Source organism: Arachis stenosperma, chromosome 8, assembly GCF_014773155.1.
Source record: "Arachis stenosperma cultivar V10309 chromosome 8, arast.V10309.gnm1.PFL2, whole genome shotgun sequence".
In the NCBI taxonomy this organism is placed as follows: domain Eukaryota; kingdom Viridiplantae; phylum Streptophyta; class Magnoliopsida; order Fabales; family Fabaceae; genus Arachis; species Arachis stenosperma.
Genome location: NC_080384.1, coordinates 22,099,149 through 22,171,237, shown reverse-complemented (window position 1 = coordinate 22,171,237; position 72,089 = coordinate 22,099,149). Strand labels below are relative to the sequence as shown.

General features: G+C 29.3%; 6 protein-coding genes and 1 long non-coding RNA gene across 9 annotated transcripts; 3 read left to right on the top strand and 4 right to left on the bottom strand.

The window, feature by feature from the left end:
* Positions 1-5,325: 5,325 nt before the first annotated feature.
* On the bottom strand, positions 5,326-6,444 carry LOC130945602 (uncharacterized). Its single transcript, XM_057874311.1, has 3 exons — positions 6,223-6,444; positions 5,889-6,120; positions 5,326-5,825 (listed from the first exon to the last, which is right to left on the bottom strand). The coding sequence occupies exons 1-3, from the start codon at positions 6,442-6,444 to the stop codon at positions 5,326-5,328; spliced, it is 954 nt and encodes a 317-aa protein (XP_057730294.1).
* A 929-nt stretch (positions 6,445-7,373) lies between these two features.
* LOC130945601 (glutathione S-transferase T3-like) lies at positions 7,374-7,951 on the bottom strand. Its single transcript, XM_057874310.1, has 2 exons — positions 7,930-7,951; positions 7,374-7,819 (listed from the first exon to the last, which is right to left on the bottom strand). Exons 1-2 carry the CDS (start codon positions 7,949-7,951, stop codon positions 7,374-7,376), a joined length of 468 nt encoding a protein of 155 aa, XP_057730293.1.
* A 6,128-nt stretch (positions 7,952-14,079) lies between these two features.
* LOC130946654 (uncharacterized) lies at positions 14,080-14,936 on the bottom strand. Of its 2 annotated transcripts, XR_009072327.1 has the most exons (3): positions 14,919-14,936; positions 14,586-14,767; positions 14,080-14,515 (listed from the first exon to the last, which is right to left on the bottom strand). It is a non-coding gene; the product is annotated as an uncharacterized LOC130946654 (long non-coding RNA). The 2 variants fall into 2 exon arrangements; XR_009072326.1 differs by lacking the exon at positions 14,919-14,936 and having other exon boundaries at positions 14,586-14,901.
* A 5,993-nt stretch (positions 14,937-20,929) lies between these two features.
* On the top strand, positions 20,930-22,644 carry LOC130946263 (cyclin-D3-3-like). Of its 2 annotated transcripts, XM_057874936.1 has the most exons (4): positions 20,930-20,967; positions 21,092-21,544; positions 21,609-21,804; positions 21,876-22,644. In XM_057874936.1, exons 2-4 carry the CDS (start codon positions 21,137-21,139, stop codon positions 22,250-22,252), a joined length of 981 nt encoding a protein of 326 aa, XP_057730919.1. In that variant the 5' UTR covers positions 20,930-20,967; positions 21,092-21,136; the 3' UTR covers positions 22,253-22,644. The 2 variants fall into 2 exon arrangements, with proteins under 2 accessions (XP_057730919.1, XP_057730918.1); XM_057874935.1 differs by lacking the exon at positions 20,930-20,967 and having other exon boundaries at positions 21,063-21,544.
* A 16,647-nt stretch (positions 22,645-39,291) lies between these two features.
* Positions 39,292-41,203, top strand: LOC130945600 (uncharacterized). Its single transcript, XM_057874309.1, has 6 exons — positions 39,292-39,544; positions 39,662-39,897; positions 40,000-40,215; positions 40,435-40,527; positions 40,624-40,725; positions 40,817-41,203. The coding sequence occupies exons 1-6, from the start codon at positions 39,292-39,294 to the stop codon at positions 41,201-41,203; spliced, it is 1,287 nt and encodes a 428-aa protein (XP_057730292.1).
* Positions 41,204-50,230: 9,027 nt separating this feature from the next.
* LOC130946335 (probable isoaspartyl peptidase/L-asparaginase 2) lies at positions 50,231-51,896 on the top strand. Its single transcript, XM_057875030.1, has 4 exons — positions 50,231-50,461; positions 50,588-50,821; positions 50,909-50,995; positions 51,097-51,896. The coding sequence occupies exons 1-4, from the start codon at positions 50,300-50,302 to the stop codon at positions 51,592-51,594; spliced, it is 981 nt and encodes a 326-aa protein (XP_057731013.1). The 5' UTR covers positions 50,231-50,299; the 3' UTR covers positions 51,595-51,896.
* Positions 51,897-58,148: 6,252 nt separating this feature from the next.
* On the bottom strand, positions 58,149-61,831 carry LOC130944699 (probable carbohydrate esterase At4g34215). Its single transcript, XM_057873162.1, has 2 exons — positions 60,847-61,831; positions 58,149-59,154 (listed from the first exon to the last, which is right to left on the bottom strand). Exons 1-2 carry the CDS (start codon positions 61,492-61,494, stop codon positions 58,825-58,827), a joined length of 978 nt encoding a protein of 325 aa, XP_057729145.1. The 5' UTR covers positions 61,495-61,831; the 3' UTR covers positions 58,149-58,824.
* Between the last annotated feature and the right edge of the window lie 10,258 nt (positions 61,832-72,089).

Below are 72,089 nucleotides of genomic sequence, written 5' to 3'. Positions count from 1 at the left end.
AAGAAAGCACTGTCCAAGTTGATGAACTTCTTCAGAGAACTCTTCTCAGAATATAAACCTCAAAGACACTGGTTATCTCTCCTTCCCTTCTGAATGATGAGAAATCTTATTTTGTATTTTCTTGCATGTTGCCGAGTTACTCTCTCCTAGATCAACCCTCGAACTGTGTGCTTCACCAACTCTTTTTTTTTACTTTCTTCCATTTTTCCTCAACATTAGAAACTTTGGTTCTGACCACTTTTGACGACTGAAAGCCACAGGACAGTAGAGACAAATATTTTCAATGGTAAATTCAGATCTTAACCATTGAAACACTACTTGATCCTCAAGACACAAATTTGACCATAGATTCACAACAGTGTTGAACAGAGATCATCTTTCTCATGTAACCCAATTTAGAGTGATAGAGAGTTGAAGATGAAGAGAAGAAAATGAGATGCATGTAGAAGAAAATTAACTTCTGACTTCTCTTGATACAGTTTGATGTGGGTGATTAGACTTCAACCTTTTTGCTAAACCTTCTCTTTCTTGCTTCCTTGGTGAACAGCTTAGGAGCTAAGCTTTCTCTCTCTCTTTCTCTGAGTTCTGACTGGGACAGGAAAAAGTGAACGTTGCTTTGGAAGCAAAATGGAGGGATTAGCTTGAGAGATGATATTAGACTTGGGTTGGTTATCATTCATGTAGCCCGTTTGATTTCTTTAGCCCATCTGATTTTATTGCTTTGATTCCTTTGGGCTGTTATTGATTTGTAGCCCACCAGTATTTTTTTTTTAATTTTTCACTCAATTTGGGCTGCTATTGTATATTGATTTTTAGCTTGCATCACTCAACTAAAATAATCAAAAACTAATTAATTAGCTCAATAATCTAATGTTTGTCATCATCAATTATGTTAGTTAATTTCTTAACTCAACAGGAGTTTCAATAATGAAGCAAATAATTAAAGGAATTAAAGAACAATCAAAATTACAATTAATAAACTAGTGAATGAATTAAAGGACTATTTATGCAATATGAACAAGTGAAGCTCAAAAGGATTGAATTGTGGTTCAAAACATAAATGGGAGCCTTGGCTTGGGTTGAGTTAGGGAATTCCTTCCTTGTCATAACCATAACTATGATAATTATAATAGATTAATCTCACCTAGTTAATCTTTAACATAGAAGAGTAAGTCAAATGAGCATAGTTGTTCTTAATCCACAAATCCTAGCTAACTTACTAATTACCTTAGTAAAAAGCTAGCGTTAGTGGAAACAAGAACAACTAACAATTTAAGAATTATCACTAAATGTCAGACGTTATGACTCTAGTATCCCATATACTCGTTTTTCCCAAGCCAAGGAGTGAAAATTTATTCCATAATCAAAATTGACATTTTCACAAATACTTGGTGGGCATAATCATGAAACATAGCAAAATTGGAAAAATACTTGAAATTATGGACAACCAATGAGCAAAATCAACAATGGTAACTCAAATAAACATATAATAATCCATAATCATCAAATCCATCAACTAAAAATCAAAATTGCAAAAGTGTGTATATATTAACAAAGTGTCTTTAACTATAAGAAAGTGTAGCACAAGTATGGTAATTAAAGATAAAATCAAAAAAATACTTACAATGGAGCAAGCTAGATTCCAAGATCAAAATAGAAATTGTACTTGTAATATAAACTCTAATTAAAACCCTAAGAAAGTTGAGAGAAAAACCTAAGAAAAACAAAACTAAAAGCTTCTCTAACCATCTAATACTACTCCTAATGGTAAACTATGGTTCCTTCAAGTTTGCCCCCTTCCATATGAGCTATAGGCCATCAGATTTGGGCCTCCAAACCCTTCAATTTGCGAGCCACGTAACTTTTTAATGAAATCACGCGCTGGTACTTGTGCGTACGCACACTCTGAAATGTTTTTCTCTTTTGTTTTCTCCATATTTTCTCTCAATTGCATGTTTCTCTTCCACTCTTATCAAGTCATTCCTACCTATTACACCTGAAATCACTCATAAAAAAATATCAAGGCATCGAATGGAATGAAAGTGTAATAAAATTGATCAAATTAAGCGTAAAAGAGCATGTTTTCACAATTAGGCACAATAGAGAGAAAAAACACAAAAATATGATATTTGAATGAATAAATGTGGGTTTATATGATGAAATTCACTCAATTCAATTCAAAATTTATCATCAAATATGAATTTATCACAATGCATTGGAGTAATTCCACTTGTCACAGTAGAGGAAATCTACTTACTTTACAATGCAGTGGAATGATTTCACTTGCCCCAGTAGAGTGATTCTACTTGCTCCCAGTTTGTTGACCCTCCGTCACTGACCGAAAACTTATACCTTTCCGGATTTATCCCCCAAGAGAAGTGATTTCTTCCTGAGAGATGTGCACACGCAGGGACTCCAGGGTTGGCTATGGGACATGTCGTGTTTGGCTGTATAATCGACAGATGAGATTCATCGGTCATAGAACAGGCATACATCATTTTGCATTTGTTTGACTTATTTAGGTGTGCTACTTGTCATCGTTTGCTTAATTGTTTGTAGACTAAATGACTTTATGTTAATTGTTTTACTTGATTTTATCTGTGTATTACTTGTATGCTTTGTTTGTGTATCCATATCTGAGAGGTTTTTGATGCTGGTGTCGATTGACGCTGAGTGCTGTTCCGTTGAACTGTTGGAATGTTGTGGTGAATTGTGAAAATTAATGAGATAAGAGTATTAGATTAGAATTCTTTAAATCAATTGCCCAAATTACGGATTAGTGAGAACATAGGAATGGAAATGAATTGAGTGGAAGTTTAAGATTGCTTAGCAAATTTTCTACTATCTTATATTGTATTTATTTGACATTTTTACCGCTCTGAAAATCTATGAGTCAGGAATTCCCATTCTATATATATCCACTATTTTTTAGATGCAAATCTTGATACTCTGTAGTGAGTTAGATTTCGTCTAAAAGATAGCGAAATTTATTTTAATTTTTACTCTGTATTTTGTTTATATATATATATATATATATATATATCTTTTAAAAATTTTACCAATAGAAATTTTGATGTATTTTTGGAAAAATTAGAATCTGTAATCGGCTATCTTTTATTTTTATAATCCTAGTCGACCTAAATTTCACATGTCGTAATTAGCGGATATTATACTTATGCTTTTATATATATATATATATATATATTGTCTTCGGTCTTTCTACCTTTAAAGTTTTATTTTATTCCAGTTATCCGAACGCTTCTTTTCAATATGTGTGTGTTATGTTGGCGATTTTTTTTTAATTCTTTTAAATTTTTTGATTAATACTTCTTTTTCTATATATATATATATATATATATATATATATATATTCCACTTTGAGTTATAACATTTTAGGTTAATTCTATGATGCCTATAAATTGGTGTCTAAATTTTGCCTAACTTATCTTTTATAATAAGTTTTGATTTTTTAAAAATTATTTATTGTTATATCTTTTAAATTAAATATTATTTTTTAACTTTTTTTAATAAATAGACAACATCTTTTCGACACTATAGTATTCACTAACATTTTATTACTATTAACTTATAATTCGAGTACAAAGATTTAAAAGGTAGAGTGTTACAAAATCACCCAACACCGTTACTGCGATTGCGATGTCAACCGCAAAAACCGCATCGCTCGCGTTAGGTTTTCGAGGTTGAGGCTAAGTAGAAGGTTGTCGAAAACAAAGAATTTGGGAGGCAGATAGAAAAGTTTTACAAATTAAGGTTTTAAAGAGAAAGAATGCGAGAACATTAATGAGAAGAATAACCTTTTCTCTTTTATTTTTTATTCAAAAAATCTATGGAACGATACCTGTATATGTTGGACTCCGAAAAACTTAGAATGCAACACCAACATATGGCTGAAAAGCCCATAACATTATAGTTATACTATTAGGAGATAGTTTAAATAAATTAACTAATTTAAAAAACGAAAGCAACAAAAGTAAAATTGAAAAGCGGGTGTGGTAAGAGAAGTTGAAAGAAGGCCGAATCATGAATTTGGTCTATATGAGCTCTTAATAATTACGAATGTCTGTAATTATACTATAAATAATATTATATATTCAAGTCTTTTTATTAATTAAATTTAATTAAATTAATTTAACATAATAAAAATTAATTATAATTAATATTATTTTAAATTTTATTATTTAATTTAATTAAATTTAATTTATAAAAAAATTTAAATGTGTAACATCATTTTATGTTATATATTGTTTTATGATTAGAGAGAAAGCAACATCATTAAAAATATGATCATGTAATATGGACTCAGTTTATGGGGCCATCACACCACAACCCTCAGTCCTCCCTCCTAACCCATTTACTATCCATTCTCAAATATATTTATAAGCATTGCCCTTAATTATAGTCTTAAGAGGAGCCACAGCAGATTGGTAGCACAAAAAAAAATAGATAATCAGTTTATTTATATTAATTAATGAGTAATATTATAGAGAGTTAATTTTTAATTAATATTAGTTAATTTTTAAAATTATTTATTTACCTAACTTTTAAATTTTAAATAATAAATTATAAACTCTAAATAACAATTTTTTTTTTAAAAAATAAGAATTTTAAAAACTAAAAAACTAATATCTATTATATTTATTATATATTACTAATTTTATAACTAAAATATGTCATATGTCATTCTCTCGTTATAATTGAAATCAAATTTTTTCTTCAAAAATTAAAGAGTTCTCTCATTCTCTCTCTCCTTTTTTCTATCTCTTTCATTTCTTCATTCACTCTATCTCTCTTAGACCATCTCCAGGAAAGTAGGGAACTCATCCCAATTCCTATTTATGGCCCACCTGTCATAAAAAGTGACTCTACATCAGTTTTTGCGTCATAAACAGTAAATAGGAACTCCAAGTATCTCTCTCTTTTCCATTAGGAGGAATTAACTTTAGTTCCTGTTGTGGTCCTACATAATTAATTAATTAAAATACTTGAAATTAATGTAATTAATTTTTTCAATAATGTAATTTAAATTTATAAATTTAAAAATAATTCACTATTAAAAGATATTAATATTAAATAAATTCATATATAACAATAATACACAATATATAATTCGGGATTACACTAATTTGTAAAATTACTTAGTACAAAGAAAAATATAATTAAGTTCTATAATTGACGACAAGCATTGTGAAATTGCCACATGTATTCAATCAAGTCTTCTTTCAATTGTCTATGTTGCTGCCTATTTTGAAGTTGGGCATTTCTTTGAAGAAATTGATGGTATGGTGCAAAATCTTCTTCTCCCAACTAAGGTTGTGATAAACCATTTTCGACATCATCATACTCTAAGTCTTGAGCAAAATTTCCTGCATAAGCGTCTCTTTCATCCTCAACAATCATATTATGAAATATAATACAAGCTCTCATTATGTTGGCAAGCTTCTTCTTTTCCCAAAAACGAGCTGGATCACGTATAATTGCAAAGCGTGCTTGCAACACTCCGAATGCTCGCTCCACATCTTTTCTTTGCCCTTCTTGGTATTGTGCAAATAACTTGCGTTTCTTCCCTAGTGACTTTGAGATTGATTTGACAAATGTGGCCCATTCAGGATAAATACCATCTGCTAAATAGTATCCCATAGTATAATTATTACCATTAATAGTATAATTTATCTCCGGAGTACGGTCATTTAGAATATCATCAAACACTAGAGAACGATCTAACACGTTGATATCATTATTTGAACCAGAAACTCCAAAGAACGCATGCCATATCCAAAGGTCTGAAGATGCTACAACCTCAAATACTATGGTTGCGATAACCACTCATGTACATACCTTTCCACGTCTTTGGACAATTTTTTCATTGCCAATGCATGCAGTCAATGCTACGTCATTTGGATTGGATTTTCGCAAGTATTCATCCTCGAACACCGAAATGACACCTTCAATAAATTTTTCCAAGCATTCAATTGTAGTGCTCTCGCCTATGCGCACATAACCATCAATAGCATCAGCTGCTACGCCATATGCTAACATCCGTATCGCAACGGTACATTTTTGGAGTGGTGACAAGTCTCTTCTTCCAGTTGCATCAACCCTCTGTTGAAAATATGGATAGACATTTGAGAGAGCGCCTACTATCTGAAAGAACACATGTCTTCTCATTCAAAATCTTCGTCGGAAAATGTTAGCATTATACACCGGTTCATCTGCAAAGTAATCTTGGAAAAGGCGATCATGTCCTGCTTCTCGATCTCTGTTGATCCATCTACGAGTAGTTGGGATAGAGCTTCTATCGATATCTTCTTCTTCTGAATCTTCGAGTAAACACTCATCGATCCAATTATCTATAAGTATGTTATCTTGCCGTCTTCTTTTGCCATACAATGCTTCATTAAACATATCATCAAAATTTCTAGCCATATCTAGAAATGTAATTTTTAGTTCTCTTTCGAGGTGAAAAATAAGAGTTGAAGTGGAGTTGCGGAGTCATTGATAGTTGATATTTATAAGTGTGTCTGCAATAAGTACCTTAACGGCTAGTTAATGGCTAGTTTTGTAACTACTAGTTTTGCAACGGCTACTTAACGGCTAGTTTTACAACGGCTACTTAACGGCTAGTTTTACAACGGTCACTTTCATGAACAATAAAGGCACAATAATATTGGCTAGTTTAAAAAATTACATCAGAAATAAATAAAATAAAATACATCACATACCAGTAATACGCAATAAAAATAAGAACATACTACATAACTCTACGAATACAAGGAACCATTAAGTAAACCACTTGGCGATTATTTTCTCACATGCAATCCCATGAAAAGCTCGTCGTTTTTTACTCATTATAGACGTGTCAGCATTAAGTATTTGCATATCCATTTCCTTTTTCCTTTCCTTGGCCATCCTTTCCATTTTCCTTTATTTTGCTTTTATCTCCATTTCTTTAATATACCTCTGAGTTTGTAATTCATGTTCTTTCATTGCCGCTTGAGCTTGTAATTCTTGTTCTTACATTGCTGCTTGAATTTGTAACTCCTTCTCTTTGATTGCCATAATCTTTGCTCTATGTTCCTTCTCCTCTTCTCTTTCTTTTTTCCTATCCATTAGTTCATTTTCTCTAACATTCTTAATATCTTCCATGAGAGATAATTTTTTAACAACCAGTGATTTTTTTCGCTAAAATCTTCAGACATTTGTGCTTTTTGCTTGCTCTTCTTTGATCCTTGTGGGCGAACGGGAGAGTCCACACCGGGTTCGTCAGCTAAAGGTGTTTCTGGGTTTGATGAGGATGAGTATGCTCCAGTTGCACTAACCTTGGTTCTCTTTGAGCCGCCACTCTGTGTAGGTAGTTAACTTCTCCATTTTTGTTCCAACCGAAGCATGTTCTGATGCTTCTCAAAAGTAAATTTTTTACCATAATTTGTGGAATAAAGTCTATAAGCCAACTCCTTTATATCATCAGCATTCGAACCACTCCTTATGTTTCGACTAGCTTGATTGTAGCAACTAGAAAATTGTACAACAGCCTTGTTGATCGTATACCATCGTTTCTTATATGCAACTACCCTCCTTGTCATGTCGGAGTAAAATTTTACACAATAGCTATGAATTCGACTCCAAAATGTTTCCCCCTTTTGATCGGTACCAACTATAGGGTCAGTTGAAACATTTAACCATGCACTGATCAGCATCTCATCCTCTTTCCAATGCCAGTGTTGAATACTATCTTGCCTCCGATCTTCAATATCATCATCATTGAGGTCGATATCATCTAATCCACGAGGGTTGGCAAAATCTGAATATTACGAATTTAGACTAGATTGTATAGGAGTCTGAGAGGATGGGTTAGAAAAGCCACCAACACCAGATGAGTTATGTCTTGATGCACTGAATTGAGTTGGAAACGGTAAGAAAGTTGGAGTAACATTTCCGATAGAGGGGTTAAATATGGATGAAAATGGAAAATGTGGTGTTTATGAATTTTGATTTTGCGGTTGGAATATAGGAAATTGATTATTATAAGGAGTAGGGGTGTGCATGGGCCGGGTGAAACCGGGTTTGATGTGACCCATACCCGACCCGAAATATATATCGGGTCTATTTGTTAGACCCGAACCCGACCCTAGACCCGATGAAACCTATACATTTTCGGGCCACGATTATACCGGGTAAAAACCGGGCCGTTAACATTATATTACCTTGATACCTTCTTGTAAGTTAGCATGTAAAAATATCCAAATTTCCAAGACTCCAACCATTATTTGACATGGTAAAATTCACTTAGAAAAATATAACAAAAACCAACTCTTCTCTAAAATTAAAGCATAACCATAATTAATACTAATATTGCCTAATAACACCAAATATTTAAATCAATACAAATAACACAATATTATGCATTAGTCTAAAGTCTTATGCATTTTAAACATAAAATATTAACTTATAGTCATATATATAATGACTAATAACACAAAATATTAAGGTTTACAATACTTAAATTTCACATAATAATAGCCATCATCCATCACTAATAATACAAAATATTAATTATGTATGATGACCGGGCCACCGGGCCGATTTCGGGTGACCCGAGCTATGGTCCGAACCCGACCCGAAATAATGACCGGGTCTATTTTTGAGACCCGTACCCGACCCTAGACCCGATGAAATCACACCAAATTAGACCCAAAAGTGTTCGGAACCGGGCCGGATCTTCGGGTCGGGCCGGGCCATGCACACCCTTAATAAGGAGTTTGAAAATTGAAATTAGAAAGATTTTGTGGATTTGGATTTTGAAATGTATTCGGTAATGTGAAGTTTTGATTTGGAATTTGAAGAAAGTTTTGTAAGTAATTGAAGAAAGAGTTAAGTTGGTTTGGATCCATGCTTTCGAACAAAAAATAATATTAGCATAACTTTGATTTTGTAAACTTGGAAGAAGATGAAAAAGAGTAGTAGAAAGTGTGAGAATAGAAGTGTATCTAAGTGGTATATATAGAGTAACAAAATATTAATTTGTTAATGATAAGGATAACATAGTAACGGCTAGTTTCTAACGGCTAATTTTGTAACGGCTAGTTTTACAACGGCTAATTTAATATAATAATATAATTAATATTCAATATTAATTTAATTACTTATATTAATTATGATTTAAATAATTAATATAAATTATTAATTAAATATAATTATAATTAATTATTATAATTATTAATAAATTAAATATAATTTAATTATTTAATATAATTTTTTAAATAACTAAATTAAATACTTAAATCATATTTAATTTATAAATAATTATAATATTTAATTATATACGTAAAGTTAAATAAGTTGGTATATAATAAGATGAAGACCAACCCTTTATTGATAACATATTATGCAACGTTATTAGTTATTATATTAATACCATATTATTTATTTTTTTTAATTTAAGTGCCATATGTTAAAAATTTATTAATTATAATGAAAATAAAACAACTCCCTCTAAACAAGGCCTTGCTTGCTTTGAAATATGTTCTGGGACTCAAGTTTATGTTGTTCCAACGGTTGGTCTTCAGCTTTTGTCAGATTTACAGTAAACGGGTCCTTCATTCCTTTATCGTTGGAGATGCTCTTATATATCATTATCAATGACTAATTACAAATTTGACAATTAAAATATACAACATGATATTCTCTAATTGCATTCAAATTAAATTAAAATTAAAATTGAAATATTAAAATTTAAATATAGCTATATTATATATTATATTCATATATTACTAACTAATTCAATAATTAAAATGTATCATATGACACTCTCTTATTAAAATTTAGAAAAAATATTTTCTTCCAAAATTAGTAAACCTCCTTCTTACATTCTCTTATCTACCTCTCCCTTTTTTTCTATTTCTCTCTTTCCTTCCCACTCTATATATAATTTATAATTTATATTTTATATTAGTAATTTGACAAATCAAAATGTGTCACTAGATATTTTTTATTATAATTAAAAAAATTTTAACTTTCAAAATTAGCAAATTCCCTCTCATTTTTCTTCTTTATCTTTCTCTCACTTTTCTATCATTTTTTATTTTTCTCTATTTTTTTTCTTTTTTTACTAAAGATATGGAGACTCGAACTGCAACCTCTTAGATAAATATGGAGAGACTATGCCATTTGATCTATAGTTTGTTGGCCTATCTTTCTGTTTTACAAAAAATAAAATTAACAACATAATATAATTTAAATAAAAAAATATTATATGCATATTTTTTATTTAATTTTAAATTTTTACTGCTTATTTTTCTAATATATATTTTTACTTCTTTTTTTAAAAATATTTATTACATATAATTTAGAAAAAATACTAATATTCTGATTAAAAGTTAGAATCAAGATTCAGTTATTTTAAAAAAATAAATTTAAGTTAATTTTATAACTATCAATATAATTTTTTATGCTAATATATAATTATATTTTTATATATATTGAGAAAAAATATTATTTTTAAATAATAAGTATAGAAATTAATTATTTTTATTTGTGCAATAAATTTAATACCTAATCAAATATAAAAATACACACGTTAAATTCTTTTAAATTTTAGATAACGAATATTAAAATTAATTATTAATAAAAAAATTAAACTCTTTCGTATAAAAATAATAACTAAAAATTTATTATTTAAGCCAAATTATTGTTGAGTTCAGCGGCTTCACTTTTAAGTTAATATCCAAAGAAATTGATAACCTCAATTCAATGAGTTAATTAAATCAATACACTTGTACAATGATGGATAATTTTGCCATTTTATAGTTTACTATAAGACAAAAGCACTCTTGTTACAATCATTTCTAAAATATCAGTACCTAAAAAATTTTTTAGTCATCTTAAATCGTCTATGTAATATTTGATATAAAATAGTCACTAAGATTATTATTTTTAAACCTAAAAATTATATATATATATATATATATATATATTTCTAATGTTCAATTTAATTTTATTCCTAGCAGCAGACAATATTCTAGTAGTATAGAAAGTGGTTTACACTATGCATAATAGAAATCAAGAAAAAAAAATTATGACTATAAAAATTAATCTGAAGAAGACTTACGACAAGTTACGTTCTCCCCAACCAAAGGGATTAGACAGAAAAATCCTCTCTCACCTTATTTTTTTGTTCTATATATTTAGCGTTTATCCCACTTTATTAGTTATTAATAAACTAGTTGTTGATAAAAAATGGGAGCCAATAACTATTTTTAAAAATGGGCTTAAAATATCTCATATTTGTTCCGCAGATGATTTGATTTTTTTTGCTAAAATTTATAGTGAATAAATGCGAACGATATTAAAAAAATCTTACACACTTTTTGCGAGGTCTCGGGATAAAGAATCAACTTTCACAAATTTTGTGTCTACTTTTCTAAGAATATTAATCATAATATTAGGCAGTAACTAAGCCAGGAGCTTAGAATGACCTTGACGGCTAATCTGAAAAAATATTTAGGAATACCTTTGATCACGGAGAAGTGTAATCAGCATCACTTTCAATTCATTCTTGACCGCATGCAAACCAAGTTATCTAGCTGGAACAAAAAATCTCTATCTTTTGTAGGGAGATGCACCTTATCCAATCGGTGTTATCAATCATTCCTAGTTACTGCATACAGACTATAAAAATTCTTATGGCGATTTGTGCTAAAATAGATAAACTTTATAGGGACTTTCTATGGGACAACAGTGAAGATGATAGAAAGGTTCATCTCTTAAGTTAGGAGAAAATTTGTAAATCAAAGAAGGAGGGTGGACTGGGGATTCAAAGGGCGTAGAAGACCAATCAACTGTTTTTTATGAAACTTGCTTAGGGCTTAATCTACAAACACTACAAGAAAAAGGCACATTTGTAACAAAAAATATTGTTACAAAACGTCGAAATTTTGAAACAAAAGTTTTTTGTAACAAAAAAAGGGTCCATTGCAGTAAGTCCCGTTACAAAAAATTTTTGTAATAAAAAATGAAACTGTTACAATTCAATACCATATTTTGTAACAATTTTTTCTGATACAAAAAATCAGAAGCTGTTACAAAAGTGATAACAAATTTTGATCTTGAAAGTATTTTTCGTGACAGTCAATTTTTTTCCTATCAAAAAATTTTGTTACAAAATGTAACATGATTTTGTAACATTTTTTTTCTTTAGTTACGAAAGCAAATTAATTATTTTGTAACAACTTTTTTTTATTACAAATTACATGCATAATTTACTAAATTATTTTTTAAATTAACTAATATATTAACAATTTTAATAAGCAAGTTTACATGTATATAATATGCAAAAACATACATAAGTCAAACAAGATCCTTTTAGCTAAAATTGTCTTGAAACAAAATAACATTAGCTAGTGAGTACATTGATTAGTTCAACCAAAACATAAAAGTTCTAACATAAAAGTTCAACCAAAACATAAAAGTTCTAACATAGATTATTGTCTCTATGCATCAAAACATTCTTGAGCCTTCAAGGTAGTATATGGTCACCATTTCAGCACTCCTGTAAATAAGAAAAACCGAAATAAAAAAGTTAGAAACAAGATATAACACTAATTATAATTTTTCCACTAAGTTTTATCCAAAATGTTTAGAAAAATTTCGGCAGAACTTCCCCTAAAACTTGGATATTTCCACTGTCCACGGTTCCAACAAACACAACCAATTCACAACTTATGTCTCAACAATACCCAACCAAATTTATCAAACTAAATAATAGGACATTTGTCATTTTTCAACCATGACACAAGTAAAATGTGATAAATAGATCCATATACAAATTAAAGTATACTAATCAAGGATACAAATTATCAAGAATTGACAATTCAATATATAAAACTTGGGCTAATTAATCATCGTTCAATCACAAATATACTTGACCTATTTTTCATGCTTTTACACTCACAAAGTTCCATACAAGGAAAGTGACATTCATGTCAAAACACAAGAACATGAAAAACAACCAAAAGAAACCAAATTTAAATTACTTCCTTTAAACCAAAAGAGAAACTCTGACAACACGATAATAAAGAAAGAAGGCCAGAAACTCTCACTTCCTACATGCACAGATACACTAGGCCATATCAGATCAGGCTTAGGTCCTTGTAGTTTTATATAAGCTAAAACAAGGAATCTCTAGCAAAGTATCCCAACAAGTATAGAAGAAAATACAATTGGGAGTACTGCCAGTTATACTTACACATATGAAGTCAAAATCAATAGTAATAAAGAAGAGACATTAATGAACTGAAGCATATGCTCTAAGATCAACATGCTACTAGTACTTTACATAGGCAGTTCAGAGAGCATCAATTGGAAAAGCATTTAACTCAATATAAATCCAAATCTTACTTAGAGTTCAAATGATGGGCAACGGAAAAACCAATCCAGTTCATGCGATGATTTGGTTTCAGAGTCAAAAGTTGCTGTCTTGTCTCAACAAAGCCACTTAAATCCCGCATTTGAGCCTGCGAGCGAGAACAGAAAAAGCAACATCAGAAAAAATTACATCATAAAAGAATTCTCCACCTATATATATACTACGAGAAAAATACCAACAATACAACATAGCAGAACTTTATGTGCCGAGATGTGACGGTATTCTTGGAAATTGTTTAATGTAACAACAACTTGCAGTAGACTCAATTGTGTTTTAGCAAGATCAAGCTTTTAACAGAACAAAATAAATGAAATCATTTCAAAACCATGTATAATTATAAAAGAATATACTTACAACATAACCATCTGATGTCGAGCTTATAATATCCCATCTGATTGTAATATTTCCATTTGGATGAAGCACATCATATGCTTCTGAAAGACAAAATGTCAAATAAAAAATCAAACAACTCTACTGGAAGTAATCATTGAACCTTAATCATAAGTAACTTTGTATTTTTCTTCCTCAATCCTCTTTTTTTGTTTTTCCTCGCTATCCGGTGTATGTAATAACTTTATTCCGTGCTTAAATTTCACGATGGCATCTCTATCGTTGAAGGAATGAGTGCTCAAAATGAATTTCACATAAGTAACTTCATTCGTATTTTGATGAATTACTAGAATCTAATGTCAGGCTAATTATACATAAAAGGCTGAAATTCCACAAGGTCCATGCTTAATTTGACTAGTGACTACAGTATTAAGCATTCAAAGAGTAACATTAATGACAATCTTGAAGAGACTGGGGAAGTCCATGAAATAAACAACAAAAGTGGTACTAATTACTCAACACGTAAAAGCAACAAGAAGCAACTATATTACAAATTTACAACAGTCCAATAAAATTCAAGCGTTCTAAGGCAGCAATTACTCACAGAACAGAAACGTTTTTAGTAGAGAATGGATCTGGTGATGATTGAAGAAAGTAGAAAGTCATCTAACTCCTGTTAGATGATGGAAGGGTTCATTTTTGGCTGTCACCATCCTTTCTGAAATTCTTTGATGCATTCATCATCTGTTTCACATAAGATACAAGTTGAAACAGCAAAATTTTGTAGAAATGATTCCTATCTGAAAATGTTTACCTTTTGAAAAGTGTCTGCCAAGCATGTCTTGTTTTGATCCATGGGAGCATGGATAAATTCATGGAAGTGATTTCGAAGAGTAGAGACGAAGCTTCCATTCCGAGACTTGTTCCTCTGGCAGAATGAGGTCTTCTTTGGTGCTGCTTCCTTGTCATCACTGTTAGAAGCCATTGCACAAACACCTGGCATGCACAAAGTTAATACAGCTACCGTTAACCGCACAAGAGAGAGGATACCAACATAACAATGAAATTTTCTTCTCTTTCTAATAAATTCGGTTAAAACAGAAACACATCAGGGACTGGATATTGGAGAGGACCAATCGGAACTTACTCTGAAATTCGTTATTTCAAAATGCGACAGAGATGAGGAGAAGCGGCTGCGACGCCAAGGAGCTATCAGTAACGGCGGCGGCGAAACGGAAAGCTCCTTGCATGCGGCAGTCCGGCGGCTTGAACGGTGACGATGGTGGTTGGGCGCGACGACGACGACTCCAACAGCTCACTCGTGGAAGGTGCAACGCTCTCTATCTCCTTGGCCCTTCCTCAACGGCGCCCTCTCTCCTCTGGATGTGACACGACGGCGCGGCGGCAGTGATGCCCGCCGGCGCCATCCTCCCCTCCTTCCCCCTCTCCTTCTCTTCTTTCTCTTTCCCCTATTTCTATTTTCCCTTGCTCTTACTTTCTTTTCTTTTCCGCTGGGCGCTGGGTGAGTGCTTTGGGAAGGGAGAGGGCTGGCGGCTACTAGGTTTAGGGGGTGGGGTGAGTGTGGGTTGTATTAGGGTTAGAGTTTGGGTAATTTAAATATTTTTAACAAAAATAATGATAATATAATAATTAAAATTTAATTTTAATTTAATAATAATTATATAAAGATATTATTTAATTATAAATTTATAAATTATTTTTAAATAAATACTAATTAAAATAAAATTGAAGATAATTAAATTAATTTTTTTATTTGTAAAACTTAAAATATTGAATTAAAAATTTTTAAATATTTAAATCAAATCATATAAAATTTTTATATTTTTTTCAATTACTAAAACTTTAAATAAAAAAACACTTTGTTTAATATAAAAATTTCTAAAAATTTATTTTAAATAAATATAATAAATTATAAATAACTTATTATTTAATTTTTAAAATAATTTTAAACTGAAAATATTATTAATTTGATTTAAATATTTTTAGTAAAATAAATCTTTGAATATAAAATATTAAATAAATATAATAAATCATAAATAACTCATTATGTTAATTTTCAAAAATTCGCTGAAGTCTTACATTTAATATGTTGGAACAAAAATTTTTATTAGTTACAAAAAATCTATAAATTTTGTGACAAATAAATAACTTGTTACAAAAATATTGTATTTTGTGACAAATTAATTTTTTATTACAAAATATTTAGAACTTTTGAAACAAATAGATATTTTGTTACAAAATATTTTGAATTTTTGCAACAATATAATCATTTGTTACAAAACATTATAATATTTTGCAACAAAATAACAATTCGATACGAAAGTCAACATAATTTGTAACAAAAAAACTTACGTTGTTACAAAATATTGAAATATTTTGTAACAAATTTTTTTGTTGTTACAAAATATTCTTATTTTGTAACAATAAACAATTATTGTTACAAAAAAATCATAATTTGTAACAATTTTAAATTTGATACAAATTTTTTGTTACAAATGCTCCATTTTCTTGTAGTGAAAAGAAATTTTCTATGGATTTAGGTGATGAGAATAAAATATGTGGGAGGAGACAGCACAAAGTCCATAAGAAGACCAGCTACTCAAACGCTTAGATTGGAATAATAAAGGTCTGAGGGAATCTAATTTGGAGAATAGGTGACGGAAAAAGTATTTCTTTTTGGGAAGACCATCGGATCCCAGGAATTCACAAATTAAGAGACTTAACTACCATTAACTTCGATGAAGAAACACTTGGAGAAAGGTTGTGCAGTTATATTAGTTCTCAGAATATTTGGAATTGGACACAAATTAGTCAGGTTTTACCTAAGGATGTTCTAGAGGACACTCGAATTTTAAAATTCTCCAATCCTAACATTAAAGTAGACACTGTGGGGTGGCTTCCAATAGCAGATGGCAGGTTTACAATTAAATCAACCTATGAAGCTCTTTTCAATAACAAGGAGAATAATAACAGGTTATACAAATTGCTTTGGAAAAATAACTTACCTCAACGTTTGAAAACCTTCTGTTGGCTCCTTACCCATGAAGCTTTGCTTACCAACAATAGAAGAAAGAGCAGAAACCTCATAGACAATAGCGACTACCCAAGATGCTGCGGAGAGGAAGAGACTTTGCTCCACGCGTTACGCGATTGTCCCTGCATCCGTATGGCATGGATTAGCATAGCAAACAGAGATGCACAGAAAAAATTTTTCTCCCAATCCTTTCAGGAATGACTTAGTACTAATCTTTTCTTGGTCTCTCGAAAGCAGTATGAGACTCCGTGGCCCATCATCTTCATCACAGTGTGCAACATAACCTGAAAGTATCGTAATGATTTCATTTTCAGGGACGAGACTTTGCCAAACAATCAACTTCACCAAATGATAAGAAAAATTACAGAAAAACATAGCATTACTTTGAGAATAACAAAGCATAGTAATAACTTACTAAATCTTATCAGAGAGGAGCTTGTCGGATTGGAGGCACCAAATTGGGGGTTGGACTAAATTGAATGTAGATGGGTCAGTCATTCATTCTAGTAGCAGAGGAATTTGCGGGAGTATTATTAGGGATTGGGCTGGACGCATGATTGTTGGTTTCACTATAAACATCGAAACCTGTACCATAACCATGGCTGAACAATGGGGTTTTATGTTGGGATTAAGCTAGTTTCTGAGTTAAGGATCACGAAATTAGTGATGAAATCAGACTCTAGATGTGCTGTAACACTGGTTCAAAAGGCGTCTTCAGAGAGCCATGGTAACTCTTCTCTCGTCTGGTCGATCAAGGAGTTTTTGGCAAAGATGGATAATGTAAAAATAAAACATATCTATAGAAAAGTCAATTTCTGTATGGATGTTTTCGTTAAGCTGGGTCAAAGAGAAGTTGTTGGAATTAAGTTCTTCGAGCAATTTTATCTATGCTTGTTTTATTACCTTTTTGTTGATGCAAGTGATGTTAAATTTAAAAGATTGATAGTAGTCTAATATTTTTTGTTTCTTTAGAATCTGCACCCGTTACTTATAAAAAAAAAAACATTTTTAACAATTTGACACGATCATGAAATATCATGTTTCAGTTTTTGTTAGAGAAGGCATAATAATTTTTTTAATTTATAATATTAAGATGAATGTAGTTTTAAAATATTTATATTTCTGTAATTAATTAAAGTGAGTACATGTATTTTTCCTTAAGAAAAAGTATAAATAAACAATGAAAATATTAAATAATGTGAACAATGAATGTATTGGATATTTATTTTATTAGATGTGTAGATCGTTATTCTAATATTAAAATTTAGGTGAATAATTTAAAAGTATAATGTATTTTTATTTAATTGATAATTGTTCATATTATTCAAAAAAATCATTGATTACTTAACATTGCCCTTCCTTAATTAATTATAGACAATTGAATACAAGAGTTACGTTCATCATGATTCATGAGCACTACGATATACGCATACGTTCCATTTCCAATACAGGGTTATGATCCTGACGGATATACCCATCAACGTAGCGCAGCTACATGGTACTAAGACCTGTACAAAGTAAAGGATTTGAGTCCCAATAAAGGATCCTGCTTTTATTTATTTATGTATTCTGCACAGCGATTGAAATGCAAAGAAATCAGCCACTTTCTGGTGTTTGAGCGAGAGTGGGTTTGTCTGACTTTGACTAGTATGAAGTGGGAGTTGCTGTTTTTGTCTTAGAAATCAGACACTACTTTGTGGAGAAAGTATAAAAAGAACAAAAAAAAAAAAACTAAAAAACTCATAAGAAAAATCATCATATTATATATACATAAAAAAAAATCATCATCATATATTCATGATCTTTCTCATATGAAAAATCATAATATTATATAAAGAATATTAAGAAAGATTTAATAGTGTTTAGGATTATAGTAAAAAAAAAAATCCATTTTCTTTCACATATTTATACAAATAAATTTACTAGTTATTAACTTAAAAAATTCGATGGTACTTAATAAATTTATATCTAATTTATCTAAAACACGAAGTAGATTCTACATTTTGTATTATGTTATGTAATTGTAAAATTAAAAATATTATTTTATACCAATAATTAATTTTAATATATATCAAAAATAAATGTTGTCCAGAAAACAATTCATATTCCTTGACAAACCTAATCTTTGGAACCCATGACTATGGCTTCCACCATGCATGTACAATGCCATACTATCTCCTCTTTTTCTCTCTCTCTTTCTCTTTATCACCCTTCATCTCCACCAAACTTGTTTCCTCGGATATTGAGCCTTTAAAGAAGATAATAAAATTGTGAAAACAAATATCCAAATAAAAGAAACGAAAAGAAAAAGAAGAAAGCAACTACTCATATGGTCGCAGAAAAAATTAGCTCCGATTAGGCGGGTATGTCTCAGTTTAATTAGTTAACAGACTATAAACATTACTAATGTGATTTTGCACCCAATAAAGCTCTAACACTTCTGTTGCATAATGACGTGACTAGTTATTAAGAAGGAAAATTCTTGAGAAACTCATAAAACGTGCTCTATATAGTGTTTAGTAGTCTCTATATTTCTATCGCAGATATGCTTCAGGCTTTTTTCTGCTAGCAACCATATTTATTGTAATGGGGGCGATTGCAGATTGCAGATTTCAGAGACATATCTTTATCGTACGATAAAAAGATCGAAGAACTGATTAATTGTCCTTGTGCTAGCTGTGTTATATATATATTAGTAGTATATTACAATGGAAAGCGTATGCTTCCATATTTGCCACACTACGATACACGTTTTCGGTCTTCCAAGCACAAGAAATGATGCCCACAAATGAAACCAACATAACATGTCTTCTATCTCTCCGTTGAGTATGCATGTATTTACGTCTCTTTCTAAAATCTTCTTTGGACTTCAGCGTCACTAATGGTTAGTGGACTAGCCACATTCAATATCCTTGCATGCGGATGAACTTCTTTATCAAAACTTCCTTCTTCTTCTATGCATCTTATTAGTCCAAACAAAATCGTTTATACAATCTAATCCCAATTCGAAACAATCATGCATTGGTATGTTAGACTTTTTTTAAGAATGAAAATACAAATTCTTCTAATAATATCAACAAGCATATTTGTTGAGGGAGAGTGATAATTGCTAAACGAATGCTTTATTGCTCTTCACTTTATTTTGTTTAAAAAAAAAAGTGGGGCTACACCTAATTAATATGTAGCGTACGTTTAGATAGGTATATATCTCAAGGAAACATTTAATAACTGATGTATATACTTGTCAGTGTAATTGTCGTTGAGTTATTCAAATTAAATAATGACATGCCCAAATATATAGCAAGCTTTATGGTGGACGAACGATTTCTTAAATTCTAAGTCACTTTAATTTTGGGACCGAGTATTATTGGTTCGTTGTATATACTTGGTGAAATATGAGTGTTTGAGAGCAAGAAAGGGATTTAATTATTAATTATTTCATTTATATTCTTTTTCATGCCAATATTTAAATATTAAATATCCTCTGTATGTACATAAACATGACTTATCCCATCTTTTTCTAGTTGTATTTTTAATATGAGATGTCCAGTTCATAATACGGATTTAATAAAGAAAGATACTGAGTTGGGTTCGAATAAAGAAATAATGAACTGATGTTGAACTATCGAAGTTCGTTATTAACTAGTAGAGCATGTATTTTAAGATGAAGTCTTTTTTTATCACTACAATACAAAATTTCCCTGTTTGTTTATCTTGGAATCGGTAGCATCGATCTTTACAACTCTTCCCCATTCCCAACCGTGGTTTCATTCATGAATGATGAGTCCGAGTAGTTCAGTTTTGTTACGTAGTTAAAGTCCAACAGCTTGATGCACAAACATAACGCATGGAAAATGAATTATTTAACTCATGGAGTGAGTTGAGATTCACGATTTCACATATTTGATCTCTTATAATAATAATGAGATGATGAATTATTAAAAAGCTAGATTATTGTAAAGAAATTAAAGTATTTTGCGTTGTTCGAAAACAGAAACGTAATGGCGTAATGGGATGGTGCATGCAGGAGTAGAGAGAGGGATTTGTGAAAGGTGGATGGAGGCTTTGCCAAAGAGAGAAAGAGATTCAGACAAGTTATTTTCACCCTGTTGGGCAGCACTTTAATTAAATAATTACAGTGGTAATGTCAAGTATTAGTGAGTGTAGGGGTGTGGGGCTAAACATTGTATAAAAAGAATATGGTAGGGTACAATTGTCACGTGTTGAGTAATTGTGGTGCATGACCCATAATTCCCTTGTTTCAGGTTTTAAGGGGGTTAGAAAAAATCACATCATATCATAGTCCCTTCATGGCTCCCTACCATCTCCAAGACGCTCTATACTGCTCAGAGGAAGAGGATGAATTAGAACAAGATGAGGGTTCCGGGTTGGTAGAAGGGGACATGTTTTGGGATGATGAGGAGCTTGCGTGGATGCTGGCCAGGGAAGAACAACACACAACACACACCCCTCTCTGCTTCCAATTGGAGTGTGCTCGCAGAGAGGCGGTGGAGTGGATACTCAAAGTCAGCTCACATTACTCCTTCTCTCCTCTCACTTCTCTTCTTGCCGCCAACTACCTTCACAGGTTCCTCTTCACTTTCTCCTCCATTAACAATCTCAATAAGCCATGGATGACTCAGCTGGCTGCCGTCGCTTCTCTCTCACTCGCTGCCAAGCTTGAAGAGACTCATCTCCCCCACTTACTAGACCTCCAAGTATGTTTTCTCCCTTCTTGCAATGCTCATCAATTATTCTTCTTAACGGTTATTATGTGTGTAGGTGGAGGATTGCAGATACGTGTTCGAAGCCAAAACCATCAAAAGGATGGAGATTTTGGTGCTTTCAACTCTCCGATGGAAGATGAATCCCGTCACTCCTCTCTCTTTTCTCGACTATATCACACGAAGACTTGGATTATTCAACTCCAACGACTTCCTCACCAGATCCCAATCCCTTCTTCTATCTACCCTTCCAGGTAATTACTAATTACTAATTACTACTCATGTGCTGATGAATATAATCTTGAATTAATTAATTTCTATGCAGATAGCAGGTTCATGAGTTACCTTCCTTCTGTGGTGGCAACTGCCACAATGATGCACGTGTTGAATAGCGTGGAGCAGCGAAACCAGGTGGTACGCATTCTTGGAACGAAGAAAGAGAAGGTGGATGAATGCTTGAAGCTGATATGGGAACAGGGGAACAAGAAACGCAAGTTTGGATGGGTTCCAGATAGTCCAAACGGCGTCATGGATGTGTCGTTTACCTCTGCCTCTGATGATAGCTCCAATGATTCATGGCCTCTACTACTTCCTAATAATAATAATAATAATAACAACAATGTTTCTTCCCTCTCATCCTCACCGGAACCTAAGAAGAATAGGACTCTACTAAACCCTCCCAACTCATCCCATTTCATTTAGCACTTCTTTAATTACTCTTCTTCTATATAATTACTTGCTGTAGTAATAATTAACCACGTACCATCTTTCTAAGGGGATTCTTGAATTACTTGACCAATTCACAAGCACATTAATTGACTAATTAACTATAACAAAAGTGTATGTATTTCACTAATTATCGTTCTCAATATGAAACTTCAATTGAACACGTATTATGTTATGAAAAAATAGAAAGAGAGGAAGCATGGGAATGAATTTTTGTTTTGCATGTGATGGGAGAAACATGTTGTCGGCCACACTTACATATTAAGTAACGAAAGTAGGAAGGGTTATTTATTGAGGTGTTGACCTCGTTAAATTGGTGTTTGTATTGCAATTATGGCAAAAAGTAACCATACAATGAACAATCCAGCTGTAATACCATCCTTTTCTGTATCTCCAGTATCCAAATATTTTTCTTACTTTCTCTCTTTCAATTGAATTTGAGTATCCTGGTGAATGGTGATTACTTGCGATCTTACAATATTTTCAAAATAATGTAACATATGAACCATTCTTGTTGAAAATCTATCAAATCAACTTCACACAGAGAAGGGCCTTTCAGTGAGGTTAAACATCATTATCATAAGATTGGACTGGCATTTCTTTATCCAAACTTTCAAAAGAAAAGGGTCAATTAGCAATAATTTAATTTTCTGGCTATGACAAGTGACAAGCAAATAAAGAAAAGGAATTAATAAGGAGAGGGTAGCAGTGTCAATAATCTTTTGCTTTCACAAGCTCTTAAAAAGAAAGGTTTTGTTGGGTGATATGTCAATGGCTTTGAGCTTAAAGTGCAAAATTCGTTTCCATCTTTTTTCTCGGAAGCATCACAAAGTTTGTACAGCCATCTCATCTCAATCAAACAGAGTCGAGTCAATGACACCACATCAACCAGTTTTCCTCAGCAACAAGAGATCTCATCCGATCCTACAACTGTTTACAACAACAAAAACTATGATAAATTTACATCCCAATAACTAATGAAATCTAGTAATATTCTGTTAGCAAATTATTATATCTATCTATACTCACCTAACACAATGTCCTTGCCTGACCTATATATGCTATGTTAAGTTTATTAAATTTTTAACTTTTATAGTCTTTTTTTTTCACAAAATAAAATAAAACCGGCCACCTATACCTTGGAAATCTTGTTTGTTTGCTTAGATGAGATCAGATTGATGAGTTATATACAAGAAACATAGTATAAGACAAAATATGTTGAGAGTAGGATGTGATTAAATAAAGAACATGCCACTTGAGTTTGAGAAATCTATTGCCTCAGTAAAACTAATATTTTGTTGTTGTGGATCTTGCTTCAGCACGCGAGAGACACACACGCACAAAAGCCTCTTCACTACTGCATGTGCTTTCTCCCCACCTTATTAAAGGTTGTCATTCATTGACTTTATTCCCTTTTTTTTCTCTACATATGTGCATCTGCCTTAAATTTTGTTGCATTCTTTTTTTTTTAATATATAATTATATATTGTTGTAGTAGGTAATCCAATAACGAACATAACATTATTTTTAGCCAAGAAAAATTACATGAATTCTCATTTTACTATTACTAATAGATAATAGAAAATAAAAACTAAATTAAGGTGAAAACTCAGGTATGAAGTTGACTTCACCTAAGTTTCTACCCTAAATTAAACTATCACCACCGTGAATGTCTTGGTTGGCTAGTTTGGGGTGATGTTGACCGTACCATGTTGAAGATATCTACAATGGGATTTGGTTTATAGCCTAATACTGTAGTATATGCGGATATTTCACCTTAATTGATTTATTTTTATTTGATCAGCGTTCTAAAATTTTCTCCAATAAATTCTCTTATTGTCATGGCATTAGTTCATGTATATGGTCCCAACAAATAAAGTTAACGGGGAATAGAAGGCATAAGAATACTTTGAATTTATCATTGTCTAAGCAAACTAGTGAGAACAAAATGGAGATAGAAAAGTAAAATAAGGGAGGGAGATTATTTAATTTGTGATAAAGGAAAGAAAATTCATAACACATAGTTCAATAAAAAAGGGGGATTAAAAGGAGAAGAAAGGTGAGGAATGTTGAATTTTGCGGGGGCACGAGTATATATATCTAGTTATTTTGTTTGGGATCTCTACGTGGTTTCGAGATAAAAAAGACTCTGCAGAATCCAATAGTGCGTATTTCAACCAAAAAGAAAAAGAGATAAAAAAGACAATGATAGTGTCCTCTCTGGACTATTGCTTAAACATGACACACGTAATAGGTTGCTTCTTTCTTTTCTTTCCTTTATTTTCTTAAATAAAAATAAAAATGTGCTGTTGAATTGAACCTCTAACGCAATTATTGAATAATCACTTGAAATGGTTAGATCTGATTCATTCAATTAATCACTCATTAACCCTCATCATGATCCATCCTTATAAGGTCAATTAAGGTAAGGACAAAGTGTAGAACGATCACAAGCTCTTGGGTGATGAATCAACATGAACCTCCAATTGGACGGCCATATCAAGCATTTTCCAAGACCCATCTTAATTAATGTGAGATGTTAATTTAGTATAGTGTCTACAACTCAGCCTCTCCTTTGTTTTTATTGTTGGTAATATTCTTTAGATGTATTATTTTCTGTCTTTCTCACTTTTCCTTTGTAAGACACTACTCAATGGTATAGTCTATAGAGGAGGCCCCACGTCAAAATTTGGATTTGGACACAACACATTAAATATGTTCCTAGCTATTACTGTCACAGTTGGATTTCACCGTGTGCATCTCTATTTAATATTTATATATGTAACGCAATTTCCAGTTTTACGTATTATGTGATGGTATGATTGGGTATGGGGGAGAAATAATTGAACCGTAGTAGCTCCCTTTGAATTAAAAAGCAAATAGAATAGTGACCATATCGTAAATAAAATAAAGATAGTAACATAAAAAATAAACAAGCACGTCAACATTGAATATCAGAAGGAAAGAAGAGGGATTTGGGACAATATAATTAGATGGAATGGGATGGAGTAGTGGCCCCCTACACTGTCATGTTAGAATCTGATTATTGAAGGCTCGAGACAGATTGAATTATCAAAGTGACAGCAGATCCACATTCCATGCGTGACTATTGTAATGGTGACGGACCCCTGTATTCTTTATCCTCTCCTCTTGTGTGCCATTCATTGTCAATTTCAACTCCACTTATTATTGGATTTAGATAAACATTAGGATAGTAGCTATTTTAACGGAAATTTTAAGTCATTACGAATGTTGATTTATATTTAATTTTTGGGTCTGTTCCATTGTGAATGTTCAATTTATTTACTTGGCATAGTACGAAGGGTGGTCACATGCAGCACGGGGTGAGTATATAAATAGGACATCTGGTTCTTCTACAGTTATTTAGTCATTTGAGAAAGAAAAAAAAAAGTTACTTAATTTATACATTAATCATTCTTTAGATTAAGATAATAGGATTCACAAATAATAAATATTACATATTTAAAAATGATTAAAACATCAGTTTATTATTTTATTAACATTGTCACTTCCAAGTATTTTTTTTTTCACATAAACAGGTTAGTGGGCTTGGGCTATGTCTGTTGTTAGGTAATCACTATCCTGAAACCGGGCAAGGCCGAACAATGATACCTCAACCTTTGACAGGGAGGAGAATGGAGTTTTGCATTAACTACCAACAATATATATTGAATCAATACCCAAAAAAAGAAAACTATATATATTGAATTGACAAGACCAAAAAAATAAAAAGAACTAATAACTATATATATTGAATTGAAGTGATGATTTGAATTTGTGTGATTTATGATATTGAAGTATTTTCATCTATTAGATTAATTTTTTTAATTACATATATAAATTTTTATTATTTAGTATTTTTAATATCTATTATTTTCCTTGTTTAGTTATTCATTACCTTTTTAAAACAATCATATCTTTTAATAGGTTTTAGGCCAAACCAAATTTTATAATTGACTAAATTTATTACTTATTAGTATTTTTGTTTATAATAACATTACGAGAATATAAATCTTTTGAAATTACGTTGATCTTATCTTGACATTATAAAATTTTATTACTTTAGTATATAAAATTTACAAATTATATATACTAATTTTATATCGGATCTATCTAGTTTATTTTTAAATTAGATCAATATAGATCCTGTGATTTTTTAGAATCGAGTCTAGATTTGATTAAATCCAACTCGTAAACACCCCTATCCCAACTCTTAAAAACAAAAATAAACAGCAGCTCAACATAATTTTTTTTCTATTGGTTGAATCCACACCATGATTATTTAGTGAGTTTAACTACCTTATGGTATATATTAAGATTATTGTTAGTAAAAATTTTTAAATATTTTTATCTTAATAAATATATAATAAACATATTAAAAATTTAAATTTTATATTTTTATAAAAATATATTTTAATTAGTAATTTTAATATGTATTTTTAAGTTCCTGTAAGCTAAAATCTTATTAAATAAACAAAATAAGGTTTATGTCCAAAAATAAAAATTCCAATAAACAATATTCTAATGGTACCTAATTTTGTAAACCTCAAATTCAAGTTACGTAGTAGTATAGTATTATGCTAACATTATTACAATGGGGTGACAGTTTAAGATATTCAAGAAAACGGGATCCTACACTTGGTCCAATAGAGACAACTTCCATTGCACATTGTCATTCTCATTCGGCAATCAAAGAAGCTCTCATGTATCAATTGGTTAGGCTATACATTTACCTAACTAGTGCTTAATTAGAACTTGTTACCTTCTATATATATAGCATAGTAGCATGGCATCTGTATCTTACCGCAAAACTACTTATAATGAATGAAGAATTTGGCTATTTAATTGAAAGATGAAAGTGAAGTGAGTTAACACTTCTATGATCTTTTTAACCCCTTAACTGGTATATGCACAAATGGATAAGCCAGCCACACTTTCCTAGTTGAAGACTTAATGCCTTATTGCTGTTTACTTTTTTCTCCTTGGACTATGGTTTTTTTAGCCCATCACGTCTAATGCCCTTGAATGATAAAACTGTGCTCACTCCTCAGCCCAGTAAAGCATGATCCATGGCCTAGTAACATGAAAAAACTCAAAAAAGAAGAGTAAAAGCCCAGGTGGGCTGAGAATAGATGGATTGGTTGCATGAGGAAACAGTAAAGAAATGGAGTGAAAGAACTAATGATATGTGACGGTGTCGTTTGCCTTGAATTGCATGGATATATAATCTAACACAGTAGTGAGTAGGTTCCATCGCCTTCATAGGTTTGTGCTCCTTTATTTCCAAGGGAGCAGAACAACGTGTCTTTGTTTCCTCCGCATAAAGTTATGGTACTGCTCCTATTCCTATGAACCCCGCTCATAGGTATATTCCTCAAAGATTCACCTGCTTTTTTGGTACAGATTCAGCACTACATGGGTCGCCTCTCCAGTGGTGAAAATATTAAATACGCAAATATTTACTGCATGCATGTAATATTAATTTTAATAACAATAATAATAATAATAGTACTTAAATAAACACCCTTTTAACGTGCAAATAATCAAATATCATTTTACCTTTTAAAATGAAAGTAATCATTCGTATATACAGCTTTGTCCCTGATATTTCGTAATTTCAACCGGCTAATGAAAAAGTAAAATATAAATATGTGACGCCATGATGCCTTTAGGTCCAATTCACCCATTGTTTGTGGCAGTGAATTAAATTGTTTTCAAAGAGAAAAGGAGATGTGACCAAGTAATGTAATCATCACCAGAAAATTAGTACGTACCATTTGATTAAATCAAATAGTCATTTTCCTTGCAGACAAATAGTCTTTTTGACGTGAGATCCTGATCCCTCGCACTGAGTTTTTTTTAATAATTTTTAAATTAGCAATTGTATTCTATTTTTCATTGATTAAAATTAAGAGAATAATTTAAAATATAAAGAATCAAAAGGGAGCTAATTACCCATCTTCGACTGTTCCATACTTATTAGTTATTACTTAATACTAGAATATCAATTTTTTAAAATTATTTATTCATGTACTAACCTTTCAATCATGTTATTTATTTTATGAATTATTATACTAATTTTTTAATTAGGTTGTTATTTTTTATAAAAGTAAATTTTAAAATAATATGTTAAAAAATAACAAAAATATTACATATATACTAAAAATATTATCAAATGTATATAGAACGTTGTTTTAGATATTAAAAGATGAGGGGCAGCCGGGAAAAAAAAATTCATATGAGATGTTGGAAGGTAGATTTCCAAAAAATTGAGATTATTAGTAATTTTTAAAAATATGGACACAAATAGAATTCGTTCGGGACAAATTGTAAAAAGTTAATGTTCCAACAATAAATTATACTTTTTTATATTTAAATATAAAAAATATTAAAAAGTCAATAAATTTATTATTTTTATCTAATATTTAATTAATAATATTTAAAAGCGTGAATTATTTAAAATATGTTATTAAATTATTATATTAAAAATTTAAAATAATAAATAAAAATATTAATAAAAAATAATAAATTCTATTAAATTTAAATTTTTTTAATATAATTTGAAGAGAGTAAATTATTTTTTATTATTTTAATTCTTTTAAAATACAATTGGCGAATAACAAATTGGGACACTATATCCGAGGAGAAAACGATATTTCACTTCTAAAAGCATATACAAATTATGAAAGACAGAGAATTGATTGGAAGGCAAAAAAACAAGTAAACAAGTTGTGGTTTGACAGTGTTAGTGGGCCATAATGGGAGGGCAAGAATCTTGCAAGACTAGATTCTTGGTCCTTCCCACTTTTGTGGGCGTTTTTTTGAGAGAGTGCGGATAGAGACGTTTCTTTTCGGTTTGCAAAAAAAAAATTGAATATTATTAAGTGTTTAATTTTATTTTTTAATATTTTTTATTTATTTTTTATCTCATTTATAAAATTAAAGATAAGAGATTATATTTTATAGTGTTCACAAATATTTATTTTTTATTTAAAAATTTTTTATAATTTAATTCATAACAATTTTTGTATTTAATCTATAAATACTTATATTTTTTAGTTTCATCAAGATCTTTAAAACTTTCCTTTTTTTAGTTAAATTCTCATGTTTTTATAGAAGAATTCTTGTTTTTACTACTATTTTCGCCCTTACCACAAATAAAAATATAAAAATGTTAAAAAAACTAGAGAAGATGCATTTCTTCTACGAATCGCAATTCACATATGCACCACCGTTCCTTTCATGCCAACTCCCTTTCGTCCCCTCTCTGCTTCACCCATATATGCGTTTGATTAACTTGAAACATTAGTCCATAACTTCAATAATACTAGATATTCATATAAGACCAAAGTCTCATTCATGATTCAACGCTATCGCAGCTGGGTCAATGAACGTATTGCGTGGCGTAAGCTAGGCTTAAGGCTACTATTTCGTTACTCATTCATTTTTCAGCCGATTTTCCTTTTAAATTTGGCGTGCATGTTTAGTCGTAAGCTAGTTAGCTATGCATATATTTCTAGTATATCACATTAGCCGTGTGATCCTTCGTGTTAATTAGTCACCAATCCTAGCTGACCAGTCTTTATCGTCTCATCCTTTTTGAAACCAAATGTGGAGAAGATTTTTATAATAGCATGTGCCTCATCATTTTTAAAATCTTTTAAAAAAGATATAAATATATTGAGAGCTTAAAAAGTTTGTTTCTATTCCTTAGTTTTATTATTTCAGGAAAACTTAACTAGTGACTACATGCTTTAGCAAGCAAGAAATTCAAGACATGTCCTAATTCCACCACTACCTAGAAAAATATTAGTTGATAAAATAATTGGAATAATCAATCATAAAATATAAGAAAAAGGTTAAGCTTAATGAACCGCAATTTACCTATCTGCCCTCCTCTGTTTTGCGCCGCCCTGCCCCCGGTTTGTGGAAAGGAGCGGTAAGTTGAATCTACATGGACCAATGACCACGATGATTAATTAGGTCAGGGACCACACTTTTGTGTGGCCCACTTTTCCTAAATTACAGTTGTATAGTCTAGAAATGACAAAGAACATCTGACCCCTATTCCATGCACGGTGAATTTTATAGAGTTATAAAATTGTCTGGGTCAGAATATAGAAAATTATATTTTAAAGAAGATGAATAATTTCTATATAAAAATTTTGTATAAATATTTAATGAGTTAATACAATTTTAAATAATATCTATTACTGATAACACATATATGTAGAAAATGTTTTATATTTATTAAAAAATTCGATTTTATTGGTCGATGATCGAATTGTACATCAAGTTTGAACAGCATATGAGATTAAACACGGTTGACGAGGAGATCAATATTAATAAACTTGGAGTATAAATTGGAAAGAAGATAACGATAGTGAAAAAGAGTTCGAAACTAATTACGAAGTGGATGACGAAAATGATAACGAAAACTTGGCAAGGAATCCGGCGATGCAAAATAAAGCAATTGCACTTGTAAACCAGCACCCTTTTAGTGTTCTGTCTTTTATGCAAACTCTAGATCTCGTAGTCATGCATGTCTCGAAATTTCATGAACATACGAATATGGATATGTTATGTTTATTAATTAAAGTTACCACTACCATTTCTTTTATTTTTCTTAACCAACTAATAGTGGTTCGCATGTCGTAAAGGCAATGTTGTGGTAGAAAATGATGAATTTAGTGTCAGAATGGAATTTGGTTCTAGAGAGCCGGTGATATCCGCAATCAAAAATTATACTATCCAAACATTCTATACAAAATGTAAGCGGTATGGTGCAGGGTGTGATTGACTCATCCGAATTAGCTTAATTCGAAAAAAAACGTTATTAGAAGATCAGGAGATACAATGATAAATACACGTGCATCATGAGAATGATTTCACAAGATCATATCAAATTGGACTCAGACACAATTATAGATGTTATTAGGTCATTAGTTAAAACAGACCCATCAATAAAAGTGAAGTCGATTATTGCAGAAATTCAATCCAGATTCAACTATATTGTAAATTAGCGCAAGATTTAGTTGGCAAAACAGAAATCGACCGCAAAAATTTTTTGTGATTGAAAAATTTCTTACCATACTCTACTAGTATAGTTGAAAACAATGACTACAAAAAATTAAAATCTCATATTTAAATAAAAACATTCCTAATTTATCGTGAAAGCAATGACCACGCAGTCAACGTCCAATTTGGTCTAACAGCTTGATCCATATTTCATCTTCTGATAACGTATCTTGCAAAACACAAATTGTGTTTGGCAGCTATTGTTTTTATATATATATATATATACAAAATGTGACTTACATTTTGTAGACTTTTGTATTTATATGTTCACATTTATGTATTACATATCATGCATCAATATATTTATATTACACTCATTTTTTTATTAATAAATTAATTTCTAAAATCAAGTTACGCATAATTCTTTTGAAAATATATACTTAATAACCATAAATAAAAATTACACCATTAAATTATTTATTTACTTGACTATGTTATATAAAAAATTTCATTTTATATATACATATATATTCACAATGAAATATTCACTATCGAGCATAAATTTATTCTTTTTATTAGCATATAAATATTTTAATAAATAAGATAAGTAATCTTATTTGAATTATTAAAACTTTAGTTTTGAGAATTAGGTTGAATTGGTCGATTCAATTAGATTAATAAAAAATTTAGTCATCATATTGGTTCGGTTTAAAATAAAAAATGTGTTGTTAGTGAATATATAAAAAGTTAAAAATATTAATAAAAAATTAATAAACAAATCAAGTAAATTTATATTTTATTAGCTAATCAATTTAAAATAATAAAAATAAAAAATTAAAAATAGTTATATATAATATATTATTTTTTATATTTAATTTAATTTTAATTGAATATTTAAATAATTAAATCTCTAATTTAATCGATTGTATGATCAGTTTGATTTTTAGAATTTTGATTAAAATTTATTTATGATTAAGCTCTTGACATTTGTACATTTTTAACTTTATTTATGCCATTTTAGCGTTGATTAAAAATGATAAAACTCTTCCGCTCAATGACAAATTTTATTTTTGTACCTTTTATTTTAACTTTATTTATGCCATTTTAGCAAATGAAAAGGCTAATGGAAGAGTGTGTAGTTTGTACACTAGTCTCCCCTTTTGGCAAATTTAGCATCTTTCAAATCCCACCGGGTGAGAATTTTTTAAGTTAACCAAGGAGATTCCAGAATCCTGGTTTAAAATATTTTTACGCTGATGATTCTTCTTTAAATAAATATTATATATACGTACGGCTAGATATGTTAAAAAAATTGAGGATAACACCAACCTAAAAAAGAGAGGAAAATTTGCAGTTAAAGATGCGATAGCTACCCTAAAATTACCCCTTGACGTATTAGAACTAAAAATAAATAAATAAATAAAAGGAAGAAGATGAAACAAAGAAATTAAAAAACAAAAAAACAAAACGAGAACACATCATAGTTGAAGAGTGCTTGCAAGATTGAAGTTATATAGAAAATCTTAAAAGTTAGAAGGTAAATAAATTTGGATTCGATCTACAACATCTATAATTTTTATCCACAATTAATCTTATCTTTGTGAACGAATTCTATACATAAGTGCTGATAAAACATATCTATGTAAATAAATATATTATACATATTATATTAAAATTTATATATGTTTTATTACATAATACGTGTGTACTTATGATACACTTATAAATACACATATTTTATTTTATTTATAATATAAATAAAATATGTATATAATTAATTTGTTTATACTGTAAATAAAATAAGTAATAAGATATAAAAATATAAATTATATTTAAATTATTTATATCAAAAAATAAAATATGTAAAATATTTATTTAAAAAAATTTTATATTCTTTTAAAGACACATAATAAATTTATTATTATTAAAAAATTTTAAATATTTTTAATAAAAAAATTTTTGTTCTGTAATCTAAACCAAAAAAAAAAAAAAAACCCTCAACACTCGAAAAGTTAAACAATGAACCTTAAAAATAACCTAAATCAAGGCACAAACATAGATTCAGGCAAGACGATGGACTGAATTTTCGTTTTTTAAAGTAATTGGGGGTGGCAACTTTGCATCCCCCAAGGATGATGGATGCCTAATAATGCTTTGAAGTTTGAAACTTTGAATTCCTATAAGTTTGTAGTGTGTTTGGAAACAGCTCCTATTTCTCGGTAAAAATACTAAAAGGTCTAAAATCAAGATTCTTTCAGAGAAGAATCTTTTGAGACAGAGACCCGAACCAAAAATCAATATCGTTAAATCAATTATGCTATAGGGTACGTAAAAATTTATTTATTCAATTAACTATGTTAAATATATATTATAATATAAAATATAAATTAAATATAATATATTTATATAAAATTATATAATAATTAATTTTATGTGAATATAATATTTTTGTAATTTTCATCATAAATAGAGAGTATAAAAAATTGAATGTCTTTTATGACTTATTGAAGTTTATATTATTAGAAGAGTTGATTTATGTCATTATGGTTAATATGATATGCATATATTTATAATAAAATATTTAAAATTATTTAAATAAAATAAATATATTTTAAGAATAAAAAAAATTATGAATTACATAATTAATAATTTAATATATATGTATATATAAATAAAAAAATTACTATGATTTATGAAGATTATTACATGTATGTGATATTGATAGAATAAAAGAACATTGAATAATTATATATATAGGCTCAAAAAAATAATCATAATTAAAAAATAATTAACCTATATGACTTAAATATATTTACGTACAATTAATATATACATATACATAAATAAAAAAATATTTAAAATTATTTAAACAAAATAAGTATATCCACATAACAAAAAAATTATTAATTAAATAATTAATATATACATATATATAAATGAAAAAAACTATTAATTAAAAAAAATCGTATATTTTTAATTTTAGAAATCAAATCCACATAATTGTACATTTGTTTTGAAATAGATAATTAAATTAATTGAATATTTTTATTTTTATTTTTAATTTAGAGTAGATTAGTTCTACATTTTGCATTATGTGTATATCCCCTTAATGTATTATGTGATTATAAATTTTTATGTTATAAGAGAGTTTTTGAGCATTGTAGGATTAATATTATGTATAGAAAAGTCTTTAATAAATTGAGATGATTAGATACTATTTAAGTTGTTAATTGTGTTTTTTCATAATTTTTTTTTGTAGTTGGATAAAAAATTTTATATAAATAATATTTAAATTTTATTTGATATAGAAATAGAAGTACAGCCTATATAGATGTGCAATTATCAATGTTAGAGACAAAAAAATGTGTACACATTTTCTCATAAAAATTGAGACATTAATTTATTGTATATTACGTTTTTTTTTTTAATTAATCTAATTATTTTGTAAAATTTTTTTGTTATGTATTATTATTTAGTATTCACATGAACAAAAAAAATAAATTAGATTTATTAATTTAAATTAAATATGTTAAAGAATATTTTCTTGTTAAAAATATCTCGTATATAAATAAAATATTAATATTTTTCGTGCATTACACAGATACATACACTAATATTATTCTATAACGGGTTACATTTTAGCGCTAAGAATAATACTGATATAGTGCATTCTAGTACCAGTATGCATATCTCTCTTTTCACAACTTATTTTAAGAAAGTATCTTTTTTATAATTATATGAAAATCAATATTTAATAAATTTTTATACTAATTATCAATCAATCTAATTGTCAATCATACATAATTAGCATTTATATAATATTTACATGGCGTCAAGCATGCTGAGGTGACGTATTCTGATGCCAGTATACTTGTCTCTCTCTTCTATTTCTTATTTTTGAAAATATCAATTTTAAATTTTAAATAATTATATTTATTAATATCTAATAATTGATTATGATAAAATTTATCAACAATCATAATATTTTATATCATATCCTTTTAATAATTACAATGATTCTTTTATATATCTCCATAAGTAGTATATATAAAGTGTTTTATTTACTATTTATGAGTATAAGTTCTAGAGCCAAAATTCTTTGTTTTATTTTTAATCTTCTTTTCTTAATTATTTTATATAATAATAATGTATTATTTTTATTATTAAAATTGATATTTTTTAAGGTATAAATTAGAATTTTATCATTCTTTTATAAATCCAACCTTATTTTTATTCTTTTAGTTGTTTAATAAGGGTTCTTATCACTACAACAAATCTGGCAGATGGCGGCGGGGGTTTTGCGGCGGTTGACCTTTAACCGCTCCAAAATTGGAACTAGCGGCGGTTGAAGCGGCGGCTACACGGGGTGTTGGTAGTCGATTGTCTTTTAGCAGCGGTTTTTTTGTAACCGCCGCTAATTGTACACAATCGGCGGAAGATGCTGATCCAATGTTAACTGTTTAGCGGCGGTTACAGTCCAACCGCCGCCATCTTGTAACATTTATATTAACTTCGATATTCGGACGTTATAACTTTTTACAAACTAACAGAGTACGGACTACTTAATTTCTCGCTAATTTCTTGACCCTCGTAATACAAAAATGTAATCTTTCATAAAATATAGAGTTTTCCGTTAGTAATTAAATTGAGTTTGCCTGTATTTTAATTTGTGATATATTCTAATAAGTTTATTTTCACAAATACGTTTGATGTTAAGGGAACATCAACCGTATCACTTGTTTTACATTAGAAAAATTTTAGTTTAATAATATATTTCATGAGGTGAACAATCTTGAAAATGAGATTTTTTTATTTAGTATAAGAACTTCTATGTTTGTATTCAGGCATAACTATAAAAGAAATAGTTAAAGTATGTATAAATTAATGCTAATTTCAAATTAGCATGTGTTTATAATAGGCTTCTTCGAACTTAGATCTTACTAATCATAAATCAATTAATTGTAAATGTAGTGACTTAGGTAACACTACAATCCAACCATTAAATTAAAGGACACAATGTAGTTTGTTTAATTAAAAGGTCAGTTTTTCTCGTCAACATCATATTCACCCGGCCAGAAAAATTCAGTTAGGAATCTACTAGCTTCACGTGACACAGGATGTGATAGGTCATCTCCAAACCATGGTTTTTTGTTCAGATTGAAGCGCTTTTTTGCAACATGTACGCCATCTTCTACTTGTTGGTCATCTGAAGTTTTGTTGTCTTCTTCCGACACCTTATTCAGGTCAAACTGCATGGACATGTTAATGCCAGTGGATGAGATTTCGTCTAAATTGTCTGCTGAATCAATCTCTGCCCCATCTAGAGTGTCGTTAACTACCTCGCCTGAATATTCAGCTAGAACTGATAATATGAATCCGCATACAACATTATTAGTATAATCAGAATATGACAATAACTTCCAAGTCATTACATAGTACTTTAGGAAAAAAAATGGTTCGTGTAATTTTCTACCACAGGATTCAAAACTAAACAAAAATAAACAATAATTACCATCTCCTTTGTTGACCGTTTGGGAAGATTCTTTGGAAAAAAGCTGTGTAATTTGCAATTCTATAAATTTCATTTCCTCCTGTGATGCAATATCCAACTCAACTGAATGCTTATTTGTAAAGCGCATCTATACAATAAAATTCATAGTTCATTATCTTTTTTGGTCAACACTGTGTCTGTATTAAGAACTTTGTATATAATATATTTTTTTAACCTTTAGTTCAGTAAGTACATCTTCAGAGCTCTTTCCAGAAGCACATGTCACAAAAACATATCCAAATTTCTTCTCATACATTGATCCCCATTCATAAAGTTCCTACAAATAATAAATGTTAACATTGCAAATATTAACGCAGCAGTATTTAATTTCGGAGACGTTGCGCCAGAATCTGCTATATATTCTGCTTTGCGTGCTTATGCTTTCCTTGCTCATCCTCTGTTACAGCTTGAAATCCTATTTTGTTGACTTGATTAATACGCGCGTTGTGTTCCTCATTCTTCTTGGCTATACTTGTATAAGGTCTTCTATTATCTTCGGTTGGTGTGGTCCTGGTAGAGATCACTCATTTGCTGTTTTTTGGTGAGTTATTCCATAGCACTTAACTTGTCAATGTATCCAACGAAACTTCTATCATTATTGTTTTATTTAATAAAATAAGAGTGCTTAAAAAATTTGCTGTATATTTACTAAGTCTATGAGGAGTTATAGTACGCCTGATGTTAGATTCATAGGGTATTGGATAGTCACAACATTTTGTGCACACATTCAAATTGCTGAAAGCTTGTACCTGTTTAACGTTTCCTTTGATTGAAGTGCATTTTTTATTTTTACTTAATTAACAACAAGTCCAAATATTGAGCTTTGTTAAAGGATTCCTTCACTTAGAATAAAACAGAAAAAACGAAAAGAAAGAACAAAATTTACAGTTTGATTAATATTAAATATATTTACATTATTTTTAATAAATTATTTAATATTTGTTTCAATTGACCCAAAGAGGTTGAAGGTACTCAATTTTACTGGGCTAATAAAGGGGCTTTCTTATGAAAGAAGAATAACTCCCCTTGAGGGAGAACTTCTTTCACGGGACTGCCTAAAGAGAGTCCTAATGTAAAAAAAACTAAGTAACTTTAATGAAGCAGAAAATCCTTAGGTGCTTTTTATTTAGCCCTATTGGTAGACTATGACCAATTGGATGGTTAGAGAACAGGGCTCCCCATCGAACTTTCTTTCGGCCTTTCTTTTGCCAGTAATGGTGATCTCTCATGACTTTTAACATTTTTCATTGTCTCGAAGTTAGCTGCTTGGCATGAGGGAAAGTTTGGTTTTTTATTTTGATGCATATTAAGTCTTATTCTTCCAACTGTTTGTGTAAAAAAGTTGTGGTGTCTTCTATTATGTAAAAAACTTTGGATTTTGATGCATGTTAAGTCTTATTCCACCAACTGTTTGTGACAATGTCAAAGACACCAAATGTGATGATAGAAAAGTGATCTGCTTTTAGTTTAGTTTCTATAATCTGTACACTTCCATTGTAACATCCCATAAGTGGTACAAAATTGGAAAAATATTTAATGCACGAAATATTATGAAGATATGGTTGTTAGAATTGCCTTGCATGTTGCTTATCTCTTGAATGGATAGACAGAATAGTGGATTAGACAACTTTATTCTTAGTAATTCTGATAGTACTTTGTTGACTGTGTGAAATTGTTCTTTCTAAGTTTATATACTCTGTTTCAAAAATTTGTATGTGGTTTTTTTTATTGAATTAGTGTATTCCTCTGACAGAAAATTAGCTTCAAGGTGAATTCTATGGGGTCTAAATTTTACCAAATTTATTTTTCAGAGAAAATTTTAGCTATTTAAAAATGATTTATTTTTATTTTTTTACAATTAAATATTTTTAAAACTTTTTTTGCAAACTAGACATCACCTTTTAGGCACCATAGGAATCACCTGGTTTGAATGAAAAATCAATTACCGAACTTCTTCTTTTCCTGTGACATCAAAATTCACATGAATATATACTTTGCAGAAAGCGAGGAAGAGAGGATAGTTAGAGAGTTTGCTGTATTGCTGGATGCTTGTTTAAATACGGTGAGACTCATTTACTAAGAAATTGACTTATGTTTGAACACACACATATTCAGAAAACTGTGTATAACATATCATAAATGGTGTGCTCCAAATCACAATCCTTCCTTAACTGACTTTGTTTGCAATCTTTGATTATATTTTTTTCTCAATCACTTCTCATCCAATTTAAATCTTGTTAGGAAGCTCATCTTGTGTGCTCCCTTCTACGGTTGTCGTGTTGTCAAATCTGTGGTGACATTTTAATTTGCAAAATTTCAATAATAGATGTGATTTTTATTTAAGGCATGTAATCTGTGTAGTTACACTGAATTTTTAAATTAATTACATTTGTATCATTGGCTTTTGTTAGGAAGGTTTGAAAATATGCCTAAGAAACCGCGGTACAACTGTATCTCCAACGCTGGCACTGACAAAACTCAGCATATCAACATTGGGACTGAACATGTTGCTGAGATTGCCGAAAGTTCTTCGGAGGATGAAGATTATGATCCCGAGGCTGATGAGGTTGACTCATGGGATGATTACGTTGATGACTTTTATGCTGAAGAAGAAGCTGTACCCCGGAACAAGTCCAACGGTCGCAAGGATACGGATTATTGGAATGTTGTTGTAAGCGGTAAAATATCTGTCGTTGCTCTGCATTATTTAATCATAATTGGATGACTTTGTTTTTTTTTTTTTGTTTATTTTAAGGTAACACTAATGCAATTAATCCTTCTAATTTGTTTCTTAGATGATGGCATCACAAGAACGATGAGTTTGAGCGTCAGAGAGGCCATAGTTCTTCCACCTAGCAGAAAAATCATTTTGGAGTTTAATGAAGAGTTGCAACCGATCGGTCAGGCAGCTGGATTATTGAGTGGGTTTCTAGGGAATCTAGGTGCTGACTTTCAACATTTTCCCATCAATGAAGACAGTTGGAAGACAATGGACAAAGCTTTAAAGGAACATGCATATGAGACAATTAAGGTATGATATTAAAATTTAGAATTTATTATGTTAATTAAAATCAGATCAAATTCTTACTTTTCCATTTGTGGACGTGCATCGCATTGTGTCTCAAACTTTTAGCGCACCTTCCTGTATGAGGAGGATGACAAGGGAAAAATAAAGCGGGTAATGATTCAAAGGTTGGGAAAAAACTGGAAGGAAGCAAGAAACCACTTGTTTCACAAGGTTTACGACGAGGAAGAGAGTTTCGAAGTAAATGCCAAGCGTAACCCATCAGGAATAGATGCACAACAATGGAGATGGTTCATTCACTATCGTTTGAAGGAATCTACAAAGGTAATAATTAATATTAAATTGGTACTCCATTTAATGTTGCAGTTTTTTAACATTTTTGATACCTGAATAAAATATTTATTGAAAGTGGTATAATTAAAAAGCCAAAAATCTCTCGAATTAGTTTCAAACCTTAAAAAATAAAATCTGTAACACTATGAAGGCATCATTACTTTATACAATTAATTGCATGATAAACTGTATTTGTGTATTTATGTATAGAAAATGTGCAAACAAAATTCTCAGAATCGGTCGAAGCAACTATATACACACACTGGGGGCTCTAAGACAACAGCAAGGCTAAGGGATGAAGAGGTAATTATGTGTGTATTATGTTTGATACATATATTTTTGGTTTGTTATATTCTTTTGTAACATGTATGATTGGGCAAATATTTTATGTGGTTGTAGGAGAAAAAACAGCAAAGATGCATTAGCAGAGGAGAGATGTTTATTATGACTCATAAAAAAAGGGATGGCTCATACATGAATGATGATGTGCGTGTTGTTGGAGTAAGTAGTGGTTAAGAATGATTTACATCTGTTAGTCTATTCATGTTGCTAACTTCAAAAACACTTAAACTTAACTCTGGTATGTGTGTAGGAAGCGGTTGAGAGTATCGAGAGCCAAGGTGGAACCTCGAAGGAGATTTCTGTTACTGATTCACTTGCGCAAGTCCTTGGAAAGGAGCATTCAGGACGAGTTCGGGGGTTAGGTTTTGGACCATGTCCAAGCGAAATTATTCATAATACTTCACAATCGACCCCTGGAGTGCAAATTGAGGAGTATCAGAGAGAACTTACAGAATTGAAGGAAGTGGCAGCAGAACAAAAGGCGGAGATTACAGAATTGAAGGCAGAGAAAGCAGAAGACAAGGCAAAGATACAGATCATGGAGAACCTGGTGAAATACATCATCCAACAGCAAGGACATACTTTGCCACCTGAAATTGATGCACAGCTTAAGTCATTGGGGAGTGGAGCAGAATAGGGATCTTAATTGCAATTTCTTTTCCTTTGTGAACAGTATACTTTGAGAAGTATTTGTTATTAACAATTTTCGTTTGTGATCTAAGTCAATTATTTTTTTGAGCATAATAGAATTCCACTTCATTGTGTTTTAAGTCAATTATTTTTTTTTACTGTAATTGCAAACATAATCAGTTAAATTTATACGTAACATTAAAAAATTAAAAGATTTTTTAAATATTGATGGTGATATGAAAAACAAAATTCAAATAATCAATTTAAATCAAAACAAATTGAAGTTTTAGCGGCGGTTACTATAGGACGACGCAATAGCCTGAAATTTTATCAAAATTAAATAGCGGCGGTTATCTAACCGCCGCGACATATGCGTAAAATCAGTTCTGAAAGATAGCAGCGGTTCCTAACCGCCGCAAAATATTTTCGACGCTAAAAACAGATTGGCAGCGGTTGTTCAAAACCGCCGCTAAATGTTTACCGGCGCCCTTACTAGCAGCGGTCAGCCAACCGTTGCAAAATGTCTAGCGGCGGTCAAAAAACCGCCGCCATCCGTGGTTCCAACCGCCGCCATCTGCCGGGATTGTTGTAGTGTATTCAATTTGTTATTTTTTGTCCTCGCAACTAAATTGTCTTTTACCGCAATTATTTACAATGCATCATATCCATCGTGTTTTATCTCGAATTGTTTCGTTGATTCGAGTGTTAATTATATGTATATAAGAGTTTAACACAGCAGAGGTAATAAATTTTATTTTGCTGAATGATGGTTAGATGTTCTTATATATTATAACAAAGCTAATAGAATGTGAATAAAGTTATATTTCGTAGAGAAGTTGAATTTATTATTGAGCTAAATATGGTTATTCTTGCCTGCTACATTATATTGATAACTGATGTTAGAACTTATTTAAAAAGATAATACTCTGATTTGCATGAATTTTATGTATTCAATATAGTCAAATTATTTTTGTTAGTTGTTGTTACGAAAATGATTCTAATATATACATCTAAAGTCTAAAATTAAATACTATAGATATTATTTAAATAACCTAATTCTAGTAGTAGAATTGGATTAGTTTAATTTCAAAATAATTTAAAAATTAATCTCACTTTATTAGTTAAGTCTATTTAATTTAGATATATAATATATAAGAGTAAAATATCGTTTTCATCCCCAATATTTGGGGTAAGTTTTAAAGTTGTCCCTAATGTTTAAATCGTCTTATTTAAGTCCTTAGCATTTTAAAATTGACTCAATGTTATCCTGCTGTTAGATATCTGTTAACAGAATTGACGGCGGGACAAAATTGAAACAATTTTGAAACGTTAGAAACTTAAATAGGACGAAAACATTAGGAACAAAAATGATACATAGAAATAAATTTTAATTCTATCCTTCAATAATAACAATCTTTTATGGTACATAATTATTCAATTATTTTTTAATCACATCTAAATAAATTACACATAATCACGTTACTTTCATTCTAAATAAATTTATTTTTTTATAATTTTACTCTTAAATTAAAGATTTTTACTTATTATGAAATGTTTATAAAATGACTAGAATCACATTACTTTATTATATATATATTATGTGATTAAGTGTAATTTACTTAAATGTGATTAAAAAATAATTGAATAACTATGTACCGTAAAAAATTGATATTATTGAATGATAAAATTAAAATTTATTTCTATATATAATTTTTGTCCCCAACATTTTCGTCTTATTTAGGTCTCTAACATTTTAAAATTGTCTCAATTTTGTCCCACCGTTAATTCTATTAACAGATCCCTAACGGCAGGACAACATTGAGCCAATTTTAAAACGTTTAGGACTTAAATATGACAATTTAAACGTTAAGGACAATTTTGGGACTTACTCCAAACGTTGGGACAAAAATGATACTTTACAAAGATAATATTTATATATTATTAAAATCAAAATTTGTGTATTAATATTTTAAATCAATTAATAGTAAAAATATATATAACTATATTATTAGAAAAAATGTAACATTCTAATTTAATACTAATTATAAAATTATACAAATTATACTATAATTGTACAATACATAATTATTTGTTCTTAAATTATATAATCAAATGATTATATTATTAATTAATAATTTATTTTCTAATTTTAAAAACATTATTGTTAAATGCATATATTCTAACTAAGGAGATTAGTGTATTAAACATAATTTTTAAATTAAATTTTGAGAATAAAATAATATTTAATAATTTGTTTTAGAAAGTTATTTTGAGATTTTATTTTTTAATGTATTAAGTATGATTTTATTTTGATGTCCTCTATTATATTATTAATTAATAATTTTTTTAATCTTAAAAGTACTATACTTACGAAAAAAACGTGAATATTAATATATGATTATAAAAAAGATAATATTTATATATTTTTAAAGTTAACATATATATATATATATATATATTTTAAATTAATTAATGATATCAATCTATATGATTATGTTATTAGAAAAAGATATTATTCTAATTTATTAGTAGTTATACTAAACGTAAATTATACAAATTATATATACTATAATTGTACAAAACTATTTGTTTTTAAATTAGAGAGTTAAATTCAATGTTCTGAAAACCGGACCGGACCGGCCGGTTCAACCGGGTTAACCGAAAACCAGTCACCTAGCCGGTCCGGTCCACATGTAAAACCGTGTTGCAAAAAACCGGTGAAAAAACCGGACAAACCGGTGGTTAACCGGCAAACCGGGCGAATCGGCCCGGTTTTTCCAAGTACCGGTTTTTCCTCCAACTATTGGAACGGCGTCGTTTGGCTATTTTATATATAAAAAAAAAAAGGCTGAAGCGCTGAGCAACACGGGTAGAAGCATCAGTTTACCCTAAATCAATCCCTAATCTTCGAAGAACACTCAACACTCCACTCCCAACCCTAAGCTCGAGGCTGGACAATCTGCAAACGACGGACAACCGACGAATGCCGTGAAGAACACTCCCACCGTTGCGGGTCGTCGCGCACCGTTGCGGCTGCTGGGTTTCTGGGTTTTGGTCGCGGGTCATGAAGCACCGTTGCGGGTTCTGGGTTTCTGCCTTCTGGGTTTCTGGGTTTTGGTCGCTGGTCGTGAAGCACCGTTGCGGGTTCTGGGTTTCTGGCTTCTGGGTTTCTAGGTTTATGGCTTCTGTTCGTTCTTCACTTGCGGTAAGTTCTGGGTTTCTGGCTTCCATTCGAATTTTGAATAAATTTGTTCTTCAATTTTTTGTGAGAGGAATAAATTTGTTCTTCAATTTTTTGTATGTTGAATAAATTTGTTGAAACGTTGAATAAATTTTTCTGGCTTCTGTTCGTAACTTCCTATTTTGAATAAATTTTTTGATTTATTTGCTGAGGTTATTTGTTCATCAGTGAATTTGTTTTGGATTGCTTCATGATTTTTGTTTGCTGCTTCTGATTTTTATTTGCTGCTTCATGAATTTGATTTTCTGATTGTTACAGATGGAACAATCACAAAGTAACCCACAGCCACAAGATACTGAAGATGTTGAACTTCAATTCAAAAGGCTTTTTATTGATCTTCTGCCGTGGTCCCCTCCCTCTGCTCTGCCTTGCTCGCCACAATTTCTCCAGCCCCCTCTGCTCTGCCGTGGTCGCCTCCCTCTGCTCTTCCGTGCTTGCTGAAGATTCTGGTTGGTGAGTCCTCTCCTCTTTGCTGTGTTCTTGCTGTGTTGTGTATCGGAAAGTCGTTCTTGCTGTGTTATGGTATGGAATGGTGTGCTGTTGCAATCCTCTTTGCTGTGTTTTTGGCTGTTACTGTGTTCTTGTTATGGTGTTAATAATTGTTCTTTTTGATGTGTTATTGATTAATTGTTAATAATTTATATTACACAATAATCTGTATTTTTTGTTAATAATCTTGCTGTGTTGTTCTTGGTGTTGTATTTAAACTGCTGCTGGTGTTGTGGTTACTAACAATTTAAACATAAGTGTCATGTTATTTACATGGTTTTGATTTTATGCTTGTGCTTGTGCATTTTTAGTCTTGTTTCAAAGACTAATGTATGGAAGAATACATAATGAGTCACATGATATTAATGGAGGAGTTGGTGTTGTAATTAGGAATGAGATGAGAATCATAATGGAGGCATCAACAACCCAGACAATACCTTATCCCCTTGAAGCACATGAGCAGAAGCATATGCAGCATTTTGGAGGTTGAATTTTGTAAAAGACTGTTGTTTTTCAAAGGTGATTCTTGAAAGTGACAATATAGAAGTAATGGGTGTCCTCAAACAGAGAAGGTGTTTTAATTCTTGTTTTGAAACTTCTATTACTGATGCCATTTCACTTATTAGAAATTTTAGATTTGTGGAATTTAGTCATGTTAAGAGGGAAGGGAATACAGTAGCTCATGAATTAGCAACCTTAGCTCTTACCACTCCAAATTGCATGTGGATGGAAGATGCCCCAAGCCATGTTCAGAACTTGGCTATGTTAGATGTCTTTCCTTTATCCTGAATGAAATTTTCTCTGTTTCAAATAATGTATGGAAGAATACTATATGTATATGCTGCATATTTATGCTTAGGTGCTGATTCTACATAGCTTTCTTCTTGAAGTTTTGCTCTTTATTATGTGAAATTTTAAATTTTATTAAGTTAGAAATTATTAAATTTATATATTTATAATAATTTATTATTTAAAATTATTTTTAGATTTTAATAATTTTATTTAATATTTAATTAAACCGGTTGAATCCCGGTTGAACCCCGGTCGAACCGGTGAACCATTGAACCAGTGACCTCACCGGTTCTTTGACCGGTCCGGTTCTCGCAACCTTGGTTAAATTAGTATATTATTAATTAATAATTTATTTTTTAGTTTTAAAAGTATTATAATTAAATGGATAGAATCTAATTAAAGGATAAATATGTTAGTATATTAAAGATATTTTTAAATTGAATTTTGAGAATAAAATAATATTTTGAGTATAAACTAAAATAGGTCCTCAAAAATTTTGCATGGACGTTTTCGTCTCCAAAAATATTTTATTACATTAAGATCCTTGAATTTTATAAAAATAAGACATATAAATTTTTTCGTCACATTTTTGAGGACTTATTTGTCTAAATAAAAATAATAGATCTAGCTAAGATACAGATTTATATGTCTTATTTTTATAAAATTCAAGAACCTTAATGTAATAAAATTTTCTTAAGGACGAAAACTTCCGACGCAAAATTTTTTATGGACCGATTTGGATATATATACTCTAATATTTTAATTTTTTATTAATGAAAATTCAGTAATTAGTTTGTTAAGGTAGTTACTTTAAGATTTGTCTTCTGATATATTGGGTATGATTTTATTTTGATATTTTTTATTATATCATTAATTAATAGTTTATTTTCTAATATTAATAGCATTATACTTATGGAAGGAACGTGTATATTAATATATGATTATGAGAAAAAATGTTTATATATTATTAAAAATTAGAATGCGTGTAATAATGTTTTAAATCAATTAATGGGAGAAATATATTTGATTATATTATTAGAAGAAATATAATATTCTAGTTAATATATGATTATGAGAAAAAATATTTATATATTATTAAAGATTAGAATGCGTGTAATAATGTTTTAAATCAATTAATGGTAAAAATGTATTTGATTATATTATTAAAATAAAGATAATATTTTAATTTATTACTAATTATAATGAATATAATAAATTATACTACAATATGTATAATTATTTGTTATTAAATTAGAAAATTAAATTATTATATCATTAATTCATATTTTTTTTCTAATCTTAAAAGCATTATAATTAAATGCATAGACTCACCTTAAGGGATAAATATATTAATCTCATGATTAGTTTATTTTAGATAGTTATTTTGAGATTTTTTTTCTGACGTGTTAGATATGATTTAATTTTGATGTTCTTTATTTTCTCTCTATTTATCTACGTATGAGTATTTTAGGAGTGTAAAATTATTTAAAAAAAATATTTTTTATAATATAAAATATTTCTAAAATTTATTTTATACACAATTATAAATAGAATACATTCTCATTATGACTACGAATATTAAGAAAAAAAATAGAATAATTTTTTAATAAAACAGATATTAATTGAATTATTATAATCAGAATAAATTTTTGTAACATATATAAGATATTAAAACTGTAATTAATATATTATTATTATTTTATACTATTATTTGGTATTTGTATAAATGACAAAAAATATAAAATTATTTTATATAAATTAAATATATTTATGATAATTTTTTTAAAAACATATTTTGGATATAAAGATAAATAAACAAATATTTTTTGTACATTGTACGAGTATCTACACTAGTTAGTTGATGATAATTAACAACATGAGTTTTATACGTGTAATTTTAAAATTTTACACTCATGTTTTTAGATTTTAGATGTGCAAATTTTATTAATTAATTATTGGTTTATTTTATTATTTTAATTTTTAATAAAATTATTTGTTAAAGATAATATATCTTTATAAGTATATTAGGATAGCAAATTAAAATATTTTTATTTTGAACAAAATAACAAACATTATCATCATAAGAATTTTTTATAAATATTTTATTTACTAACATACGAAAGAGTGCTCACAAATACGAACAATTCTATTACCTAACCAAAACTGACCCGACCTAGTTCTGTACCGGTTGATTCTAAAACCACATAATCAAAATTGGTTTCATTTGTTTCCTCTCCTCTAAAATCGTGTCGATCATTTTTAATACTGTTCGTTAGGGATATGCATGGCCCGACCCGACTCGAAGATTCAGTCCGGTTTTAAACATTTTAGAGGCTAATTTGGTATGATTTTATCGGATTTAAAACTGAATAAGGGTCTCAAAAATAGACTCGGTCATTATTTTGGATTGGGTCCGGACCATAGCTCGGGTCACCCGAAATTGGCCCGGTGACCCAGTCACCATACACAATAAATATTTTGTATTATTAGTGATGAATGATGACTATTATCATATGAAATTTAAGTATTGTAAACATTAATATTTTGTGTTATTAGTCATTATATATAAGACTATAAGTTAATGTTTTATATTTAAAATGCATAAAACTTTAGACTAATGCATAATATTGTGTTATTTGTATTGATTTAAATATTAGGTATTATTAGGTAATATTAGTATTGATTATGATTATGTTTTAATTTTAGAGAAGAGTTGGTTCTTGTTATATTTTTCTAAGTGAATTTTACCATGTCAAATAATGGTTGGAGTCTTAGAAATTTGGATATTTTTATATGCTAACTTATAAGAAAGTATCAAAGTAATATAATATTAACGGCCCAGCTTTCACCCGGTATAGTTGTGGCCCGAAAAGGTATAGGTTTTATCGGGTTTAGGGTCGGATTCGGGTCTCATAAATGGACCTGGTGCATATTTCGAGACGGATTTGGATCACATCAAACCCAGTTTTACCCGACCCATGCACACCCCTACTGTTCATCATCGATCAATCTAGACGATTTTGTTGGCCAATCGAATTGGATCCCCGACTGATCGGGCCGTCCTTCTAGCCGATAAAGCCACACCCGTGTTGACTGTGTGAGACGACTGTGGTGACAAATCATTTATTTTTTTACATATTGGTTTAATCTTGGTGTAATACTTAATTATTGGATTTTACGGTGTTTTTTAAAATTGTAGGAACAGTACAATACGTCTCTATTGGATTGACAATACGCCCTCCTTGTATTGTATATTTTAATTTGAAATATACAATACAAGGAGGACGTATTGTCAATCCAAGAAAGACGTATTATACTGTTCTCACAATTTTAAAAAATACTGTAAAATCCAATATTAAATATTACACCAATTTTTTTTTAATATACAGAAAAATTAGCCATGACAAACACCTGGTTTTTAGCTACTAAGTTAAAACAGAATTAATTTAAACTGATATACCATATTATGAATTGATTTAAAACCAATTTGCTAAAAAGTGATTTAATATTATTTCAGTTCAATTTATGAAAAAATTATGCCATGAACACCTCTATTTTTTTTTTCCTTTTTGGGTATACAGAACCCCTAATTGTAATTGTAGAAAACCCCACCAACGTGCTAATTAAATTTCATAAATCAGTTAATAAGATTATAAAAATCAATTTCTTTAAAAAAAAATAGATAAATCATCAAAAATATACTTGAATAATTTTGTTATTGACAAAAATATACTCAAATCTTGTTATCTACAAAAATACTTTTAAATAATTTAAAAATACGACAAAAATGTCTAACAGTAAATATGTATTTTAAAAAAAATAAAATATTTTCATCCTTAAAATTTGGTTTTTTTTTAAATATATATTTTTATATAATTTTTTTGTTCACAACCAATATTTTTAAAAAATTATAAAAAAATATATATACTTAAAAAAATTACAAAATTTTAAGAATAATAATATATTATTTTTTAATTATATTTATAAAAAATTATATCAAAATTTAACCTTTAAAATATTTTTTAAAAAATATATATTTACTGTTAAATAATTTTATTATATTTTAAAATTATTTAAATACATTTCTGTCAATATTAAAATTTAAATATATTTTTATTAAAAAATTATTCAAATATATTTTTAGTAGCTACCAACAAAAATATTTGTAAGTAAATATTGGCACTAATAATTTTGTATTGTATTGGTAATATTTCATTGTTTCTCCCAAAGATGCTGGAAGAGAAAAAGCAGGAAAAGACAAAGGAGTGGGGGTCCATTTTTTGACTTATTCAGGAGGGGCAGCAGGGAAGAGGGGCAGAATTGGAAATTAAGCAGTCATCACTTGGTTGTGAAATTATGAAATGACCCAATTACAACCGGGAAAAGAGCACCATTATTCTCACTAACCAAATCAAATCACATTTCCTACCAAATCTCAAAATTTAATTACACCACATAATAATTAAACACGTTTCAAGTCCGATTTCCCCTATAAAAACACGAACCAACCTCCGCTTTCTCTGCAAGAATTTCTCAACACAAACACACTCATATTTCATAGTAGTATTAGTGAAAGAGAATATGGGAGGTTGGGCAATAGCTGTGCATGGTGGCGCTGGCGTGGACCCAAATCTCCCACCTCAACGCCAGGAAGAGGCCAAGCAACTCCTTGCTCGTTGCCTCAACCTTGGCATCTCTTCTCTTCATTCCAATGCTTCCGCCATCGACGTCGTTGAACTTGTCGTAGGTCCCTCTTAAATTTCTACCTACCAGTAATATTGCATAAAATAACGACATAAAATCAATTACTAGCATCTTATAACAATAATATGAATACTATAAATAGCTGAACGTTGTTAACATATATAGGTGAGGGAGCTGGAAACGGATCCACTGTTCAACTCTGGGCGCGGATCTGCGCTGACAGAAAACGGTACAGTGGAAATGGAGGCAAGCATCATGGACGGTCCCAAGAGACGTTGTGGCGCCGTTTCTGGCCTCACAACCGTCAAGAACCCTATCTCTCTTGCTCGCCTTGTCATGGATAAGTCCCCCCATTCCTACCTTGCCTTCTCCGGCGCTGAAGATTTCGCCAGGCTCCAGGTTTACCCTTTAGAAACCATTCAATTCCATCTCATGCTGACGTCACTGCATAAAGTCTTACGAGTATTGTTTCTTTTGTTTTGTTAGGGTGTGGAGGTTGTGGAGAACGAATACTTCATTACCCCTGAGAATGTTGGGATGCTGAAGCTCGCAAAGGAAGCCAATACAATCCTGGTAAGTAAGCGAATATAATCAAAACGTGACGGAATTCGTGTCCATTCAAAAACTAATAATGAGAATATCTTTTCTTTTCTGTTTGGTGGTTGGTGGTGCAGTTCGACTACAGGATTCCAACGAACGGTTACGACACGTGCGGCGCGGGAGTGGAGAGCCCTGTGAAGATGAACGGGCTTCCGATAAGCGTGTACGCGCCGGAGACGGTGGGGTGCGTGGTGGTGGACAAGGAAGGTAGATGTGCGGCTGCCACGTCGACAGGGGGGCTCATGAACAAGATGACAGGTAGGATCGGTGACTCACCGCTCATTGGAGCTGGAACTTACGCGTGTGAGTTGTGCGGTGTGTCCTGCACGGGTGAAGGGGAGGCTATCATACGCGGGACTCTGGCGCGTGAGGTTGCGGCCGTTATGGAATACAAGGGCCTGGGCCTTCAGGAAGCGGTGGACTTTGTGATCAAGAATAGGCTCGACGAAGGGTTCGCTGGGCTCATAGCGGTGTCTAATAAGGGTGAGGTGGCTTATGGGTTCAACTGCAATGGCATGTTTAGGGGCTGCGCCACTGAGGATGGCTTCATGGAAGTGGGAATCTGGGAATAGTTTAGTTTAGTGTAGGGTTCGAATTGTACAAGGTTTGTGTAATGGCCTTTCTAATAATAGGCGGTGTTTGTTGTGTTGCAATTCAGTGGCCTGTGGTTGGTTTTCATTCCTATTTTAGGAGAGTCCCGATAGTTCTAGAATGCTAGACATGTGAATTATATTAGTGGGTCTTTCTTTTAGAAATAGCAACGAAAGGCAAAAGATTGAAGTAGTGATCGGTACTTGAAAGTTGAAAATGCTCCTTCTTGTATGTCTATTCTAGCTTAATCTCAATTTGGTTAGTGCTTTTTCCTTATTGGCTCTTTTCAGATTTTCTTCAATCTTTTATCAATGCAGATCGCAATTGCTAAATAATGCTTCCAAACAAATAGTTCTCTTTAGTTTTTTGTATCCTATAATCAAGACATATTTCTATAAATTCCAAACTTTCACCTTAATCCATATATAAAGTTTTTTGGTGTCTTAATATATAATAAAATAATCGATGCTTATATATAAATTAAAGAAAATTACGATATTTAGTTTGCACTAGAATAGTTTTAGCCTATAATCACAATTTACCAAGGAAAAAATCATTCATCCTTACGCCAAGTATCATAGACGACGCTAATATTCGTCTAGTCGAATGTTTGGTGTGTTGAGTATTCGTCTAGTCGAATGTTTGGTGGGTTGAGTTGAACTTGTACTGGAGCAGAGACTTTAAGGAGTTAGGACCTAGGTACGAATTGGGATATTAGAGTTTGGTTATAATATTGACTGGGCGATGGGTCGATTTCGGAAGGGAATGCTTGCTTGGATCGGGGAAATGACGATGTGATGGGACCACCTGAAATGATTCCGACGCTCAAGTCAGTATTTATACTCAGACGGCGATTTAGGGTTAGAATGGGTGACGTACCTGTGGGGAGGGATAAGTTCCTCTCCCTTTATAGTCCGTACTCGGATGTGCCCTTTGTAGCCAGACCCACCTGTCTAAAAGCTTTTGCTAGCCGTCCAGTTTTTACGTAGATGAAGAGGTGACGTGGGTAACGTGTGGATCACCACCTAATTCGGATCAATTAACCTGTTGGGTCGGCTATTCGTATCTGGGACGGGTCACTGGTGGGCTAGACCGGAACAGAAACCATGACTAATACTAGTTTAAAAAATTGCGACAATAGTTATTATTATTATTATTAAAGAAAGCTATGCGGCCAAACAATTTCGTCGATCAAGTTCTATTTGAACGTGGTTGTCATCATTGTTGTTTTCAATAATTTTCTTTTCTTCGAGTTTCTTTTTTGATGTTTTCTTTATCTTCATCTTTTTTTGCATATGTTCAAAAACTTAGAGCACATGAATTTAGATTCACAGCACAAAAATTTTGATGCAACATAAAATTTTGGTGTAGATCATAAATTTTTAAATGACTCATGTCTATAACATTGACATCCAACCAACAAAATACGCACGTCAATGCAAAAATTTTGGTATACATGAAAATTTGGTGTATAGCACAAAAATTTTGAAGAATTACATGTCCAAAATATTAATATCCAACTAACAAAATACAAAAAACACACATTTTGACATACAACATAGAATTTTTTATGCATAACACAAAAATTTTGATATACAACATATAAATTTTGGAAGGATCACAATTGACTAACTCAACCAACAAAATATATTTACAGCAAAAATTTATATTATTTGCAGCAAAAATTCTCGACGAGGATGTGACTTACGCGAATAATTGAAGGCAAGAATGGAGATTGAGGTACCTACCTTACAAGGATCTGCAAAATCCCATAAAAGAATTTACTTAAATACTTTTATATATAATCTTAATTCATTCGTTATCTAAATGAAATTTTTCTGTTTTATTTTATTTTAATTTGTATGTTAGAGATTGTGTGTATATTAATTATGTTAAATTTAAATTTAAATTGTATTTTAATTTAATCTATTTAATTGAATTATTGTATTAAATTTTATTATGGTTATATTAATTTTTTAAATAAAAAATTAAAATTTAATATCCATGAATATCCGCAAATATCTATCTTTTTCGTGGAGAAAAAAAAAACAGAGACCCGTAATAGAATTAGATGGAGACAAGAGATATTTTATTAAACAGGAATAGAAGATGAGAGGAAAATTCTATTTTAGTTAATATGTATTCTAAATATATTGCATGATAAAATTATTATTAGTAGAATGTTTTAAATATATTTTTTTAATAAATACAAAATAAATATATTAAAAATTTAAATTTTTTTATTTTAATAAAAATTTTTAATTTATAATCTTAATATGTACTTTAACAACATTAGTTTTAAAGAAAAACAAAATTAAGTGTATATTAAAAAAGGTTAATATATACTTTTGTTGTTTTATGTTTTTTAATTTATGTTTTGTATATTAATATCTATTTTATATTGACAAGTGATTTAGAAAAAACGTGGTCTAAAAATATTGACGTAATAAATTGATTAGATTTGGATTGATTTGTTTAATTAATTAAATTAAATTTGACCAATTCAATGACATTCTCTTCTCATGTGAGATTTGGGTTCGATGGTTTCATTAATCAATTAAATTTGACTAATTGAATGACATTCTCTTCTTATGTGATATATTTTTTTTTGTTTATAAAATGTACATTCTTATTTTTTAATATTAAAATATTTTAATTTTTTTAATTTATTTGATTAAAATATTCTTTAATAATTATTATAATTATATGTATAAATTGACACTAATTATTTGGTTAATTCAAATAATAATAGTAATAATAATAACAAAAATATTAAATATATTTATTTATCATTAATTTAATAAATTATTTATTTGTCTTTGATAACTTTTATTTATCATGATAATCATGAAACATATAAAAGAAATTAAGTCTAATAATCATGACAGCTGTGGTATTAAAAATTAGAAGTGGTTAAGAGAGCGATGGACTCAAAAAATTTGAGTAACAAAAATAAAAATATATAAAAAAATTGATACAAATATATTTATAATTTAAAACTAAAATGATATATATATATATATATATATATATATATATCAATTAAATTTTCAAGAAATTGGCTAGCTCATAAAAAGTTAATTTATAATTATTATTAATTGGCTAGCTCATAAAAAATACCTTTGTAATGATCCATATTTTTAAAAATTTTAATATAAATAAATTATAATTTATTTTATTAATTTGAGTTCTTTACTTTTAGAAATTAATTTATTAAGATTTGAGTTTATATTAATTAAGATTATTATATAATTTTTTATAATAAAATATTTTACAAAATTAATTTTATGATAATAACTAGAGTTTAAATTAATTAAAATTTTTATATAATTTGTGTTATAATGAGATTTTTTAAGAAAAGATAAAATTATTATTATTATTATTACCAGCTCTAATTAAAACAAAGATTTGTTTAATAATATTATTATTGAGTTTAAAATCTGTTAATATGAGTAAATATCGGTACTCTTTGTTGAACTTAATTTTACTAATACTTCATTGTATATCTTTTATCATTATATTATTAATGTTATTTATATCAATAATTCATATATATTATTTACCCCTATATATATTATTATGATTATCTAACTATGCAAAGAATATTTTGAATGGATCCTGTATTATGAATATTTCTATATTATCTTGTGACAGTCACATATAGGTGGATGAATTGCATTTGATTTATTTCCAAATTATTAATTATTAATTGGAGAGTCAACACTAACTCATCTCAATTCATATTACATTGCAAGAATAACTCATTCTGGTGAAGGCTCTTGCCCCATATCAGACACGCATTGCATGAGATGCGGTGGCTGGCTACATGTTCAAACAATAATATTATACATCTGATATACACGAGTTTGCTGGAATTGTTATCGTTATCGTCCTGATGATTATATTATTTTTGACCATCCTACTTATTGTATAAAAATAATACCATACTGATCGGCCTTAGATTACAATCATAAAACACTGGGCGGGTTTATATTCATCTTAACAGTCTAATTAAGTCATGCATGGCTGGCCACAAATCACACTGTTTTTCATAACTATCACTTCCTCAAATAATATACTTAGCTTAATTGTCGTCCAGCTATATATGCTAACACGGTTGACTCGTTCATATACAAATATATATAAAATAAACTATTGAATTTCATTTGCAAAGTTCAAAATGTATATAATCTTGAATACCACGACCAACATTATCTTGATCTTGTACAGTTGTACTGTCCCAACCGTGTTGCGGGGCTATCTTTAATCATTATCCCATATATATATATTGATTATGTCACGTGTAAATCAAAATCAGTTATAAATATAAATACATATTAAAATAAATTAAATTATATATATTTATATATAAATATATTGATAATTAATTTTAATTTTAAGGTATGAATAGTATTTTTGTATATATACACACGTCAAGTTAGACTTTTTATTGTTTACTCAATTCCCCCCTCGATCGTGAGACTTCTGAAGGTTTTGGTTTTCGATTTGCATGACGACTTTTTTCATTTGATGAATACAGCATGATATACGTTCTAGACTTTTTCATTAATTACTAATTAATGTAATAGACTATATGTGGGTTTAGTTTAATGTTGATGGGATCAACCAAACTTATTTGGTTTGTTTGGTGCATAGTGCTGAAGTGAGTTAAACTTGTTCATGAGTAAGTTTGGATTCAACTTATTAATAATTTAATAAATTAAATTTGTAAGATGATGAACTACATTTGAGTTTGAAATTAAACTCATAAATTAAATGAGTCAAATTTGACTTTAGATAAATTCAACTCATTAATTAGCACATATAATTATTAATACATATATCTTATATGTATTTAATCTATATTTTAATATTATATATATTAATGATATTAATTATTTAAAATTTTATATTTATTTTTTATATATAATTTTGATTTAGAATATAAATAAAATATTTATAATTTATTGATAGATAAACAATATATAAAATTGATCTTTTTAAATATTTTTTAAAATATATAAGTTATAATTTATTAATATATATAGAATATAGATTATATACCTATTATTTGAGCTCGCTTGTGAATTTTTGGTAAGTTGAGTTTAAGCTTAAGAAATATGCTCAATTATTAATGAGTCGAATCGTGAGTCAAACTCAATTTCTGTGAATCGAATTTAAACTTAGTCCAACTCGACTCAACTCGGTTCAATTCTAATCCAATTAGTGCATAGTAACGGTGAAAAGTGTGTTTAGGCAATGTTAAATTTCTCATGCATTTCAAGTGTCAATTCTGGTTCAACTCAAAGCAATTCAAGTTGATTTATTAATTGTTGCCATTACATTCAATTAGCATTGACATCTAAATTAAAATGGAAAGTATCACTTTTTTTTTTCAAAAATTTGGGATAGACATCAAAGTTATACTATAATTATTTTTTTGTCCTATATTTGCGTCACAAATATTTAAATAAAAATCAATATTATCGCACTATTAACTCAATACAAAAACTATAAAGAAATTTGTAGCAACATACATAATAAATATTACATGTGACACTTTTCATAATATTACTACGTGGTAAAGTAGGCCGTTCCGTTCTAACTAATTTTTTTTTGTCTAAGTCTGTTTTGTTAATTAAGATGGGTTTAAAATTTTAGCCCGTTTTACTTTATAGCTAATTGGCGGGTCAATCGGCTAATCCGCTTGACTTTTTTTTAAAAAATAAAATTCATTAAAATTAATTTTAAAAAATAATTATTAAAAAATTAAATACAAATAAAAATTAGTCGAATTATAATATAATTTTTTTAGTATTTTTTTTTAATTTTTAACTTCAATAAAATTGTTCAAAATAATATTTATCAATAAAAACATCTTTATTTTAAAAAATAAGTCACATAATTTGAGCAAATATACGGAATTGTAAAATAAAATAAATAAAGTTAATAACTAAAAAGAAGAATAAAAAAAAGTGTTTGAAAATTTTATAATTATTGATTTTATAATAGTAATTACTCTTTTATTTAATAATAAAAAAATTTTCAACCTGGCAGACTGACCTATTCCATCCTGCCAAAATTCGCCAATTTAGCGGTGTGGGCATGGAGAACTCTAAATCCTAGGTCGACCCACCTTTTTTAGCGGGTTTAACGGGTCAAACCGATGGGTTCAACTCGTTTTGCCACCCCTATAATATGAATAAATATTAAAAAATAATAAAATTAAAGGATAATAGATATTGCTACTTTTACTTTTGATAATACCACTTTAGACATAATTTTTTGCATTATATATTTACATGAATTTGTAAAGAAAAAATTAATATTATCAAGTAAAAATATCAGTTTTTAATTTAAAAATAAAAAATAAAAGATTAAACTCATAAAATGTATAGGATAGTCTTGTAATCTTGTTGGCTCCACATCATTCTTACGTTTCTATATCTATTAGTATACATGATCTATGATCTATTATGTATTTTAACAGAATAAAAGTGAAGATAATATTAGAACACTTTTAAAAATATTTTAATCAAAACTAGTTTTATAAAAATGAATTAATACTTGTAAACGCTAATCTAAGTGCACACGGGCCACGGCATGTTTCATATGGTTGACGCAATACTTGAAGAGAGCAATATATCCTGTGTGTATTTTTTTTTTCTTTTTGGTCAAGTACCCTTACACACTATCAGTATCATGTGTTGTATTTAGCGCAACACAGCATAATGTTGTGTTGAACTCTTCCCATAAAAAGATAATTATCAAGGGTTGAAGCCTCTTATAAAGGAATCTGGCCCATCAAGGCCCAATAGCTATGAAACAACAATTGCAAAAGTGCTTGCTAAAATTATCAACGAACATTGACTGCTGGACTGTGATATTGCTACTTCTTTTGGTGCTTTTGGCCCTGCACAGTTCACATCTTCTGTGCCCAAGAGATTCCAAAAAAGAAAATAGAGAGATATAGTTGATCCCAGATTTTGTATTCCATGAAAATCCACTAATTTTGGACAAAAAAATTCCACTAATAAGAAGTCTTTAAATTAAAATGTAGTTTTATCAACCAAGTTGGGTTGGTTTTAATAGTTAACTCAGTGATCCACTTAAAATATTCGTACAGAGCTATAATTTTCTTATCAACTTCGCTCATCTCACTGTGCTTAGGCCGTGTGATGAAATAGTGCTGAAAAGTGAATGAATGCTTGCTATAACAAAGTTAAGGATACTATGGTAAGAAATGTTATCGATATTGGGATCATATAAATTTGGGAGGCACCATTGTGAGGTCTTGTAGGAGGAGCTCCATTATGTATAGGAAGAACATTGTTTTTTGGAAGTGAAGTGGGTACGAATTGAAGGAATGCATCAGCCATTACCTGCCCAAGATGAACTTGGGCCTGGGTGGTAAGGTGAAGCCCATCAGGCCCAAGAGGCAAGCCCTTTGCGTCGACAGTTCTCAAGTTGAGGAGGTCCATATCAAGCTGAGCTTCTCTTACTGTGTCTATGTAAGGGCCTTCTCCAGATGCCAAAGCTACCTGCAATCGCAAATGGGAATGCTGAGTGCACCAACTTCAATTCATACCCCCAAAAAGTGAAGAAAATGATATTCCATCAGACTAATAACAACTAACAAGTGAGGATGGTAATTGATAACGACGCTTTCACTCTCTTGGTTTTAGAATTTAGATTTAAGCTGACTATAGCTTAATGGCCCAACAAAAAAAAGGTCACTATACCTTAAAATTTGTATCTGTAGTCTACAGTAATCAGAAAGCCTAAACTGATATCTTCACTAAACAAATAGAGAAGCAAAATTACCTAAAAAAAAGTTTAGCATTGTGATTTAAGTAGTATTTTTTAAAAATGTGGATAATTAATATATTTTTTTTGGATATAAATATTACAAATCTGAAAGTTATATATATATTTTATAAAACTGACTTATCAATTTGTTTATTCCTTAAAAAAAAATTTTTTAACCCATACAAATCTAAAATTCAGATTTTTCAAATTCATTGTTGGAAAATAATTATATATAAAATTATGAATATTATTATATAAAACAATTTTAAATATTGTCATCTTAATATTACTGTTTGAAAAATTACTATTCATAAATATTTTCTTTATATTTTTGGTGTCTTAATTTTTTTTTGGTCTCTGACATTTTCTTTATATAATCATTAATTAATATAGCAGAAATACTTTAGATTTCTTAAAAAAAATAAAAACGTTGAATAAACTGTGAGGAAAAAAGAAATAATCGGAGCATATTATAAATTGGATAAGAATATTTTGGGTCGGTGGGGGGAAATTACTGGTACTAAAATATGAACATAAGTCCTAACCATATATATACGAATCGAATTTAATATAAGTTATAATTAAATATGCAATTTTATAGTTACACGCGGTCTTAGACATGCAGATTAAAGACTTAAATAAAGAGCACGTTGACAAAAAATATAAACATGCAGATTAAAGACTTAAATAAATAACATGCTGACAAAAAATAAAAAATATGTTAAAAAATTAATTTTTTAATTAATACTAATTAAATTTTTTAATTTTTTTTATTTTAAATTCTTAATTTTAAATTTTAAATTTTTAAAAAAATAATATTTTTATAATTAAAAAAATTAATTAATTAATATTAACTAACTAACAATTATTTCAAATACTTTCTTAAGGAATAAAAAAAAAGCGCACCCACCGGTAGGCATGTAAATATATCAATCACTAAGTGCCTAATATAGCACGGAGGAGTTAGGGTTATGCTACGTGTATATTAAAATTAGCGACCAAAGTTAGTTATTAATATAAAATATATGTTGAAATATAAATACACATTAAAAGTAAATTAAACTAAACATATATTTATATATAATATATTAATGGCTGGTTTTAGTGGCTAATTTTGATGTAAAGATAGTATTTCTCGGAGAGTTATTTGGAAGTTGAAACTTGGTCAATCTTGGTTGGAGTATGTCAATCTCATGAATGTTGAGTAAATGTACAAACACTACTATATGATGCAAGAGATAACGCGTAAAGCACCACCTAACTATTAGTATTTGGAATGCCCTTCATAAAGTAGAGGAGCATTCTTTAGGAATATTTTTCCTATACCAGTCACTTCCTAATTAATTATTTGTCCTACATTCATTGACAAAAGGACCCTAACAAACAATTTACTATTGAAAAAGAAAAAGAAAAAAAAAAAGTACCTGAATTATAGGAAGCAATGGAGAGTTAAGATCAGCACGAAGATCCAAGAAAAACTTGGCAAGTCTTGTTCGATAAGATTGGGCATCACTGAGAAGCAAAGTATCAGACTCACCTTGATACCAAAGCAGAGCTTGAAGGGCACCACCACCTTGCAACGAAGCCTTAACCCTCTTCATCATGCGCGTGTAGTGCACTTTCCCGCGTTCCCACTCGCTTATGTTTGTGCCTCCGATTGCACATGGCACCAAACCGACCACACCGAAACCCGGTCGCTTTTCCAAGATCGTGTTCGCGAACGCCATCCCCGGTCCAACTCCATTCGTCTTCGTCACATCGATGTCCGCGTGGAGTGGCTCTTGCGCTTCCACCAATTCCAGCTTCGCGTTCAGCCGCAAAATCGACGGCTTCGGTTGGCTCTCCGGCGGAACCACACCGTCCCATGTTGCCGTTGTTTCACTGACTCCACCTCGTCCTGCCATGTTGCTCTGTCCCGCAAGTATGAATATGTTTTTGTACTGCTCCGACGTCACCCGCCATGGTTGAATCGCAAACACAAACAGCAATGGCAACAGGGAAGCCATTATTGGGTTGAACTTGAAGATGGTGGAGACAGACACGGCTCTACCCACGCCTCTCTGTGATTTCATTTCTTTTATTTATATATGCCCATATCTAAAGCACAACAGCAATTCCTTAATTACTCCTAAGATACTTCTTTATCCTTAATCATAATATCATTATTATATTTGCAACTTGTGTAAGAAGCATCCCTGGTCTACTTTTCCAACAATTTATTAGGGAAAAAAGAGATACTAACCTCTTGAACCAGTACATTTACACATAATTGGTTACTCTTTCCTTTTTTTAGTTCATCATCATCTAATTGAGGATCTCAATTGTTTGTATTTTTTAAGCCAATACAACTAGACAAGGATACCCAACAACCAGGAAAAATAAAAATGAAAACTCATGGAAGTAACTACTTTAATTATAAACTATAATCTACCGTGTTTTTCACGACTTCTTAGTTTATGTTGAGTAGTCAATCTGTATGTAAGTCTTATTTTGCATATAATAGATTGGAGGAGACTTGGAGTTTAGTATGAAAATGAAAGTTAATTGGACCAATAATTTTTTTACAACATATTGAATTATTACGAAATAGTGGTTTTTCTGGTTGATAACAGTATTACGAAAATATAATTTTTTTTAAATTATATTAATTTTGTTCTGGTATTATATGTTATTATATATTATGTCACAAGATTTATAAACTCAAATTACTTTTATACAAATATCGTAAGAGACAAAAAATTTTGTCGGTTTAAATAATAAAATTTTTAGTTATTATTTTTACGTAAAAATTTATTTTTTTATTAATAATTAATTTTAATAATCATGATCTAAAACTTAAAAGAATTTAATATGTATATTTTTATATTTGATTAAATATTAAATCTTTTACACAAATAAAAATAATTAATTTTTATGCTTATTATTTAAAATGATATTTTTACTCTCTATCTCTATATATAAAAATATAATTATATATTAATATAAAAATTTTATATTGATAGTTATAAAATTAATTCAAAATTATTTTTTTTAAAATAATTGAATCTTGATTTTAATTATTAATCATAATATTAATATTTTTTTTAAATTATATATAATAAATATTTTTAAAAAATAAGTGATAAAGTTTTAAAACTAAATAAGAATATAAAAAAATATGTATATAATAATAATATTTTTTGTGAATAATATTATGAGATTATTATTAATTATATTTAATTATAAATTTAATATATTTTTTATAATTTTATGAATTTATTTGAATTATATTATTTTATTAATTTTATTTTTTGTAAAACAAAAATGTTGAATGAGATAGAGAATGAGAAAGTAGAGAGAGAAAAATAAAAAAGAAGAAGAAGGAGAGAGAAAAATTAATGGGAGAGAATATTTTAATTATAATGAAAAAATATTTTATCATACATTTTGATTTGTTAAATTAGTAATATAAAATATACGTTATAAGTTATATATAGGACGAGAAAGATAAAGAAAAAAAAAAGAGAAAAATAAATAAGAAGATGGAAGAAAAGAATTTATTAATTTTAAAAGAAATTATTTTATTTTAATTTTAATAAAAATATTACGTGATACATTTTGGATTATAAATTAATTATATAATATAGTTATATTTTAATTTTAATTTAATTTTAATTATAATTAGATAATGTTATATTAAATATTTTGATTGTCAATTTTTTAATTAATTATTGATAATAATATATAAAAGAAATAAAATAAATAAAAAATAAAAAAATAATTAAAAAATTGATTTTAATTATAATAAAAAATAATATATAATATATTTTAGTTATAAAATTAATAATATATAATAGATAAAAAAAAACATACCAAGTCGAGGAAGATTGAAAATGCCTGCTAAAACCAAACATGATATGGATTGGACGACCTAATACCGGAAGTCTGGAAGATTTTAACTTTTAATTTTAGGTGTTTATTATGTACCTAAAACAAAGTTTTGACATCTAATTGTCAAAGGATTTTAAATAATTAATATTTAATTTAAAATATAAAAATTAATAAATTTTAAATATTTAAAATTTATTATAAAAAATAAATTGGTAAAAATTCGATACCAAATGATGGACACTAGAAAATTGGCTTTGAATTTATTTTTATAAAAATATTATATACATATAAAAAATTAATTATAAAATTAGTTATTATGTATTTATGTATAAATATATATAGTATTTAATTTATTTTTTATATATATATATTATATTTTAATAAATATTTTATACAAATAATTAATTAAGTGACTAATTTTTTATATACATATAATATAATTTTAAACATATTAGTGGACATATTAGTGCAATGTACGTGACAATGCTATTGGTAATAACTGATGTGCCAAAAATGAATTAATATTCAAAATGATCTTTGAAAATTATTGGTAGTCTAAAATCGGTTCTTAAAATTTTAATTGACTCAATTTGAACTCGCAAGTTTTAATAAGTGACTTACGTTAGTCCTTCTGTTAATCTCTATTAACGGAATACTTATCTAAAATGTTAAGTAACACATGAGCCTGACACTTAACCTTATTAAACGGCGTCGTTTCTTCCTTGGCGCGTAATTTTTTTTCAGACGACATCGTTTTAGCTGTTTTGGGACTAAAATTCAAATGCACTTCATCACCTATGATCAAATCACTCAAACAAGAAAACTCTTCTTCTTTTTCATTCTCCTGCATCTACCATACTGTGGAAGATCAATGTCGCTGCTACTTTAGGTCACCGACAATATTCATCGCACACGTTCTTGTTTGCTAGGAGGAGGAAGAACAACTTGCGCACCATTGTTTCTCTCAAAAAAGTTAGTAATACAACCATTTTATGTTTGAGTTTAATATTATGTTTTGTGTCTTCTCTTGATTGGGATTTACAAGTCATTGATTTCACTATTTGATGTTCGAATGAATTGAATTGATTAACTTGCTAAAATTTTTTTTTTATTAATTAAATAAATTTGACAAAAAGAGCTTCTTCTCTCTTTTTTTTTTAATTTTTATTTTGGAGATGGAACAATATTTGTATTAAAAAGAATTTGGAGGATTCTCCTCTGCTTCATAAATTAAAATTTAATTTCTTTTTTTTGGTAATATTTTTGGGCGTGCTTCAATTTCTACTATCAATCAATAGTGATTCATGTTATTTTCTGAAATGAAAAAAGAAAAAAAGATTTCAAGCTTTTGAACTTTTGCTATCAGAACAATCAAAATAGTGTTACTTCAAGGGTTTTATCCGTGCTTTTTTGTTTGTATTTTGTGTTTCAATTTAACTTATGCTATGAATTCATTTTGTTGAATTGTCTTGACATGTTTGTACTACAAATACAATTGCAATCATAATATGGTCCCTATTCACACTACTAAGTTCTTCTTCCGATTTTATTTATGTTTTTAATGATAATTATTGTAGTTAGGAATGGCGAATGCTTTGTCAACACTGTGGTCAAGCATACGATGCAAAGGAATATGATATGATGGGAATGTACTTTTAAAGATAATAGATTGTTTTGTTCCTAATTTCACTGATTTTTCTTCCGGTGTTCATCTTCACACCCCCAATGTTAAGCCTCTTGGACCAAGAGAAAACTATAGCACAAATGGCAGGAATTATTTCATTTTAGTCGATTCCTATCATGTTTGCCTTTATGATATCCTTTACTATCCATTTCACTCCCATTGTCTATATAGTAATTCCTTAATTATTAATTTATTAGAATTCATATGCTGGTCATTATATTATGTTGTTAGCTATATTGATTTAGTGCTTATTTGAGCGCCATTATTTTAATAAAAAAAGATCTTTTTTCATTGAAAAAATATCTTTTTTTATTTTTTAGTGTGTTTGGCAAATTTCTAGTAGTAAAAGTAAAAGCACTAGAAAAATCAGAAAAAACATCTTTTTTGAAAAGCTGTAATTTACATCTTTTTTTAAAAGATCTTTTTTTCTTAAAAAAAAGATGTTTTTCATATAATAAATAAACAAAAAAATACTTTTATATTGTTATACCCAAACATAATTGATAAATAAAAAGATTTTTTACATGAGATACCCAAACATAAAATTACTTTTACTTTTACATAAGATCTTTTAAAAAAAGATAACTCAAAAAAGATCTTTTTTTAGAAACTCACCCAAACAAGCCCTTAGTATGTAAATTGTAATGGACTTTGGACAAATCTTGTTTCTTTATAGTCTCAACATCAATGGATGAAAAATGATGATATCACTTGGGTTCATGGTTGCTGCTAGGTATTAACATTATATGAGACCTGTTGCAGCTTCCTAAACTTTGATTGGTACTCTTTACCATTCTTTTTAACACCCAAACAACGATCTCAATTTGGGACTTTGTCACTTGTTAGGGTTTTATATTTATTAAAAGGGGCTAAATTGAACCTAAACTAATTTTTTCATGTCAGCACAGTCATATCAGGCCATGTAATAGTTTATATGTCACTTAACGTTTCAGGTAAGTATTCCATTAATGGAGATTAATAGAAGGGCTAACGTGAGTCACTTATTAAAATTTGGGAGTTCAAATTGAGTTAATTGGAATTTCAGAGACTAATTTAAGACTACTAACAAATTTCAGGGGTCATTTTGAGTATTAATTCGCCAAAAATTTGATGGCACTAATCTTAGCAAGTGCACTAAATTACTTTAAATAATATGACAGAGAGTGGATATCGTTTTTATGAGAATTAAAAGATTGAACAAGCAATTTCTAATTAGATCAGCCGAACTTTTGCAAGAGGAATGAATCTTGAAATAAAAATAGTAAAGTAAAGAGTTTGGTGTGAATGAATACTTATGAAAATAGGAAAATAAACAATAAAATGAGATGTGTTAAGGTTTCAGATATATTTAATTTTCAGAAAAGGAAATTCTCATGTTTATTTACTTTGACTCATGTAAAATATTTTCACGACAAATCATATATAATCAAATTTTAATTTCTTGACAATTCAATATCTCTTTAACATATTTAGTCGCCATTTTTTTGTCAATTAATTAAGAAAAAGATTTTAAGCACAATTTCGATTTAATGTTGCACAACCTTCAAAATATTATTTTTAGTCAATTTGAAAAATTATGAGAATGAGTTTCAAGCTAATTTCGATATTAAATTTTTCAAAGTAATAACAGAATGCAAAACAGAATTAGAATATTTTCTAATACTTCTAAGCATTAAGATGAAGAACAAAATTCAATTCTTGAAAAAATATTAATGCATTAATCAAAATATAACAAACAATCACATTATTACCAATTCATGAAAATTAAACAAACTTCTTAACCCTAATAAATGAGAGTTAGTTACTCATGGTAAAGAGAAAAACAAACTAAAATTAATGAATGAGATGCTGAATCAGATTCTTCCTTGATTTTTTTTTTATTAACAACGGGGCTAAACGCCCAAAAAGGAGAAAACTAACCATAAACTATTCTGGAGTGAACCGTTCCTACAGCATCAATAAAGAAATGCAAGGAAATACAAGGTGGCAATGAAAAAAAGAAATGACAACCATAGCTTAAACTATGACCAAAAGATGCCAATTTATCGGCACAAGAGTTTGCTTCCCTGAATTCATGGTGAAGAGTCCAGCTGCTGAGTCTGTTGCACCTGATCTTTATTGCTGATACAAGAGTTCCTACCGAATGTAGGTTACCCAAATTCTGAGAACATAGCTGCACTGCTACCGCTGAATCAACCTCAATTTCAACATGGGAATGTCCCAAATTAATGATTAGTTCAAGGCCGAAGAGTATGCCCCAAAGCTCAGCTGCAGTCACAGTGCATGCACCCAAATTCGCACTATAGCAAGCTAAGAACTGACAATTGCTGTCTCTAAGGATACCACCACAAGCTGCTCTACCATCCTTACTAACTGAGCCATCCAAATTCAGCTTGATAAAAGGAGGAGGAGGTGGCTACCACTTAATGAGCTTCTCTGCAAAAGTCTCCACTCGTCTCCTATATCGCATAGACTCAGAATGCGCCCTGTGATAGTCCTGTGCCATATACCAGGCTATTTTATGAATCTTGCTTTCATCTGGGACTCTATCATTGTCAAAGACAAAAGTGTTCCTTCGAAACCACAGGAAGTTTAAGGTACTAGTAAAGAGGAGGGGCCACGGAACCCCTTTGAAAGGAGATTGGAAAGATAAGTTCTCCATCAACCAAGGGATAAGAAGTTTGGTGAAGAAATTCTCCGCATCCAACCTGTCATCAATGCTCTTCCATGTTCTATATGCGACTGGACAGTCCCGCAAGACATGGAGCAAAGATTCTGAGTTGCTGCCACAAACACCGCACAAAGCAAACTGAGCTATATTTTTCCGAACACGCTCCTCATTCGTAAGAAGTGCATTATTGGCTACCAACTAGTAGAAACTGCGAAGCCTTTGAGGGGCTTCCAACTTCCATATCCGAGTAAAAAGGCTCGCATTCTCAGAACTAGCAGGGGAGGCAAGGGCAGAACAAGCTGATTTTATGGAGAACACCCCATTCAGTGTTAGCATCCAAGCAATCGAATCCTCACCTAACTCCGCTTTTGGTGGCTTAATAGCGGCAAAGATGGAGAGCCAATCATGCCCCAAATTATAACTGATACGGTCATAATTGCAATTATTATTCACCACATAGTCACAGTCTTTTTCATCTCTCATGTTCGATGTTACCTCTGTTTGGGCAAAGTCCACCAAGCAATGAACACCTGGGATTCAATGATGCTTCCAAAAATTCACGGTCTGACCTGAACCAATCCTCCAGATAAGGTTCCTCTCAAATTGTTTCCAAATGTGAGAGATACCGTTTCAAGTGTTAGACATACATTGAAGAGGCTTCATCAAAGGGATGGTATTATCATCACACCTATATTTACTGCGGAGGACCTGTACCCAGAGAGAATCCCTATTATGAATTAACTTCCAGGCCAGTTTCATCAGATTTGCGTCGTTCATCACTCTGGCGGATCTAAACCCCAAGCCTCCAGATTTCTTCGGAGAGCATAGCTTTTTTCAACTAAGTAAGTGGATATCATATGTGTGTGTAATAGTGACTGATATAGGATTGATATATATTCTTTTATTTTTTAAACTTTTTAATATATATGTCATCGCATGATTCTCTCTTCTAGTCTTTCTTATTCATATTCATTTTGTGGTAATATTAAGTAGATAATAATTTAAACTTATTTTTTAAATTTAACATTTATAATTTTATATATATAATATTTATAATTATATATTTATAATAATATCATTTTTTATTTTTTATTATTTTTAAATATTTTTTTTATTTTTTAGTTAAATTTTTTAATAGTAGAGGTAATTCATACCCAAATAAATTTTATGTACAGTTTCAATAGTTAAGTATAGGAGAATTATATTTGGTTGAGTTTAGATCTAAATGGATAATGGTTTAAAGCTAAGATAATTAGATAAACAACTTAAAACTCTTAAGATATGACCTAACATGAAGAATTCTATATTATTTGAATAAAATTTATAAAACAAAATAAATTATTATGAATTATTTTATTATTTTTTGCGTATATTATTAACACCTAATAATTCTTCAAAGTTCAAACGCTAGAAATATGAGTAAGTTTAGAATATAATACCACAATATTTTTACTTTTATTTAAAATAAAAGAATTATTCTAACTTATTTTAAGTTATTCTAATCTATTATTGAAAATTATTGCACAGAAATATAATATCTTTTATTTGATTTGAGTTTTAAATTTTAATTCTCAAACAAATTATATTATTATCATAATTGCTGACATTTTATTCCCAACACAGAATAATATTTACTGTTTCTATGTAAAGAGAGAATATAAGTTAGCTTCTAAATATATATTATAAAGTAAAGGTAATTGTAATTTATTTTTGAAAATATTTAAAACAACTTTGGACAATTTATAATATTAAAAAGACGAGTTTGATATATAAAATTCTCTCATAAAATATTCTCAATTTTTTTTAACCTTAAACCAAACATACCGATAATTTAATAACATCACCATCTTAAAAATAAAACGGATTGATTATTTATATTAAAAATATGAAAGAATAACAATAAAGAGAGAGAGAGAAAGGATAACATAAAATTTGTAATTGTGTAAGTTTAATTAGTTTAGTCTTACTAATATAAATAAATATAAATAAATATATAATGTAATAGGTATGGATTTAAAATTATATTATTTATTCTTTTTTTTAATTTAAAAAATTAATATTTTTATGTATTATATATAATATTTTAAATAAATTATATTTTTAATAAAAATAATTAATTAATAAATTTTAAATATAATAATCTAATTATTTATCAAGTAATATAAAATAAAATTTTAATTATTTTATATTTTTATATTACAGTTTAAAATATTATTTTAATATAATTTTTTAATATTATAAATTTTTTGTATAATAATTAATTTTAATGAATAAAAAATACTGATATATTTTGTATTTATAAATTTATACTTAATTATTTAATTATTAAAGATTCTGTTGCTATTTAAAATATTAAATATTAAAATATTATCATTTAAAATATATATTTATATATTAGAATATTCTGTATTTATTAGAGTTCATCAATATTCTTTTTTATATTAACCTTTAATTTTTATCTAATAAAATATAATAATTTATATAAATTTAATATATCTAATAAATACATAATTATTGTACTCATTTTAGACATACCCTATCATGTTATATATTTTTCAAAAATTTTGCGATAAACCACATTTATAACGTATTCTTTTTTCAAAGTCTCTATGATTTTTTAATAATATTTTTAAATAGTGCATACTACGGACTTTTGAGTGTAAAATATAATTGTCTATGTGAATATAAACACTAATCGAGAAATACAAACCACCTATGGAGAATGTTTGTCATTGTAATTTATTTATTACTATTGCAAATGAAACTATTATCGAAAAACTGTCTACGTTGAATGTTGAATCCCGTAAGAGCAGCAACCTCGGTTACATAATTTTTCATTCGCATGGCAACTCATTAATTTCCTTATCCACAATTCAATAATTACATTTCATATATGTTACGAGAATTGTAAAAAAAGAAGTGAATGAATAGGGTTGTTGTAACTAATAATTTTTTTAAAAGATAAAAAGGTAGTATTTCCTATATAGATAGCTAGAAAAATAACGATATAATTCTAAAAGTTAAAGGTCTTCATTAACTAAATCTAATATATAATAAATTAATTATGTCGTATTTTATTGTAAAAAGAACAGCATTTTGTTCCCTTTTATTTTAATTGAGATGAAGTATAAAGTTAAGAGGGAGTGAGACTATATTCTGAAGGGGTTGGACAACATAATACTAATGGAACTCCACCAAAACAAAAAGCAGCCATTGAAACTGAAGTACAAGAAGTGATAATTGAGACAAACACAAGAGAGCTCACAATAATTGGCTACAAGTAATAACTAATATGAAGGATGTTGGAGTTAGAAATAAAAGACTTCAACCTCAAACTTCTGTAACAACTAACAATGCAAAAATTCTACAAAATGAATGTCCGCAGTTCATTTATTGTGTTTGGAATAGTGCAAGAGGTTATTTTCAAATCAAAACTTATAATCTAAATCACACTTGTGTAAGGGAGTTTGGATCTAGCTAGTCTACCTGATCAAAGTTGAGTGGCAACCAATTAACAACGTATTGAAAAAAAAAATGCATGACGTAATAATAATATTAACATATATCTCTAAAACAGTAATAATGTGTATTAAGCATACAACAATTTTGACATTTAACAAAAAAAAAATTTACATTGCGATATACTAACTACACAAAAAAACCGTTTTTTGGTGGTTAGCATCAGCAAATGACATAAAAAGAAAATAGGGTGTTTCGTACTGTAATTTGGATCAGTTTTGAGTTGAAAATTCATTTGATCCGAACACTAATTTTACTTGCGGTGCGGTTTGAATTGGATTTGATTTGCGGTGTTATAAATTAAAAAAAATTAAATACATATAACAAGTCTCAACATCAAGTTTTAAATAATCTAAAAAGCCAACGATAACATAAGAATAGAAATAAAATTATAGGTTAATTAAAATAAATAAATAAATAACATTTTGAATATAAAATATTTATTAAATAATGATAATACATGAATAATATAAAAATTAATAAAAAATTGAACATGTTATAAGTATAATTGTAAATATAATAATAATATTATAGCACATTGTGTAGTTTGGATTGGATTGGATCGGTTATGAAAAGTAGATGCGAAATCTGATCCGATCCAGTAGTTTACAAAAAATAGAATCCAATCAAATTCGAATTAGTGCGGTTTTAATCGATTTTCAATTTGAATTGAATTAGATGAGCGGTTTAATTTGGATCGGTTTAAATTTGAACACCTCTAAAAGAGATACTCCATAGCCCACACCGCTGCTGTATGTCAATCTGAATCACAAATAGAAAGGCTTTCAACTAAGTCCGGTTGCAACTTGTATGCATCGCAAAAGGCTTTCAACCAAGCACAAATTTAAATTCAATGTGGTTGGAGATTGGTATAAGTGGCATATATATGCTTCCCAAACAATTACGTTCCGTTACAAATTCTA

What these genes read in the sequence shown, in the direction of transcription:
- LOC130945602 (XM_057874311.1), bottom strand. Translation starts at nt 6,444, where the DNA reads ATGGCTAGAAATTTTGATGATATGTTTAATGAAGCATTGTATGGCAAA. An exon ending in ATTACTTTGCAGATGAACCG is followed by an intron (nt 6,121 to 6,222) that starts GTGTATAATGCT and finishes TATTTTCAACAG; the next exon opens with AGGGTTGATGCAACTGGAAG. An exon ending in AGCATTGACTGCATGCATTG is followed by an intron (nt 5,826 to 5,888) that starts GCAATGAAAAAA and finishes TCGCAACCATAG; the next exon opens with TATTTGAGGTTGTAGCATCT.
- LOC130945601 (XM_057874310.1), bottom strand. Translation starts at nt 7,951, where the DNA reads ATGTTACTCCAACTTTCTTACC. An exon ending in GTTACTCCAACTTTCTTACC is followed by an intron (nt 7,820 to 7,929) that starts GTTTCCAACTCA and finishes CGTAATATTCAG; the next exon opens with ATTTTGCCAACCCTCGTGGA.
- LOC130946263 (XM_057874936.1), top strand. Translation starts at nt 21,137, where the DNA reads ATGGCTCCCTACCATCTCCAAGACGCTCTATACTGCTCAGAGGAAGAG. An exon ending in CCCACTTACTAGACCTCCAA is followed by an intron (nt 21,545 to 21,608) that starts GTATGTTTTCTC and finishes TTATGTGTGTAG; the next exon opens with GTGGAGGATTGCAGATACGT. An exon ending in TCTTCTATCTACCCTTCCAG is followed by an intron (nt 21,805 to 21,875) that starts GTAATTACTAAT and finishes ATTTCTATGCAG; the next exon opens with ATAGCAGGTTCATGAGTTAC.
- LOC130945600 (XM_057874309.1), top strand. Translation starts at nt 39,292, where the DNA reads ATGCCTAAGAAACCGCGGTACAACTGTATCTCCAACGCTGGCACTGAC. An exon ending in GTTTGAAGGAATCTACAAAG is followed by an intron (nt 40,216 to 40,434) that starts GTAATAATTAAT and finishes ATTTATGTATAG; the next exon opens with AAAATGTGCAAACAAAATTC. An exon ending in ATGATGTGCGTGTTGTTGGA is followed by an intron (nt 40,726 to 40,816) that starts GTAAGTAGTGGT and finishes GTATGTGTGTAG; the next exon opens with GAAGCGGTTGAGAGTATCGA.
- LOC130946335 (XM_057875030.1), top strand. Translation starts at nt 50,300, where the DNA reads ATGGGAGGTTGGGCAATAGCTGTGCATGGTGGCGCTGGCGTGGACCCA. An exon ending in AAGATTTCGCCAGGCTCCAG is followed by an intron (nt 50,822 to 50,908) that starts GTTTACCCTTTA and finishes TTGTTTTGTTAG; the next exon opens with GGTGTGGAGGTTGTGGAGAA. An exon ending in AGGAAGCCAATACAATCCTG is followed by an intron (nt 50,996 to 51,096) that starts GTAAGTAAGCGA and finishes TTGGTGGTGCAG; the next exon opens with TTCGACTACAGGATTCCAAC.
- LOC130944699 (XM_057873162.1), bottom strand. Translation starts at nt 61,494, where the DNA reads ATGAAATCACAGAGAGGCGTGGGTAGAGCCGTGTCTGTCTCCACCATC. An exon ending in CATTGCTTCCTATAATTCAG is followed by an intron (nt 59,155 to 60,846) that starts GTACTTTTTTTT and finishes TTGCGATTGCAG; the next exon opens with GTAGCTTTGGCATCTGGAGA.